Source organism: Lynx rufus, unplaced genomic scaffold (genome assembly GCF_022079265.1).
Source record: "Lynx rufus isolate CCGP_SWC_20201006 ecotype Redwood Valley unplaced genomic scaffold, mLynRuf1.p SCAF_1, whole genome shotgun sequence".
NCBI lineage: Eukaryota > Metazoa > Chordata > Mammalia > Carnivora > Felidae > Lynx > Lynx rufus.
Window position 1 is genome coordinate 174,316,761 of NW_025814823.1, and position 72,089 is coordinate 174,388,849.

At 42.0% G+C, this 72,089-nt stretch overlaps 1 protein-coding gene across 1 annotated transcript; it reads left to right on the plus strand.

The window, feature by feature from the left end:
• The first annotated feature begins 5,567 nt into the window (after positions 1 to 5,567).
• Positions 5,568 to 23,308, plus strand: THOC3 (THO complex subunit 3). The gene is made up of 6 exons (XM_047090924.1): positions 5,568 to 5,885; positions 6,651 to 6,807; positions 8,215 to 8,419; positions 15,496 to 15,657; positions 15,777 to 15,877; positions 22,707 to 23,308. The coding sequence occupies exons 1-6, from the start codon at positions 5,619 to 5,621 to the stop codon at positions 22,868 to 22,870; spliced, it is 1,056 nt and encodes a 351-aa protein (XP_046946880.1). The 5' UTR covers positions 5,568 to 5,618; the 3' UTR covers positions 22,871 to 23,308.
• Positions 23,309 to 72,089: the final 48,781 nt, after the last annotated feature.

Here is a 72,089-nt window from a genome sequence, read left to right on the forward strand (position 1 = left end):
AATTTTTTTAAAGTTCATTTATTTATAGGGGCGCCTGGGTGGCTCAGTCAGTTAAGCATCTGACTTCAGCTCAGGTCACGATCTCATAGTCTGTGAGTTCGAGCCCCACGTCGGGCTCTGTGCTGAGAGCTCAGAGCCTGGAGCCTGCTTCAGATTCTGTGTCTCCCTCTCTCTGTTCATGCTCTGTCTCTATCTCTGTCTCAAAAATAAATAAACATTAAAAAAAATAAAGTTCATTTACTTATTTTGAGAGAGAGAGAGAGCAAGTGAGGGAGGGACAGAGAGAGAGAGAGAATCCCAGGCAGGCACCTCACTGTCAATGCAAAGCCTGACGCAGGGCTTGAACTCACAAACCATGAGATGGTGACCTGAGCTGAAGTCAGATGCTTAACCAACTGAGCCACCCAGGTGCCCCTGTAAAGTAGTAATTCTTTTAAGTGCTTTAGTTTCTTAATTTATGTAGAAAACTAAATGTGGAGTTACAAAAAAAGGTTACAATAACACTAGTTTTTAGACTCATAATTAAAAAAATATATTAGTCTCTTAGATCATGTAGAAAATAAAACATGAAGTTACAAATCATTGTTACCAAAATACCGGCTTTTGTAATTGCCCATGTATTTACCTTTATTGAGATCTATATTTTTTCATATTGTTTTGAGTTTTATTTTCTGTTGTTTTTTTCTTTTCATCCTGTAGGTCTTTTGAGCATTTCTTATAGGAAAAATCTAGTGGTAACAAGCTCCCTTAGCTTTAGTGTATCTAGGAATGTCTTAATTTCTCTCTCACTTTTCAAGGACAGTTTTGGTGGATGTAGGATTCTTGGTTGACACTTTTTTTGTTGTTCTGGCACTTTGACCATATCAACTCACTGCCTTATGGCCTATGAAACTTGTGATGAAAATCTTCTCATGATCTTACTGAGGATCCCTTGTATGTGATGAGTTGTTTCTCTCTTGCTGCTTTCATGATTCTCTGTTTTTATACATTCTGGTTTTTGAAAATTTGCTTATAATCTGTCTTGGTGTGGGTCTTTTTGAGTCCATCTTACTTGGAATTTGTTGAGCTTCTTGGATGTTTATATTTGTCTTTTATCAAACTTGGGAAGTTTTTTTTTAAAGTTTATTTATTTATTTTGAGAGTGAGATATGTGTATGTGTGTGTGTGTGTGTGTGTGTGTGTGTGTGTGTGTACAGAGAGAGAGAGAGAGAGAGAGAGAGAGAGAGAGAGAGAGAATGAACCCCAGGCAGGCTCCACACTGTCAGTGCAGAGCCTGACATGGGGCTTGAACTCATGAACCATGAGATCATGACCTGAGAAACCAAAAGTTGGACACTTAACTGACTGAACCACCAGGTACCCCAAACTTGGGAAGTTTTAAGCCCTGATTTCTTCAAATACTTTCTTAGTACCCCTTTCTCTCTCTTGGGCCCCTATAATGTGTATATGTTGGTTTACTTGATAGTATCACACAGGTTCCTTACACTCTGTTCACTTTTCTTCAATCTTTTCCCTTTCCTGTTTCTCAGATTCAATAATGGCCATGATCTTATCTTCAAGTTCATTGATTTTTTTTCTTTGGCCTGTTCAAATCTGCCTTTGAATACCTGTAGGGAATTTTTCATTTTAGTTATTGTACTTTTCATTTCCAGAATATCTTCTTGGTTTCTTTTTAGGTTTTCTATTTCTTTATTTGTATTTCCATTTTGTTCACATTTTTTTTTTTTACTTTCTCCATATCTTCAATTCTTTAAAAATTTTTTAATGCTTATTTATTTTAGAGAGAGAGAGAGAGAGTATATGTGAGAGACAGAGCACAAGTGGGGTAGAGGAAGAGAGAGACAGATCACAGAATCTGAAGCAGTCTCCAGGCTCTGAGCTGTCAGCACACAGCCTGACATGGGGCTCGAACTCACGAGCTCCGAGATCATGACCTGAGCTGAAGTCGACTGCTTAACTGACTGAGCCACCCACATGCCCCTCTTCCTTTAATTCCTTGAGCATCTTTAAGACAGTTGTTTAAAGTGTTTGTGTAGAATATCTGCCATCATTTGCCTGAAGTGACAGACTCTTTCCTGTTTTCTTTTGTAACAACAGCTTCTCCAAAGCTCCCCACTATCAAAGGACTTAAACTTCAAGCTTCCTTCTTTCCTTGTCTACTCTTCCTTCACTGTAGGATGTCTCCCTCACCCCCTGAAAATCCCCTATACACATCCTGTCATCTCTGTTATTATTTATATCCTGTTATTATTTATATCTCTGTTATTATTTATATCCTGATTCTGCCCTGAGTGACCCTAAAAATCCAAAGACTCCCATATGTAAAAATATCCTTCAGAGTTGAGCAAAGATCAGCTCCTGAAAGAGAAATTTTGGTGACAAAGGGACTATTAAAATGGTCCATCAGACAAATTCTTTAAAAATATGAATATCAAAATGATTACAGAAATGCTGAGGGATTTTTATAGATTCAAGGAGACTAAGGAGATATGATAACTCAATAGAATATCAGATCCTAGACTAGATCGTGTACTGGAGAAATGCTCTAAAGGATATTACTGGCTAAACTGACATCACTGAAATACAGTAGATAAAATTCTATGTTATTGTTCAAATTAACAAAGTTTATAACTATCCTAGAGACAGGAAACAGAATATCCTTGCTCTTAGGAAATATTCACTGAAAAATTTAGGGGCAAAGTGTAATGATATATGCAACTTACTCCCAAACATTTAGGACAAGATATGTATATGGGTAGAGAGAGCAAAGGAAACAAAATGCTAAAACTAGGTGAACCCGGGCCATAGGATTAGCAGTGTTCTTGCAACTTTTCTGTAAATTTGATTATTTTTCTAAATACAAGTTTAAAAAAAAATGGCCAGTGCCTCTGTTTCCCTGAATTTTATCTCTCCTTTGAGATTCTCTGCCTTCAATCACATAGCCCCCACACGTATGCTGTTCCACCTTCAAAACAGTTGTACCATGCGCTGTCTCAGTGAAGACCAGCAGGATACACTTATCACAACTGAGGTCCTAAAGTTTCTGTTTACAGAATATAGAAAAAGAGCACAAGGGAAAATGAAATAAAACACACACATAATGTACAAAAATATAAAATTAATACAGAAATACGAAGAATTATGTTTATAACATGGAGGTTTCAGGAACTGAGAATCAGAGTGTAGGTTTTGGAATCAGTCACAGCTGAGTTCTAATCTTTGCTCTGTCCATTAACAACCATGTGATCTGGAGCAGAACATTTTGCCTTTTTCTTCTTTAGTTTCCTTATCTGGAACCCAGAGACAGAAATCCTCTGTGTTTGTAGGAAAAAAAAAAAAAAAAGCTAGCATACGAAGAAAATTCCTGAAAAGAAAAGTTTAAGGAAGGAAAGCTAGACACCACATGGTCTCCTACCGCAAGATTTTAGTGGACTTCATGGGTATTCTTTGGAGTCTAAAAAGCTTTGAAGTCTATAAGAATTTGTGGTTGCACTGGGGTAGAGAAGAATATAGAGGAAAGAGAAGGGCCTTATTTGCTAAGGCCTTCATCAGAGTATGTGCTTTACATGTGGATTCATTTAGTATTTAGGATCTTATGACACTTCCCTATGTTGCCGATGGAAATAGAGATTGTTAGAATGCTTTCATTTTGGCAATATCTATTCAAATAAAAAAGTGCATATGTGCACAATGAAACTTGCATAGGCAAGTTTATAAGCATATTTACTGCAGTATTGTTCTTTTTTAATATATATATTTTTATTTTTTAAGTTTGTTTGTTTATTTATAGCAGGAGCAGAGGAAGGGCAGAGAGAGGAGAGAGAGAGAGAATCCCAAACAGGCTCTGTGCTGGCAGCACGGATGTGGGGCTTGAACTCATGAACTGTGAGATCATGACCTGAGCCAACAGACAACCTGAGCTTAACAGACTGAGTCCCCCAGGGCGACCCTTCTGCAGTATTGTTCTAAAAGCAAATTCAAGGACACTATTGATTAAGGGGATCAGGTAAATAAACTATTATACATGCATGTCATTAAAGACTCATCCATGAAATAGAATGAGACATTAGCATATACTATAGATTATGTGTGTTTACCAAAGAAAACAATTTATGTAAGGAAGGCTGCTATTTTTGCTGGGCGGTGGTGGTGTGGGAAGGATATATACAGACCAATCTACCTTTCCAAAGGTGCTTTTTTACACTTAAACTATCTCTGGAAGACCACACAAAAATTTAATAATGTTTTTCAGAAGGGGAATTTGGAGACACAGGAGGTAAACTTACTCTTTTTACTCTATTCCCTTTTGTATTTTCTATATTTGTTACCAAGTGCTCATATCACTTTTTTTTTATATTATCCTTTTAAAAAAAGGTTTGTTTTTAAACAAATTTCCAGCCACCTGCTTACCTCCAAACCCCTCTCCCAGCCCACAGTCCTTCTCCAGGGCTTTGGTTGTCGTGGCAACTTACCACTGGTTTCTTCAGCAAGAAACTGCTGGACTTGTGGTTTAAGGTAGGCGTGGTAAGGATGGAAATATATAATCAAAGAGGGAGTGTGTGTCACAGGTAGGCATTTATTGTTTACTCTGTATCTTTTATGTTTTTGCATATGTAATCATGTGCATAATATATGGTGTTGCGGGATCATTGAACGCTGATCGTCAAGAAAGAATTCTTGAGATGTTTTACAGTGCAACTTAGTAAGTTTATTTAAAATGGCACCGGGACAGGACGTGGGCAGAAAGATCCACGCTTTTGCTATATGCAGCCAGTGGTTATATGCTTACTGTTAAAGGGGGCGGGGATGTGCAGGGAGTATTAGATCATAAATGTTTTCTTTGAATTTCTACTCGTAAAACTATTTTTGCAAGACTTCTCCGGTGCTTATCATTTAGCTGGATATTAACTAGTGGTGGGATATACAGGCAATCATGGGACCTTTTAAGAATGTAGCAACCAGTACGTATATGCTCCTTATCAGAACTATGCAGGCTGTATAGATCGGCCTTCTGCACTAAAGTGAACATATTTCTGCTTCTATCACTCACCAGTAGTACCTTTTAAAAGAGGAGAATTTGCCTATTTAAAGACTTCCCTGGACTCCTTCTCAGTCCCTCCCCTCCTGAACTGTGGACACCCACAAACCCCTAGTTCACCAGCCAGAGTGTGGAGAGTCTTCTGCTCCAAGGGAGGGGACTGAGGGTGGGGATCAACCCTAGAAAAAAATGTCTTTCACTGATGGGGAACTGAGGTTTAGGGGATCAACCCTAGAAAAAAATGTCTTTCACTGATGGGGAACTGAGGTTTAGAAGTATTGCATTGGTTTTCTTTTTCAATTAAATAGGGATACAAATATATCTACCTGGCAGTAGGTAAGGGGGAAATAGGCCCTAAAATCCTTAGAATCATTAACTGTGAAAGATACTTAAATCGTAATCGTATTTGAAAAGTAAGGAAGCTCGCGCGCTGCATGCCGGGATTTGTAGTCCCCTCCGGATGGCCCACAGTGCGGCTGTGCGGGGGAGAGCCGCTCTTCCGGGCGCAGGCGTGCGGCAGCGGCGGCAGGACTGACTGGGCCAAAGCGGCCGTGTCCTCGCGGGCCACCGGGAGCTTGTCATGGCGGTTCCTGCGGCGGCCATGGGGCCCTCGGCGCTGGGCCAGAGTGGTCCTGGCTCAATGGCTCCCTGGTGCTCAGTGACCAGCGGCCCAACACGCTACGTGCTGGGAATGCAGGAGCTGTTTCGCGGCCACAGCAAGACGCGCGAGTTCCCTGCGCATAGCGCCAAGGTGCACTCGGTGGCCTGGAGCTGCGACGGGCGTCGCCTTGCCTCGGGGTCCTTCGACAAGACGGCCAGCGTATTCCTGCTGGAGAAGGACCGGTTGGTGAGCTGTCAGGGACCGGCCCAGCAGGAGAGAGGGGCCGTGGTAAAGGGCGGTGTGGTGTTGAGGGAGAGAATGGGGGTGAAAAGGGGGGTGGAGGCAAGGGGTGTGGGGATGTTGGGAGTGTGCAGTGCACGAGAGAGGAGTGTGGGAGTGATGAGGCTGGTGGTTAGGGGTCAGGAGGGGGTGTGGTGGAGAGGTGGACGGCAGTGGTAAGAGGGAGGTGGGGGTGCGAGGGAGTGTAGTAGTGAGGAGGAGTTCAGATGAGGGGGCCGGGGGGGGGGAGATGAAGACGGGTGGTGAGGAGGGTGGATGGGACTGGGGTGAGATGGGGGTGTACGAGAGTGGTAGGAAGGTGTTGTGTAGTGTGAGGAGTGGCTAGGGTGCTGTGGTGCTGGTGAGGTCCCCATGGTGGTGAGGGGGGCCCTTTTGAAAATAATAGGGCTTTCTGTGGGGATGAGCAAGACTGGGAACCTGGGTGGTAGAGTAAGGATGGAAAACCAGAAAGAAGGAGGAAGGACAGGGAGGACAAAAGAGTAAGGCCATTGGTATGGAACCCAAACCTCAGAACAGTTTAGAGTGATTGGGGAGGAAGTGTGGGTGGGTATTGGGAGTAGTTTGGCAGAAAGGGCTTGGAAGGATTGGTGTCTTTTAAATTATCCAGATCTTTGTTGGTCACAAGGTACTTTAGTTTGAATAAGGTTAAAAAAATTACATGTGGAGGCAGGTACTTTTGTGTGTAGTGATGTTTGGATTCTCTTATTTCAGGTTAAAGAAAACAATTATCGGGGACATGGGGATAGTGTGGACCAGCTTTGTTGGCACCCAAGTAATCCTGACCTCTTTGTCACCGCGTCTGGAGACAAAACCATTCGCATCTGGGATGTGAGGACTACGAAATGCATTGCCACTGTGAACACTAAAGGTGACTCTTCAGAGAAAGGGCAATAGGAATGAGCTACTTCTAGTCATTCAACAGGCCTTTCCTGAATTATCTTCTCTATTCGTGGCCTTGTGTTAGGTATGAGACATCCTGGGCTGAATAAGACAATCTCCAGCTCCTAGGACCTGTACTGGGTTTAGTGCAGGGAGAGAGACGTACGTGTAAAAAAAACCCTACGTGATATGACATGGTTCGTCTTAACTGGAGAGGTCTAAAAGATGGACACTCAGAATGGAAATGCTTAAGTCTGCCTGTGGAGACAGGGAAGGTCTCACAGATTCGAGCAAACTCTTAGAATAGCTAATAGGGATTTAGTGGTCAGGGTACAGTGGGTTGGTGGGGGATAGGAGGCAGCTCTAGGAGGGAACTGCATGTACAGATGTGTGGAGAATTTATGAAACTGTTGATAGGGTAGAATGGCTGATCTTGGAGTGAATGGTCTTGGTGGTCTGGGACAAAATGAACTGGAAGTCGTGCAGTATGTTTGTAGAATCTGTTCTTCACCAGGTATTGTTCTGTAAACCTTGAGGCCATTTATTATATTGATTGATTACAAGATGCACCAATATTTTATGTGCTAGTAGGAAAGAAGATAAAGCTTCTACGTAACCATGATGCACCAAAAATTTTGAGATGCATCCTGTTGTATTTTAAGATACATTATAGATAATAAAGTGTGAAAAAAATATGCATCATAGAATTGGTAAAGTTGATGACATTTCTAATCAATGTGTTCACTGTGGGCCACTGGACTTTTTGACAAGACTGGTACCTGGACATGGAATGTTGTAGTGCTTTCTCCAAGTAGACGGCTGGTAATGCATGTGTGATTTAGGTGTAACATGGATGAACATTCAAAACTGGCAGTGTCTATATCTTAATACCTACCAGAAAAAAAGAACTAGCCTGTAGAATTCATTGCTAAATTGAAACTAAATTTATTTAAGAAATTTTTTGAGTCAATTTTAAGAAAAGTCTTGAGTAAGGAAATATAGCTGTTAACATAGGACAGAAATTGTGAAAGTGGCATTCGAAAGACTGGAGTTTGGGAAATGTTGGTGTAAGAATAAGAGGCTTTGGAGTTAAATCTGGCTTAGATTTTAGCTCTATTACGTTATAGCTTTGACATTTTGGCTCATCTCTCTTATCTTCCATTTCTTCATATGTAAATTAGGAATAATGAAGTGTCCATTAGAGAATTATTGTGAGGACCCAAAGGGGGGAAATTTGTAGATGAATGTGCTGGTCTCAAAATTGTTGAGTAAGTGGTCATGCCCTTCTATTGACTAGGACCTTAGTGAATAGCTCTGGTCTTTGTATGATAAAAAAAATAAACTTCTGGAGGATTATGGGCAAACAATATCTTGCTGATTATATCTGGGTTTCCAGGGGAGAACATTAATATCTGCTGGAGTCCCGATGGACAGACCATTGCTGTGGGCAACAAGGATGATGTGGTGACCTTTATTGATGCCAAGACACACCGTTCCAAAGCGGAGGAGCAGTTCAAGTTTGAAGTCAATGAAATCTCTTGGAATAATGACAATAACATGTTCTTCCTGACAAATGGCAATGGTTGTATCAACATCCTCAGGTGAGAGGGTTCTAGCTTAGGAACTGTCTGATCTTTGTGCTGGGTGCTGTGGTGGATACAGAGATGAATTAGATGTTGAGTCTGTCCTGAAGGAGGTCAAAGGACAAGTGGTAGTAAAGAATCCTAACCTCTGTTGAGCACCTTTGAGCCAGGCACCTTATATTTTACTTAAGTCATCACAGAAATTCTAGGGGGTTGATAGTATGCATCTTATTTGACAGATGAGGACCTGGGATTCACAGAGGTTAAATCACTATCAACTAGTGAGCACTAGAAGTAGATGCACCTTGAATTGTGGATAATTTGTACCCATAAAGTCTTAGCTTAAATATCATTTACCCTCCAGGGAAGCCATCTTCATCATCTTCCTACTTCCCCAGGTTAGAAGCTTATTTTTTTTATTAAAAAAACAAACATTTTTTTATGTTTATTTTTGAGAGAGAGAGAGAGAGACAGACAGAGCGTGAGCGGGGGAGGGGCAGAGAGACAGGGAGATACAGAATCTGAAGCAGGCTCCAGGCTCTGAGCTGTCAGCACAGAGCCTGACATGGGGCTCGAACTCGTGAACCGCGAGATCATGACCTGAGCTGAAGTCAGATGCTTAACCGACTGAGCCACCTAAGGGCCCCAGAAGCTTATTTTATGTACTTCCTGTTGGAAGCATTTCTCATTCTATGTTATAATTTCATGTTTATTTGTATCTTCCATTAGACTATAAATTCCATGAGGGTAAGGACCGTGTGTAACTTGTTTACTCTTAAATCCCTAGTGCCTAACTTAATACCTGCTACACAGAGTTAGGATCTCATTAAATATTTATTCTGTAAATGAATGAAATGGTGGAATTGAAATTCAGGCTTGTCGATTCTATTCTTTCTGTTATTCTGGGTGGGTAATGCAAGGCAGTATGAAATAGGTTATGTTAGAGAGTCTAGGAATTTGCTATGGAACCCCAAGGAAAGAAATTTATATGGACTGTGGGAGTTGGAGCTTGAAGGAGGCACCTTTTGAGCTTGATCTTGAAAGTTGAGGAGAATTTTAAGAATCAGCAAAAGGGAACCATACAGTGGACGAAACTGGTGTGAACAAGCATGGTCTATTTGGGGAATAGTTGGTAGGTCAGAGTTGCTGGGAGTGGTGGCAGATAAGGTGTCTGAAGAGAGGGCCTGAAAATGGGAAGATAAAGTTGAGATATAATCTGGGACCAGATTATAAAAGGCTGGAATTCTATGCTTAGCAGCTTGGATTTTATTCTGTAGTTAGTAAGGATTCTATATCTTTTTTCTTTTAAAGCCTTTTTATCAGAAAATAAAACACAGATACAGAAAATCACTTAAAACAATGTATAGCTTAATGAACCATTATATGCCCAACATCTTTGTAACCCCACCCAAGTCAAGAAATGTAACTTGTTGGCCATCCCAGAAGTCCAAACGTGTGCTTTTCCTGCTCATATCTCCCCCTCCTCAAAAGGAAACACTATCTTGATTTTTATAGTATTTCTTTATAGTTTTAGCGACCATGTATGCATTTCTAGATACTCTAGTTTTGTGTATTTAAAAAAATTAGATGTCTTTTAAGTATGTTACACTACCAAGTCACTTTGCATCCTTCTTTTACTTCTAATTTAGTCGTTGAAAACCTGCAGATATTCTCCTAGTCTGAATTTAGCTGATTTCACATGCTTATTTATTTGTTGGAATATAAGGTATTTCCTCTCATCTGCTATTTGGTTAATTATTACTATTATTTATTATTATTATTTTTAAAATTAATTTTATTTTTTTAATTTACATCCAAATTAGTTAGCATATAGTGCAACAATAATTTCAGGAGTAGATTTCCTTAATGCCCCTTACCCATTTAGCCTATCCCCCCTCCCACAACCCCTCCAGTAACCCTCTTTTGTTTTGTCCCCCTCCTGGTTTTTATATTATTTTTGCTTCCCTTCCCTTGTGTTCATCTGTTCTGTGTCTTAAAGTCCTCATATGAGTGAAGTCATATGATATTTGTCTTTCTCTGACTGACTAATTTTGCTTAGCATAATACCTTCTAGTTCCATCCACATAGTTGCAAATGGCAAGATTTTATTCTTTTTGAGGGGCAAGGAGGTTCATTCAACCATCCATTAAACATCTACCCTGTGGCAGACCTGGGCTGAGCGCCAAGAGTACAGATGTGAAGATCAGCTAGTTTCTGTGCCCAGGAACCCAGAGTCTGGTGTGGAGATGGTGACAATTCAGTGTGACAGTGGTTTTGTAGAAGAGTAACTCAGATTGCGTCTCACTCCTGCTGAAAACACTACAGAGGCTTCCCTTTGAATTGTCCCCAGATCCAATCTTTTCAGGCTGTGTTCCTTTCTGTGTTTAGGTCTTAAATTACCTCTTCCTTTTTTTTTTTTTCCCCAGCAATGGCTGTGTAAATTCTTTAATTTAATTTAGTTATTTTAATTTAATTTTTTAAATTTACAAACAAGTTAGTTAGCATATAGTGCAACAGTGATTTCAGGGGTAGATTCCTTAATGCCCCTTACCCATTTAGCCCATCCCCCCTCCCATAACCCCTCCAGTATCCCTCTGTTTGTTCTCCATATTTATGAGTCTCTTATGTTTTGTTCCCCTCCCTGTATTTATATTATTTTTGCTTCCCTTATGTTCATCTGTTCTGTGTCTTAAAGTCCTCATGAGTGAAGTCATAGGATATTTATCTTTCTCTAATTTCGCTTAGCATAATACCCTCTAGTTCCATCCATATAGTTGCAAATGGCAAGATTTCATTCTTTTGATTGCCGAGTAATACTCTGTTGTATATATATATACCACATCTTCTTTATCCATTCATCCATCGATGGACATTTGAGCTCTTTCCATACTTTGGCTATTGTTGATAGTGCTTCTATAAACATTGGGGTGCATGTGTCCCTTCAACACAGCATACTTGTATCCCTTGGATAAATACCTAGTAGTGCAATTGCTGGGTTGTAGGGTAGTTCTATTTTTAATGTTTTGAGGAACCTCCATATTGTTCTCCAGAGTGGCTGCACCAGCTTGCATTCCCACCAGCAGTGCCAAAGAGATCCTCTCTCCGCATCCTCGCCTACATCTGTTGTTGCCTGAGTTGTTAATGTTAGCCATTCTGACAGGTGTGAGGTGGTATCTCATGTGGATTTGATTTGTATTTCCCTGATGATGAGTGATGTTGAGCATCTTTTCATATGTTGGTTGGCTATCTGGATGTCTTCTTTAGAGAAGTGTCTATTCCTTTTTTTTTGCCCATTTCTTCACTGGATTGTTTTTTGGGTGTTGAGGTTGATAAGTTCTTTATAGATTTTGGATACTGGCACATAACTTCTCCCATTCTGTCGGTTGCCTTTTAGCTTTGCTGATTGTTTCCTTTGCTATGCAGAAGCTATTTTGATGAGGTCCCAATAGTTCATTTTTGCTTTTGTTTCCCTTGCCTCCGGAGATGTGTTGAGTAAGAAGTTGCTGTGGCCAAGATCAAAGAGGTTTTTACCTGCTTTCTCCTTGAGGATTTTGATGGCTTCCTGTCTTACATTTAGGTGTTTCATCCATTTTGAGTTTATGTTTGTGTATGGTGTAAGAAAGTGGTCCAGGTTCATTCTTCTGCATGTTGCTGTCCGGTTTTCCCAGCACCACTTGCTGAAGAGACTGTCCTTATTCCATTGGATATTCTTTCCTGCTTTGTCAAAGATTAGTTGGCCATACGTTTGTGGGTCCATTTCTGGGTTCTCTGTTCTGTTCCACTGATCTGAGTGTCTGTTCTTGTGCCAGTACCATACTGTCTTGATGATTACAGCTTTGTAGTATAGCTTGAAGTCTGGGATTGTGATGCCTCCTTCTTTGGTTTTCTTTTTCAAGAAGAAAAGCTTTGGTGATTTGGGGTCTTTACTGGTTCCATACAAATTTTAGGATTATTTGTTCTGGCTCTGTGAAGAATGCTGGTGTTATTTTGATAGGGATTGCATTGAATATGTAGATTGCTTTGGGTAGTATCAACATGTTAACAATATTTGTTCTTCCTATCCAGGAGCATAGAATCTTTTTCCTTTTTTGTGTGTCATCCTCCCATTTTTTTTCATAAGCTTTCTCTAGTTTTCAGTGTCTAGATTTTTCACCTCTTTGGTTAGATTTATTCCTAGGTATTTTATGGTTTTGGTGCACTTGTAAATGGGATCGATTCCTTGGTTTCTCTTTCTGCTGCTTCACTGTTGGTGTATAGGAATGCAACTGATTTCTGTGTGTCTATTTTATATCCTGCAACTTTGCTGAATTTATGAATCTGTTCTAGCAGTTTTTTGGTGGAATCTTTAGGGTTCTCCATATAGAGTATCATGTTAATCTGCGAAGAGTGAAAGTTTGACCTCCTCCTGGCTGACTTGGATGCCTTTTATTTCTTTGTGTTGTCTGATTGCAGAGGCTAAGACTTCCAATACTATGTTGAATAACAGTGGCGAGAGTGAACACCCCTGTCTTGTTCCTGACCTTAGGGCGAAAGCTCTCAGTTTTCCCCATTGAGGATGATATTAGTGCTGGGTCTTTCATATTTGGCTTTTATGATCTCGAGGTATGCTCCTTCTATCCCTACTTTCTTGAGTGTTTTTATCAAGAAAGGATGCTGTATTTTGTCAAATATTTTCTCTGCATCTATTGAGAGGATCATATGGTTCTTGTCCTTTCTTTTATTGATGTAATGAATCATGTTAATTGTTTTGCGGATATTGAACCAGCCCTGCATCCCAGGTATAAATCCCACTTGGTCATGGTGAATAATTTTTTTAATGTATTTTTGGATCCGGTTGGCTAATATCTTGTTGAGGATTTTTACATCCATGTTCATCAGGGAAATCAGTCTATAGTTCTCCTTTTTAGTGGGGTCTCTGTCTAGTTTTGGAATTTAATTTTTTTTTTTAATGTTTATTTATTTTTGAAAGAGAGAGTGCGAGTAGGGGAGGGGTAGAGGGAGAGGGAGACACAGAATCTAAAGCAGGCTCCAGGCTCCAAGCTGTCTGCACAGAGCCCCACTCAGGACTTGAACTCACAAAACGTGAAAACATGACTTGAGCCAAAGTTGGATGCTTAACTGACTGAGCCACCCAGGCGCCCCTACTATTTGGTTACTTAAGAATATTGTTTACTTTGGGGCACCTGGGTGGCTCAGTTGGTTAACTGTCCCACTCTTGGTTTGGGCTCAGGTCATGATCTCATGGTTGTGAGATGGAGCCCCACGTCAGGCTCTGTGCTGGGTGGGGAGCCTGCTTGGGATTCTGTCTCCCTCTCTCTTTGCCCCTCTTCCGCTTGTGCTTGCTTGTGCATGCACATTCTGTCTCTCTCTTTCAAAATAATAAATAAAAATAAACTTAAAAAAAAGAATATAGTTTACTTAGAAAAGACAGGATAAATGCTTCTTGTCATCAGATAATGAATTAGTTCTCTATCACTTACAAAGATAATCAGCTAGTTTTAAGACTCATTATATTATAAACTCATGTATTTAAGCATGGTAGATGTGTTTTAATCTATTGGAATAATTATCCTTATGGAAGCTCAAATTATCCCATCTTTAGCCAATGGGAGCCTCTTCAGGTTGATTCCTGAGTCATTTTTTTGACAGTGTTAGTAGTCTTCAGTTTCTTGCTCTCTGGTATGATGAGTATTCCAAGTTCATCTTGTATGCTTCCTGCCTCAGACCTTTAATCAGAAAATTCTCTAAGAATCAATCCCTGGATTCTTTTTCTGAGAAATAATATCGGAGCTACCGATGTCCATATTGATTCGTTATTATTTCTAGACCTTTCCAGTGGATAGAGCAAGGAAGCATATGTGTAGGTATGTATTTGTTTTTTTATTAAATTTTTTTAATGTTTATTTTTGAGAGAGAGAGAGAGAGACAAAGTGAGAGCTGGGGAGGGGCAGAGAGAGAGGAGACACAGAATCTGAAGCAGGCTCGAGGCTCCGGGCTGTCAGCATGGAGTCCCAACACGGGGCCCGAACTCACGAACTGTAAGATCATGACCTGAGCTGAAGTCAGAAGCCCCAGACTGAGCCACCCAGGTGCCTCTGTGTGTATTTTTAAAGATAAAATATCTTGTGAATTCATACTGATAAGTTCCAGTTAAAATTCAGGACTAGAGGAATTTTACTAAATATCTTCTATATTATAAGTAACTCTTTCCTTCAAACTGAGTATTCAGGTTCTCAAGGACACGGGATTACAGAATTAGAATATCCCACAGTTACTTATTACCTTTATCCATGTTATATGTGGAGATATCTCAGAATAACAGTATTACCACTACCACCACCAATACATACACAAGAGGCTATATATGTAATGCTCATTGACAGTCCTATGCTGATGAATCTCTAGTCATTTGATTGTTAAAGCTCATTCTTTAGCTTCCTCAGGAACAGGGTTCATGGGAACAGTTTTCCCTGAGTTCATACTTATTATAATTTATAGACTTAATAAAACTTACAACTACTTTATTATATTATGCTTAGTATTTGAGCTTTTTATAATTGATAGTCACTTTTGCTAGACATAAAAATCCTCGTGGCCTGGAGCCTGCTTCAGATTCTGTGTCTCCCTCTCTCTCTGCCCCTCTGCCACTCATGCTCTGTCTCTCTCTCTGTCAAAAATAAATAAACATTAAAAAAAAATTAAAAAATCCTTGGGGCACTTGGGTGGCTCAGTCAGTTAAGTGTCTGACTCTTCGTCTCAGCTCAGGTCTTGATCTCAGGGTCATAAGTTCAAGCTCCACATTGGGCCCCATGCTAGGCGTGAAGCCTACTAAAAAAAAATCCTTGATTCATATTTTCTTCCCTGTATAGCTTAAATACGTTAGTCCATTTTCTTTTGGCAGAAAGTCTTATTGTCAGAAAGGTCTGATGATAATCTAATTTTATTTTTTTAAAGTTTAGAAAAGTTTGTTTGAATTATAGTCTGATATTTGTTATGTTGTCTTACTTTGGTTTTCTTCTTCAGCGTCTCCTGTTGTTGTCTCAGTACCATAGTCCTCTTCCCATAGTTTGATTGCCATCTGTCTTGTTTCTCAGCTACCCAGAGCTGAAGCCTGTGCAGTCCATCAATGCCCATCCTTCCAACTGCATCTGCATCAAATTTGACCCCATGGGGAAGTACTTTGCCACAGGAAGTGCAGATGCTTTGGTCAGCCTTTGGGATGTGGATGAGTTAGTGTGTGTTCGGTGCTTTTCCAGGTAAGCAGCACTGCCAGTACTTTCCTTGCTGGATAAGTTAATTTTACTTCATTTTGGGTGAAATTGTGCCCTCCTCTTATTGGGTTATTCTAATGTCTCCTCTGTCTTCTCTGTTATAGGCTGGATTGGCCTGTGAGGACCCTCAGTTTTAGCCATGATGGAAAAATGCTGGCATCAGCTTCAGAAGATCATTTTATTGACATTGCTGAAGTAGAGACAGGTAACTGAAACCCTCACTACCATAATGATCTTCTCTGTCATCTGTGGCCATCAGGACTTCTGTCTTGTATTTTCATCTTCACATTACTACTTCACCAGTATTAGCATAAATGAATTTGTCTGCTTGAGACAGGTTTGTTTATTATGACTGCTATAGTTGGGTCATGAGGGAGCAGAGAGTTAAAAGAAAGGTCTGAAAGAAAGTGATTTAGGAAAATATTTTGCATTTTATTAACTATTAATTCTTCTATTATAATGAAAATTTTAAAATACAGAAAATAGGAGAAAGAAAAAAGTATGACCTGTGGTCCCACCATCTAAATACAATCTCTTTAAGTGTTGTGGTGTATGTTTTTTTCTATATTTTGCTTGTGTGTAACTTAAAAAATACATATTTTTTAATAATTTTAGGAATTATCAAATACATGTGATTTGCTTTAAAAACAACCAACAGAATTTGAAAATAGAAAAATGGGAGAAGAGTATCCATTTTACAGAAGAATTTCCTCAGATTTACTTATTTTTAATTGAAATTTTTTTCGTTATTGAGGGATAGTTGACATATAATGTTATATTAATTTCATATAAGACAGTGATTTGACAGTTATATGCATTATACTGCAGTATAATGTAGTAAATTGACTACAGTCATTGACTGCAGTAAATGTAGTCAACATACAACATTATTACAATGTTGACTGTGTTCCCCTTGCTGTACTTTACATCTTCATGACTTACTTTTTTGTTCCTGGAAGTTTGTGCCTCTTAATCACTTCACCTATTTCACCCATTACCCTAACCCATTCCCCTCTGGCAACCACCAGTTTATTTTCTGTATTTATGAGTCTGTTTTCTATTGTTTGTTTATTTACTTGTTTCTTTTTTTTTTTTTTTTTAGATTTCATGTATAAGTTAAATCATATGGTATTTGTCTGTCTCTGTCTGACTTATTTCACTTAGCTTAATACCCCATAGGTCCACCCATGTTCTTGCAAATGGCAAGATCTCATTTTTTTTTCATGACTGATTAATATTCCACTGTGTATATATACACCACGTCTTCTTCATCCATTCATCTATCCATGGACACTTGGGCTGTTTCCGTATCTTCACTGTTGTAAATAATGCTGTAATAAGTGTAGGAGTGCATGTATCCTTTCCAGTTGGTGTTTTTGTTTTCTTTGGGTAAATATCCAGTAGTGGAATTAGTGGATCATATGGTATTTCTGTTTTTAATTTCTTGAGGAACCTCCATACTGCAAAGTTTTTGCTGAAAGATCAGCTGATAAGACTTATGGGTTTTTCCTTGTATGTGACTGTTTGCTTTTCTTTTGCTGCTTTTAAGATTCTCCCTTTATCTTTAATTTTTGCCATTTTAATCATTATGTCTTGGTGTGAACCTTTTTGGGTTCATCTTGTTTGGAGCTCTCTTTGCTTCCTGGATTTGGATATCTGTTTCCATCCCCAGATTCAGGAAGTTTTCAGGTATTATTTTTCCCCCTTTCTTCTCTCTTCTCTTTCTGAAATCCTTATAATGGGAATGTTAATTATGCTGGATAATTTTGCAGAGGTCCCTTCACCTATTCTCACTTTTATTATTCTTTTGTCTTTTTGCTGTTAGTTTTGATTGTTTTCTGTTACCTTGTCTTTAAGATCTCTGGTCTGTTCTTCTGCATCCCCTAATCTGCTCTTGATTTTCTCTAGTGTATTTTTCATTTCAGTTACCATATTCTTCATCTCTGACTGGTTCTTTTTTACATTTTCTGTCTCTTTGTTGCAATTCTCACTGAGTTCATCCACTCTTTTCTCAAGTCCAGTTGAGTATCTTTATGACTATTACTCTGAACTCTTCATCACGCATATTGCTCATCTCTGTTTTGTTTAGTCCTTTCTCTGTGTTTTGTCTTATTTTTTCATTTGGGACATATCCCTTGTCTCCTCATTTTATCTAACTGTCCGTGTTTGTTTCTATGTGTTAGGTAGGTCAGCTACATCCCCTGACCTTGAAAGTAGTGGCTTTATGTAGAAGAGGTCCTGTGGTGCCCTGTAGTGCTATCCACCCTGGTCACTGGAACCAGGTGCACCAGGGGTGCCCCCGTATGGGCTGTGTGCACCCTCCTGTTGTGGCTGAGCTGTGATTGCTATGGGCATGCTGATGGGTGGGGTTGGCCTTCAGCCCAGCTGGCTGCAGTAACCCGCTTTGCCTGCTGCATGCGCACTGGGCAGGGTTTGCTGCCCATGCTGTTGAGAGGCCTGGCTGCAGCTGCCATGGGCTCAGTTGTGGGGGGCGTTGGCAGTCAGCCTAGCTGCCTGTAATTAGCCTCTGTGAACAGCTGCAGGTACATGGAAGGGCAGGGCTAATTCTTTGTGCAGCCAGCTAAGAGGCCTGGCTGTAGGAACTGTGGGCAAGCTGCTGTGTAGGGTATCTCCCCTGTCTTCTAGGGGAGGTGTCACTTTGGAGGCATCCCATCTGGGGCTGCTTGCTGGGTGTGGCAGGGCAGGAGCTGTTTTGGAGGGGTGCCTGCAGAGGCCAGTGGGTTGGGTAGGGTGGGTGGTAGGAGAATGCTGGGGCGGGGCATGTGTTGCTAGTGAGGAAGATGGAGAGAGTTAGAACTGGTTTCTGCAAGCGTCCAGCTAGAGCTAGGCTCAGGGAAGCCAAGAAAAATGGCACCTGCCAGCACTTTTTATTCCTGGAGAAATCTCCTGCAGATCTCTGCCCTTCTGGCACACATCCTAAAATTAGTCGATAAATATCCTTCATGTATACCCTAGGTGCTTTTCAAGTTGCTGCTTCTGTGCTGTCTCCGACTGAGAAACTTAGTGTGTTGACTCTTCTGCCCTCTAGTTCTCCTGTAGTTAAGCCCCGCTGATTTCTAAAGCTCCCAAAGTTAAGCCTTGCTGATCTTCAAAGCCAGACATTATGGGAACTAGTCTTCTCAGTGTAGGTCCTTAGGGCTTGGCTTGCCCTGTTTGGGATCTGATTCCCTCACTCCATGCTTGTGATGTCCCTCCCGTTTGTCGTTATTTGCACCAGGGGTTTGGTTCCTGACTCACGTCTCCACCTCTTCTACCCTTTCAGTGTGGCTTTCTCTCTATATTCAGCTGTGGAAGATCTCTTCTGCTGGTCTTCAGGTCATTTTCAGTTAGTTATGATAGACATACTTGTTGTCTCAGTGTGTCTCTGAGAGGAGGTGAGCTCAGGATCCTCCTACTCTGTCATCTTCTGTCATTACCCTCAGATTTATTTTGTAATGCAGCTCTATTGTTTTTGGAAATACATGATACTTTAGTAAAAGAATTGAAACTGTGTAGAAAACAGCAAACAATAAAATAAAAAAGTTGAGAGTCCACAATTTAACAATGCTTCTGTTGATGACACTGTGTTGAGTATTGTCCAGCCATTCGGACATGCAGCTCCTTTGTCACCCTTGTTAATGTGATGCATGGATACTCTCCTGCTCCAGGATGTGGCTGCCTCACTTGAGGATGTTATAGCTTCTTACATGGCCGTGGCTGTTGAGCTCTACTGCCACTTTTTTTTTTTAATGTTTATTTATTTTTGAGAGAGAGACAGAGTGTGAGTGGGGGAGGGACAGAGAAAGAGGGAGACACAGAATCCAAAGCAGGCTCCAGGCTCTGAGCTGTCAGTGCAGAGCCCCATGCGGGGCTCGAACTCACGAACTGCGAGATCATGACCTGAGCCGAAGTTCGATGCTTAACTGACTGAGCCACCCAGGTGCCCCTCTACTGCCACTTTTCATACAGTTTAGAATTCCATTGAATTATATCAGTATATACTTAAACTGCCAGTATATACATATATATGCCTGTAGATACTTTAGTTGCCCATCTATTTGGTGGTTTCTCATCTGCACCATTATAAATAATGCTGTGAGAAATATCCTTATGCACTTCATTTTACTAATGCGGTCATCCTTTTGGGTAAACTATTGAAGTGAATTTTTGACTGAGTCCAAAGTGCTCACATTTTGTAAAGGACTAAACCACTTACTGAAAGGTTATCGTAGTGTTTGCTCTTAACAGTGCAAGTGTGTGCTATTTTTCCCATGCCATCTTTGTGCAAGTTTAATTGTCTGCCTCACCTAATACATATAAAATGTGATTTAGTTCACATACAATCTTCAGAACTATATCAAATATGGCTGTATTAATTTTTGTAAACAGTTCAAATACTTTTAACAAGTTTTTTTTTAATTTTCTTTATAACTGAGGCTAAAAACTAAAAGTCAAATGATTATCAAAGGGAAGCACAATTATATTTACAGCATTGTTTTATGCACAAATGGGAAATAGTCCAAATTTTCATTATGATGAGCTAATTAAATAAATTGTGATGCATCCATATTACAGTGTGCCAAGAGAAAAAACATAGCTCTGTATGTGCCGAAATGGAAGATTGGCAAGGCATTTTACTGAATGAGCAAAACAAGTAGCCAATCAGTGCATGTGATGTGTTCCCATTTAGGTGAAGAAGCTAAAGCTAAGTTGGTAGAAAGACTTTTGAAAGAATTTATTTCAGGGACACCTGAATGGCTCAGTTGGTTAAGCGTCCGACTTCGGCTCAGGTCATGATCTCATGGTCCGTGAGTTTGAGCCCCGCATCGGACTCTTTGGCATCAGCTGACAGCTCAGAGCCTGGAGTGTGCTTTGGGTTCTGTGTCTCCCTCTTTCTCTGCCCCTCCCCTGCTCATGCTCTCTCTTTCTATCTCTCAAAACTGAATAAATGTTTAAAAAAATATATTAAAAAAGAAAGAAAGAATTTATTTCAGACTTAGAAGATTGGGAGAAAACTACAGTAGGGAAAAAGGATAAATTAAAAAAAATTTTTTTTATGTTTATTTATTTTTGAGAGAGAGGGAGAGACAGAGCGTGAGCAGGGGAGGGGCAGAGAGAGGGAGACACAGAATCCGAAGCAGGCTCCAGGCTCTGAGCTTTCAGCACCGAGCCCGATGTGGGGCTCGAACTCACAAACTGTGAGATCATTACCTGAACTGAAGTCAGACACTCAGCCAACTGAGCCACCCAGGTGCCCCCCAAAAAGATAAATTTTGATTTAAATTATAATGTAATTATTATTATGAAATCAGTTAAATAAAATGAGAAGTTCTGTTCTTCAGTCACCCTAGGCTCATTTTAAGGACTTTAGTAGCCACATGTAGCTAGTGGTTTCTATATGGATGGCACAGATGTAGAATGTCTCCACCATAGAAGTTTCTGTTGCCCAGTGCTGCTCTGTACCCTTGTACTGTTTGAATTTTATGCAGTAAGCATGTCTTTGTATATTAGTTTGTAAAATAAGAGTAATACATGTTCATTGTAGAATATTTAGAAAATGCTAACAAATATAAAGAAGAAACTAACAGTCACATATAGGCCTATAATTTGGAGATAGCTGTTCCTAACATATTGGTATATTTCCTTCCAATCTTTTTTTTCATATATAGATATCTATATCGCTATATAGATATTTTATATATAGACATCTATATGTGTGTGTGTGTGTGTGTGTGTGTATACACTATATTTGGAATCATGTTTAGTAAGATTTTATATCTTACATATTTTTATGTTTAAATGTAAAACAAAGTAAGAATTTTATTTCTGATAGCATACGTTTTAAAAGTCCACTTATTTTCAGCTTTTAGACACATCATACGTATTACACCAAGTCTTTTGGAACTTTGGTGGTCTGGAGTAGTAATGTCAGTCTCACCCAGATAGCACCTTCTTTATCATTCAGAGATTAAACTTTCCAGTAAAACTGTCAAGATGTTTATTTAGGAAACATTTTAGAAGTCCTCTTCATATCTACCCTGGTTTTCTTGAACTGCATAAATTTCTTTATCTTAACCAATCCCAAGTGAATTTGACAAATGACTTCGAGTTAAAGGCCTAAAGAGAAGTAAAAGGGGAGTAGCAGCCTCTGAAACTATTCTTGGTATTTGTATAATACAGAAATTTGCCCAGACGTATAGCTAGACTGCCAGATCCTAGCATCATGAAGAGTGGTTAATTGTCCCTGAAATAAGATTACTTAAAAAAAAGAATCTCTCCTACTCTCCCTATACACACATGTATTTGCGTATGTATATAAATATATATATATATATATATATTTAAAGAGCTTTATAGAAATATAATTTATCATATAGTTGACCAATTTCAGGTATATAATTTAATGCATTCTGCATCTTTAACACCACATCGCTAATGCTTTACTACATTAATCTTAACCCTAAGGTTGAAGAAAAGTAAAGCAGGACTAAAGGGATAATGGCTTTAGAAAAATCCTGTTTAATTTCAGTAAGTAGGAAGAATAACGTTTTTGGAAAAAGAAATCTATTTGCAAGGCATTGTGATTTAGCAGAAAGATCTGTAGCTTTGAAAACAGACTTCATGTGCTGACTGCTGCTTCCTTGAGGTATGACTTAACTGTTAAGTCACTTGTTCCTTTATAAAAGGGGGTTTAAAACGTTGCCTATCTTGCTGGGATGTCATTGTGCTTTATTAAAATAAAATAGAATTCATCTGATTCCTAAGGGGTGCTCTACAAATGGTAGCTGCTACTACTGTTTTCCTAGGGAGACAGAGTACGTTCAGAGCACAGCCCCTGCATTCAGATCTTGCTCTGCCACCTACTGACTTGTGCCCTCTTTGTGCCTCAGTGTTCTCTGTAAAATGGGGTGATGACTGTATCTATCCTATAGGGTTAATAAAGGGATTAAGTGAGTTAATGTAGGCAAGTACTTCATGAATGTGGTTTCTTATTATTAACATATTTATTGGTTTCTCTATATTGATTTTTATAGGAGACAAGCTATGGGAGGTGCAGTGTGAGTCCCCGACCTTCACCGTGGCTTGGCACCCCAAAAGGCCTCTGCTGGCATTTGCCTGTGATGACAAAGATGGCAAATATGACAGCAGTCGGGAAGCAGGAACTGTGAAGCTGTTTGGGCTTCCTAATGACTCCTGATAGGGGGACCTGATGTAGGGAGAGGAGGCACTGGCAGAGGCCTTCCTTTGTGTGTTAGTTTGGTCTGTTCTCTTGGAGTTGGTGGGCACCTCAAGTATTTGTAAATTGGTATAAATTATATACGTCTTTGTCAGTCTGCCTATTCCAGTTCCCTTCTTGTATTATGAGCTCTTCCCATTCTTCCCGCCCTGCAGGAGGGCTCTGCATGATAACACCAGCATATCTTGTCCTCTGGGGACCTCCTGTCTTCCCTGCTTTTAGATGTATGGTAGACTTTGTTGTGTTTGTTTCTGTGTGGACAATACCTACTTTGGGGGAGTGAGTGAGGGAGGGTGAGATGGGGATGGAGATTTTTTATAATAAAGAAATGTACATACTTTTGAGAATTGAGCATTTAATAAAACTGAATTTAATTATGGGACTTCTAAGACTTGAAAAGTTATGGTATTTTTGCTTTTTTTTTTTTATATTATTACAGGGAGATGTAGTTTTGCATTAAAAAAAAAAAAATCTCAGATTGAATTTACAGGTTGTATTTCTATCATTTTATGTCCTAACCAAGAACTCTGGAAATGCAGGGACCTAGCATGAAGTGTATGGCAATAGCAATCCTTAAAGTCTTCAGTTTATGTGTATGTATAACTGGTCTAAATGTACAAGGATTTGTAGGCAATAAATTTATGATAAACATTGAGAAAAGTAATAAAATATAAGTAAATCCCAAATCAGGATAAGACATATAGATTAGAATAGAATGTCAAGACTGGGGAAATTAAAATAGAAATATGCAAAGAATGAGGGCCTGAGGCTATGCCCCCTGGTGGCAAAGTGAAGAAGGGATAATCCAGTTAATTCTTAAAAAGCAAAGCACATGCCAGTTCCTCAAGGAAAACAGAACTTTTGTTAGCTCTTAACCTCCAAAAGAAATGGCTCATATAGGAGATTACCTGTGAGCAATATCTTGATCTTCATTGTGTTTTACTGTATTTTGGCATTAAAAAAATAGGAATATGCCTCAATAAATGATGTTTGTAGAAATTTTGGAAAAAGATAAGCAAAAAGAAGAAATCATATTTCTCCTCCCAAGAGATAATCACTAGTATCCCATGCTCATAGTTACAAATGGTAACATGTTTATACAAATCCTGCAGGGTAGACAAATCAAGTATGACTAGATAAAGCAAGAAAAGTGCTCAGCATCATGTTAGGTAGTATTAAAACAGTCTTAATAGAAATTTGTAGTTATTAGACACTCCTTATGTCTGGTACTGTAATGAGCACTTTACTTAAGTTTTGCAACAGCCTCTGAGGTTCGATGTTATTTTACTACAGGGAGTTTAACTCAGTGTTACTCATTAAGCGACGCTATTCAGATGTAGGTTTGCTTAAAGGTCCACATGCCTTCTATTGCAATGGCTATTCTATTTCCATTCCCATTCTACAGATAAGTAAACCTTGGCTCTGAGAAGTTGACTCTTGGCCCAAGTTAGTGAATGAGTGAGATCAGTTGAGTCCCATCTTCAGGCTCAGTAGTATTTCCTTCAGCCCCCAGAACAGCCTCTGCCTCCATCCTTCCCTGGGGATGGTTTTTTTAGTTGCAAACCAGCATGCCACCTCATTATGTCAGAAGTTGAGTGTTCATGTTACTGGGAGTAAACCGTGGCACATTGATTCTTGTTTTTACAGTGATCTGTCACTCCTGTGGTTACTGCTTTGTTTCTCTATATCTCCGCCTTAGCATTGGAACCAGACACCACGGTTCAGTCTAGATCTTCGTATTTGATCAATTGCCTCCTCTTTCATCCATGTGGATTTTTTCCCTCTGGGTTTGTGTAAAGTAGCAATCCACTCAACTTTTCATTTAAGAGGTCTGTTGCTTTCAACTAGTGGGATGCTTAGCAACAGGAAAGCACTTACCTGTGAGGAAAGAGCTCGTTTGTGGTAGCTTTTGCTGATTCTCAGGATCTTGCTGACAACATTTCTGTGCCTCGACTTTAGAGTCCTGACGAGGCTCAGAAATTGGGTCCCTCTTGGAGGAATGGCATAATTTGTCCCAGACCTGATACCCCTGTGGTTTGAGTGAGTTTTCTAATTCAGAGCAGGAAGGGAACCATTCAGAGTCACCTGGCAGTTGACATATTTGGTCAGTCCAGCTGTGTCATACAGTTACTGCTCCAAACACAGGTCAGAAGTGGGTGGTGACTTCTGCTTCGAGCTAGACTGTAGTTGGTAAAGAAAGTTGGGGATTTGCTATGCCAGTGACCCATTGCTGTGTAGACTTGAGTTACAAGTCAGGCTAAGAAACAGTATATTTTGTGCTAGGATCCTGATTTCTCTATGGCATGAGATAGAGGGGAGTGTGAAACCTGCCAGATGTTAAGCTTGTGTAAAGTGTATGTGTGTGCCTTGAGGATTATTCCCTCACCCTAACCTTTGTAGGGGTAGGGCATGGCTGGGGGGTGGTGTCCTGGCAGGGTGGATTGAGAGGCTAGTACAAGGAGTTTTGGCCAGAGGCAATTAGATCCAAAAAGGGGAATCAGGAAGCAGCCAATACTGTGAGGTCCAGAGTGTGTGTGTGTGTGTGTGTGTGTGTGTGTGTGTGTGTGTGTGAGATCTGGTTGGGTTGTGATGTGTCAGTGGTCTTTCAGTTTAGAATGACCAGGAATGGGGTAGATACACCTTTACTCCCTTTCCTGTTTCAAAGATGTATTCTACTCCCTAAGGATTTTAGTCACAAAAGGGACCGCCAAATGTCTACCTTCTTTGGAAGGGAAAAAGCCCATAAACAGAATTACAAGGTAAGTCCCATCTTTCAGAAGGAGAGTAGAGATCATACACCTAGAAGTGCCTTGCACACTCAGAAATACCTACATATAGGTAAGTATTGCCTTCTTTTCTCCCTGTGACACTGCAGGGCAGTGAAAAGAAGGCTGGCTTCCTAGGTGAGCAGAAGGGGATTTGAATCCTGGCTCCAGCAGTGATTGATGTGAACCCACTTTCCTCTTCTCCTTGGGTTGTTCGGAGAGTTAAAGGACATAACCTATTTGTAAAGCGTCTAGCATAGCAGCTGGCGCACGGGGGATTCTTAGCACATCCCTTCCCCTTGAGGAAGGGCAGCTTCTGATGAGAACACAGAGGCTGTCCACAGAGACATGTCAGCAGACTGTCCACTTTCTCGGCTCTGTCTCAGACTGTCCACAGTCAGAGCTGTGCAGACCATGTTTGTCATTCCAGAAGTAGGTGCTGTGAGGAGAGGAGACTTCTCTGTCACACCTGGGTGTGGCGGGAGGTTCAGAGGAGAAATAGTACATCTGCTTACGGTTGCAGTCTGTTTGGGTCTGTGATGGATATGTGTGCATGTGAACAGGTGGAGCATACGTCAGAAGTGTGCACACCAGTGGGGGAAGAAAGAGTAGCTGAGATGGCTTAGATGGAGAGGAGGTGGGCTTAGAGCAAGCGTTGATCACAGAGGGTGCGACTCTGGGGGTGAGGACATGTGAGAAGGGGTGCTGCAGCTTGGGGCAAATTGGAGGCAGTGGCAGTGTCTTGGGACATGGAGAAGATTGTCAGGTGGAATATGAGGTGGGGCTGGAGAGAAAAGAGAGAGAGAGGGTGTCGGGCTCTGGTGATGTCAGTTGGTACTGGTTAAGGGTGTGCCTTGGTTCAAATCCTTGTTCTGCCATCACTAACTGGGAGACTTAGGCCAAATCACTTCCATGAGCTGCAGTTTGTTTATAATGTCCGTAATAACAATACAGGTTATGAGGGTTAAATGACTTGCCACATGTCAAATGCCTGGCACATCATGGATGTTAAATCAATAGCTATTATGTTATGTAGGTGTTAACATCAAATCTGTGTGCAATATAAACCTTCTTACCTTATGAAACTTCGCTGTCTCCTAAGCTTATCACATCTTATGCATTAAAGGTAGGGAGTGGGATGGGGTGGGATTAAGAGAAGATGAATATTTAACAGTCATTTTTAAATACCCAATTATGGAACTAAGGCTCTGTGATATTTAAGGATATTAAGTTGAGAACTCTTCAGTGGCTCATATCTGTTAAATGTCCAACTCTTGATTTTGGTTGAGGGCATGATCTCATGGTTCATGAGATTGAGCCCCATGTTGTCTTGCTCTGCGCGGACAGCGCAGAGCCTGCTTATTATTTTCTCTCTTACTCTCTGCCCCTCCTCTGTGCTCTCTCTCTCTCTCTCAAAATAAATAAACCTTAAAAAAATTGAGAACTATTCAGCCAATAGTTGCAAATTTACTGGCAGTTGACATGTTTGAAATTGTTGCAACATGGAGCCATGACTGATGAACCTCAAGGCATCCAACATCTTAGTCTTTCACCCCTTTGGTAAAGCAGGCAGATTGTGAAGACATGCCTATCCAACCAGCAGCGTCATAGCAAACTGGGTATAACTTGCCCTGGCTGGAATGCCAGTGCAGACCACTGGGGCCATGATGAATTTGCCAAGAACAAGTTGTTAAAAATCACATTTCCTTTTATTTTCTTGGTAAGGCTGCTTCAATACAGGTCAGGCAATGGTGCAGGTGTGGCAAGGAATCTGTCAAAATATCTCAGGATGTCCTTGGGGACCAAAGGAGATCTGAGCTAGGCATAAGCCTATTTGTACCTGGTCATCAACTGTACCCAGGGTGGGATTAAAATTAATTTGGAGAAAAGTTTCTCTCCTGAAATGAGATAGCACCATGGAGATCAGGTTGAAGATCATCAGGTCTATGATTATTTATTGAACACTTATGATGGACTGCATCTCCATGATGGTAGCTGAGGTGCATCTTTAAAACATAGTAGAACTCCTGCCCTCTTATCCTCTTTGTAATAAGGAATTTTTTTTTTTAAGAGCACAAGCATGTGGGCATGCAAATGTGCAAGTGGGGGAGGGGCAGGAGGAGAGAGAGAGAGAGAGAGAAAATCTCAAGCAGGCTCCACCCCCAGCACAGAACCCAATGTGGGACTTGATTTTATGGCTGTGAGATCATGACCTGAGCTGAAATCAAGAACCAGAGGCTTAAATGACTGAGCCACCAGGCACCCCTTTTTTTCCTTTTCCTTTTTCTTTTTTTAAAATAGGCTTCATGCTCAATGTGGGGCTTGAACTCAACCCTGACATCAAGAGTAACATGCTTTACTAACTGAGTCAACCAGGTGCCTCTGTAGAAAGGAATCCTTGTTGGATTGACCAAACATCTGAGCTTCCTCTGAGTGCTGGGCATTATACAAGAGAGAGGGGGGGAAGTCAGACTACCATACCTTGGGCTCATTTTACAGATGAAAGCTGAGGTTCAGGGAGGTTGGGGAACTTGCCCAGGTCCATGTGGTCAGTACATTAGTTTGAAGCCCTGCACATGGGTCCCAAGTGTTTAGGTTCAGTCCAATCCAGATGTTGCTCACCAACCACATAGATATAAAGGCTTTGGAGTCTTAGATGATGTCAACCATTAACATTGGAATTAATCTGATTCTCTGTGGTAAAGCTGTCATGATACTGATGGACGGAAACGAGACCAAAGGCTTGGCTTGGTGAAGAAAAGGGAAATAACATGAGAGGCAAGGAGGTTCATTCAACCATCCATTAAACATCTACCCTGTGGCAGACCTGGGCTGAGCGCCAAGAGTACAGATGTGAAGATCAGCTAGTTTCTGTGCCCAGGAACCCACAGTCTGGTGTGGAAATGGTGACAATTCAGTGTGACAGTGGTTTTGTAGAAGAGTAACTCAGATTGCGTCTCACTCCTGCTGAAAACACTACAGAGGCTTCCCTTTGAATTGTCCCCAGATCCAATCTTTTCAGGCTGTGTTCCTTTCTGTGTCTAGGTCTTAAATTACCTCTTTTTTTTTTTTTTTTCCCCAGAAATGGCTGTGTAAATTCTTTAACTTAATTTAATTTAATTTAATTATTTTAATTTAATTTTTAAAAAATTTACAAACAAGTTAGTTAGCATATAGTGCAACAGTGATTTCAGGGGTAGATTCCTTAATGCCCCTTACCCATTTAGCCCATCTCCCCTCCCACAACCCCTCCAGTATCCCTTTGTTTGTTCTCCATACTTATGAGTCTCTTATGTTTTCTCCCTCTCCCTGTTTTTATATTATTTTTGCTTCCCTTCCCTTATATTCATCTGTTCTGGTCTTAAAGTCCTCATATGAGTGAAGTCATAGGATATTTGTCTTTCTCTGACTAATTTCGCTTAGCATAATGCCTTCTAGTTCCATCTACATAGTTGCAAATGGCAAGATTTCATTCTTTTAGATTGCTGAGTAATACTCCATTGTGTGTGTGTGTGTGTGTGTGTATACCACAGCTTCTTTATCCGTTCATCCATTGATGGACATTTGGGCTCTTTCCATACTTTGGCTATTGTTGATAGTGCTTCTATAAACATTGGGGTGCATGTGTCTCTTCAACACAGCATACCTGTATCCCTTGGATAAATACCTAGTAGTGCAATTGCTGAGTCATAGGGTAGTTCTATTTTTAGTTTTTTGAGGAACCTCTATACTGTTTTCCAGAGTGGCTGCACCAGCTTGCATTCCCACCAACAATGCAAAAGAGATCCTTTTTCTCCACATCCTAGCCAACATCTGTTGTTGCCTGAGTTCTTAATGGTAGCCATTCTGACAGGTGTGAGGTGGTATCTCATGTGGATTTGATTTGTATTTCCCTGATGATGAGTGATGTTGAGCATTTTTTCATGTGTCGCTTGGCCATCTGGATGTCTTCTTTGGAGAAGTGTCTATTCATATCTTTTGCCCATTTCTTCACTGGATTGTTTTTTGGGTGTTGAGGTTGATAAGTTCTTTATAGATTTTGGATACTGGCAAATAACTTCTCCCATTCTGTCGGTTGCCTTTTAGCTTTGCTGATTGTTTCCTTTGCTGTGTGGAAGCTATTTTGATGAGGTCCCAGTAGTTCGTTTTTGCTTTTGTGTCCCTTGCCTCCGGAGATGTGTTGAGTAAGAAGTTGCTGTGGCCAAGATCAAAGAAGTTTTTGCATGATTTCTCCTCGAGGATTTTGATGGCTTCCTGTCTTACATTTAGGTCTTTCATCCATTTTGAGTTCATATTTTTGTGTATGGTGTAAGAAAGTGGTCCAGGTTCATTCTGCATGTCACTGTCCGGTTTTCCTAGCACCACTTGCTGAAGAGACTGTCCTTATTCCATTGGATATTCTTTCCTGCTTTGTCAAAGATTCGTTGGCCATATGTTTGTGGGTCCATTTCTGGGTTCTCTGTTCTGTTCCACTGATCTGAGTGTCTGTTCTTGTGCCAGTACCATACTGTCTTGATGATTACAGCTTTGTAGTATAGCTTGAAGTCCGGGATTGTGATGCCTCCTTCTTTGGTTTTCTTTTTCAAGAAGAAAAGTTTTGGTGATTTGGGGTCTTTACTGGTTCCATACAAATTTTAGGATTATTTGTTCTGGCTCTGTGAAGAATGCTGGTGTTATTTTGATAGGGATTGCATTGAATATGTAGATTGCTTTGGGTAGTATCAACATGTTAACAATATTTGTTCTTCCTATCCAGGAGCATAGAATCTTTTTCCTTTTTTGTGTGTCATCCTCCCATTTTTTTTCATAAGCTTTCTCTAGTTTTCAGTGTCTAGATTTTTCACCTCTTTGGTTAGATTTATTCCTAGGTATTTTATGGTTTTGGTGCACTTGTAAATGGGATCGATTCCTTGGTTTCTCTTTCTGCTGCTTCACTGTTGGTGTATAGGAATGCAACTGATTTCTGTGTGTCTATTTTATATCCTGCAACTTTGCTGAATTTATGAATCTGTTCTAGCAGTTTTTTGGTGGAATCTTTAGGGTTCTCCATATAGAGTATCATGTTAATCTGCGAAGAGTGAAAGTTTGACCTCCTCCTGGCTGACTTGGATGCCTTTTATTTCTTTGTGTTGTCTGATTGCAGAGGCTAAGACTTCCAATACTATGTTGAATAACAGTGGCGAGAGTGAACACCCCTGTCTTGTTCCTGACCTTAGGGCGAAAGCTCTCAGTTTTCCCCATTGAGGATGATATTAGTGCTGGGTCTTTCATATTTGGCTTTTATGATCTCGAGGTATGCTCCTTCTATCCCTACTTTCTTGAGGGTTTTTATCAAGAAAGGATGCTGTATTTTGTCAAATGTTTTCTCTGCATCTATTGAGAGGATCATATGGTTCTTGTCCTTTCTTTTACTGATGTGATGAATCACATTACTTGTTTTGCGGATATTGAACCAGCCCTGCATCCCAGGTATAAATCCCACTTGGTCATGGTGAATAATTTTTTTAATGTATTCTTGGATCTGGTTGGCTAATATCTTGTTGAGGATTTTTGCATCTATGTTCATCAGGGATATTGGTCTATAGTTTTCCTATTTAGTGGGGTCACTGTCTGGTTTTGGAATCAAGGTAATGCTGACTTCATAGAAAGAATTAGGAAGTTTTTCGTCCATTTCTGTTTTTTGGAACAGCTTCAAGAGAATAGGTGTTAAGAGTTCCTTAAATGTTTGGTAGAATTCCCCTGGAAAGCCATCTGGCCCTGGATTCTTGTTTTTTGGGAGATTTTTGATGACTAATTCGATTTCCTTACTGGTTATGGGTCTGTTCCAATTTTCTATTTCTTCCTGTTTCAGTTTTGGTAGTGTATATGTTTCTAGGAATTTGTCCATTTCTTCCAGATTGTCCATTTTATTGGCATATAATTGCTCATAATATTCTTTTATTATTTTTATTTCTGATGTGTTGATTGTGATCTCTCCTCTTTCATTCTTGATTTTCTTTGTTTGGGTCCTTTCCTTTTTTTTTTTGATCAAACGGGCTAGTGGTTTATGAATTTTGTTAATTCTTTCAAAGAACTAGCTTCTGATTTCATTGATCTATTCTGCTGTTTTATTTTGGTTTTGATAGCATTAATTTCTGCTCTAATCTTTATTATTTCCTGTCTTCTGCTGGTTTTGGGTTTTATTTGCTGTTCTTTTTCCAGCTCTTTAAGGTGTAAGGTTAGGTTGTGTATCTGAGATCTTTCTTTCTCTTTTAGGAAAGCCTGGATTGCTATATACTTTCCTCTTATGACCGCCTTTGCTGCGTCCCAGAGGTTTTGGGTTGTGGTGTTATCATTTTCATTGGTTTCCATATACTTTTTAATGTTCTCTTTAACTTCTTGGTTAGCCCAATCATTCTTTAGTAGGATGTTTTTCAGTCTCCAAGTATTTGTTGCCTTTCCAAATTTTTTCTTGTGGTTGATTTTGAGTTTCATAGCATTGTGGTCTGAAAATATGCATGGTATGGTCTCGATCTTTTTGTACTTGCTGAGGACTGGCTTGTGTCCCAGTATGTGGTCTATTCTGGAGAATGTTCCATGTGCACTGGAGAAGAATGTATATTCCACTGCTTTAGGATGAAATGTTCTGAATATATCTGTTGAGTCCTTCTGGTTCGGGGTGTCATTCAAAGCCATCGTTTCCTCATTGATTTTTTGATTAGATGATCTGTCCATTCCTGTGAGTGGGCGGTTGAAGTCTCCTACTATTAGGGTATTATTATCAATGAGTTTCTTTATGTTTGTGAATAATTGGTTTATATATTTGCGAGCTATCACATTTGGAGCATAAATGTTTACAATTGTTAAGTCTTCTTTGTGGATAGACCCCTTAATTATGATATAATGCCCTTCTTCATCTCTTGATACAGTCTTTATTTTAAAGTCTAGATTGTTTGATATAAGTGTTGCTATTCAGGCTCTCTTTTATTGACCATTAGCATGATAGGTGATTCTCCATCCCCTTACTTTCAGTCTGAAGGTGCCTTTAGGTCTAAAGTGGGTCTCTTGTAAACAGCATATGGATGGGTCTTGTTTTCTTATCCATTCTGTTACCCTATGTCTTTTGAGTGAAGCATTTGTCCATTGACATTTAGACTGAGTACTGAAAGACAAGAATTTATTGCCAGTATGTTGCTTGTAGAGTTGGAGTTTCTGGTGGTGTTCTCTGTTCCTTTCCAGTCTTTGTTGCTTTTGGTATGTATGTATGTATGTATGTATGTATGTATGTATGTATGTATTTCATCTTTTCCCCCTCAGAGAGTCCCCCTTAAAATTTCTTGCAGAGCTGGTTTAGTGGTCACAAACTCCTTTAATTTTTGTTTGTTTGGGAAACTTTTAATCTCTCCTTCTATTTTGAAGGACAGCCTTGCTGGATAAAGAATTCTTGGCTGCATATTTTTCTGATTCAGCACATTGAATATATCCTGCCACTCCTTTCTGGCCTGCCATGTTTCTGTGGATAGGTCTGCTGCAAACCTAATCTGTCTTCCCTTGTAGGTTAAGGACTTTTTTTCCCTTGCTGCTTTCATGATTCTCTCCTTGCCTGAGTATTTTGTGAATTTGACTATGATATGCCTTGTAGATGGTCGGTTTTCGTTGAATCTAATGGGAGTCCTCTGTGCTTCCTGGATTTTGATGTCTGTGTCTTTCCCCAGGTTAGGAAAGTTTTCTGCTATGATTTGCTCACATAACCCTTCTTCCCCTATTTCTGTCTCTTCATCTTCTGGGATCCCTATGATTCTGATGTTGTTCGTTTTTTTTAAATTTTTTTTTTTTAAACGTTTATTTATTTTTGGGACAGAGAGAGACAGAGCATGAACGGGGGAGGGGCAGAGAGAGAGGGAGACACAGAATCGGAAACAGGCTCCAGGCTCCGAGCCATCAGCCCAGAGCCTGACGCGGGGCTCGAACTCACGGACCGCGAGATCGTGACCTGGCCGAAGTCGGACGCTTAACCGACTGCGCCACCCAGGCACCCCAGATGTTGTTCGTTTTTAATGAGTCACAGATTTCTCTAATTCTTAAATAGTGCTCTTTTGCCTTAGTCTCCATCTTTTTTTTCTGCTTCATTATTCTCCATAAATTTGTCCTCTATATCGCTGATTCTCTGCTCTGCCTCATCCATCCTTGCCACCGTGGCATCCATTCCAGATTGCAGCTCAGTTATAGCATTTTTTATTTCATTCTGACTAGCTTTTATTTCTTTTATCTCCGCAGAAAGGGATTCTAATCTATTTTTGACTCCAGCTAGTGTTCTTATTATGGTGATTCTAAATTCTGTTTCAGACATCTCGCTTGTATCTGTGTTGGTTAAGTCCCTGGCTGTCGTTTCTTCCTGCTCTTTCTTTTAGGGTGAATTCCTTCATTTCATCATTTTGAAGGGAGAAAAGGAGTCAATGAGGGAAAACATTTTTTTTAAATGAAATTAAAAAATGAAAAACAACAAACACATAAAAAAATCGAATAAATGATGGTAGATCCTAGATGTGTTTTGGTCTGGGTGTTGAAAGAGGCTTGATAGATTAGAGAAAAGAAGCGGAAAGGAAAAAAAAAAGCAATCGTTTGAAAATTTGAAAAAATGAATCCACTGAAATAGAATAAAGTGAAATGATGGAAGTAAAATCGAATTTGAAAAAATTTACACAAAGGTTAAAAATATAGTAGAAAAATTAAAGAAAAATATTTTTAATAAAAATTGAAAATAAAAATTTTTTTCACTGTATCAAGAAAAAGAAAAGAAATGAAAAAGAGGAAAAAAAGGAAATAAAAAGATAATTGAATGGATGGACCAGTGAACAGCCTGAGATATGATTGAATTTACTTCTATTTCACCTAGAAGTCAAACTTTGAAGCTCTTTATAGTCCGTAAACCAAGCAGGCAGAGACTTGTGTTGGAGTTAGGTTGGCCCAGTTGGGCTGGGCTTAGTGTAATGGCTCTGTTCTCCAGTAGATGGCGCTGTTTAGCTTACTGGGGTGGATTGTTGTGGTGCTTGTAGGTGTGTATGCGCATGTGTGGGAGCGGTGGAAATGGAGTCACCCAGCTACCCAGTCTCTGGTATTGGAACTCTGTTCTTCTCAATCAGCAATGGCGCATCCATCCTTTGTCTTCTGCTTCTGTCCACTCCCTGCTTTTATGCTGTCCGTGACAAAGCCCCAGGCAGTACCTCCCTCCTGAGTTTTATCTTAGATGTGGCTGTGTTTCCCAACACCTTACTTCTGAAGGACTGCAGCTTTGACCTGTTCTGCCCCTCTGCAGGAGGGTCTCACTGAGCAATGGCTGGGTGCTGGCTACACCCAGGAATGTTCGCAGGACTGTGCTGCTGCCAATGCCCAGAGACTGTGGCTGGCTGCCAGCCTGCCCCAGAACAAGTTCACGTGATTGTGTAAAAGCGTGTTTCAGCGATAATGGCAAATCACAACACACATCTGGCACCAGACTTCACCTCCAACAACCTTGTTCCAGCACCAGTGAATGTGGTTGTTCTCCTGGGTCCACTGGGTCCTTTGGGGGAGCCACACAGCCTCTACCACATGGCCTCCCAGCAGGGGAGCCACCTCTTCCTGTGTGGCCTGAAGATCCCTGGACCCCCCTCTGCTCCTGGGGATTCGCCCTTCCCACCAGGGCACCACCAGGTATTAAGCTGTTGAGATTCAGACTCTGAACTCCCCCTGTTTATAGCATCTTAATGGAATTTAAGCCCTCTCCTTTCTCCTTTCTCCCTTTTTAGGTCAGTCTCTGCAGCTGTTTCCACTTTTCCACTTTCTCTCCAGCTGCTTTTGGAGGGGGGTGCTTTTACCTTATTCTTCCCCCCATCTCCATCTGCAGTCTGCAAGCAAAAACAGCTCTCTGCTCTCCGTGGCACCTCTCTCCCCCAGTTCACCTCTCCGTGCCATGTACCTACTGAATTCTGTGGTTCACGTTGTGCAGATTGTTGTGTTAATCCTCAGATCAGTTTTCTAGGTGTGCAGGATGGTTTAGTGTTGATCTGGCTGTGTTTCATGGATGTGAGATGCAAAAAACCTTCCATGCTGTTCCACCATCTTGGCTGCTCCCTTACCTCTTCTTTAAGGAAGCCTCATTTTGTCCCATTGTTATACTGGGGATCTGACTTGTTACACATTCACTTCTTATCAGAAGTCCCTCATTTGTTTTCCTGTTTTGTGACTGTCTCCCCAACTTTTCTGACACATCCATTGCTATATCCCCAATCTCTAGCAGGTGCCCAATACTACCAATCAGATGCTCAGTAAAATTTTATTAAATAGATGGCTGATGGGAAAGTAGTGAACAGTTTGGGCAGAATTCCCACCAGGCTGTCAGTACTTGCTTTTGTGAAGGGTGGGTTTGTGGGTAGAGCAGAGGAGGGAAAGAAGTTGGTCATGGGGAGCTGAGAAAGTTAAGTCCTCATTTAGCACTCACAGTGACCCAGAGAGGTGGGCGGCATAGCCCCCAGTTCATACTATATGAAACAAGCTTGGAAGGATTGGTTTCCTTGCTCAAATGGTACAGCTCTCAGGTGGAGGAGCAGGATTAAAACCTCTGTGTGAGGCTCCAAAGCCCAGGTCCTTCCCAGTAGGTCGGTCACACCCTGGAACCACATGCCATTCAGGCCCTACCTGAACCAAACTCCCCGGGGGACTCTAACATCCTGCTAGGTTGGGAATCACTGCCCTAGTCCCTGCTGATTCTCCAGACTGTGGAAAGGTAGGTGGTGTCACAGGAATGGCACAGGAGTCCTTGGTGCATAGAGGAAGAAGGCTTCCTGAAAAAGGACTTGGCTTGGTCCTAGAAGAGTGGGTAGGAACAGGCAGGCAGCCCATGGAGGAGGTTTGAGGCCGCAGGCTAGTATAGGCAAAGGTGTGGAGACACGGACCATCCTGGCCAGGTGTGACTGACAAGGAGCTTGGGCAGCAGTGGGGGACTGTGGAGAGATGGGCTTTCCTTTAACAGTCCTTGTGCTGAGGAGAGAGGGTTCACCCAAGCTTTGGACTGTTGTGCTTTGTCATGACAACTCATCTCCTCTGGGTCTGGTTATGTAAGGGTCCTATTAGGGCTTTGGCCTCTCTAAGCTCCTGTCCCACTATTATTAGAGTCACAGAGAGGTAAAGACTGGGATTTTCCCATGAAGGAATTTTGGGTAGAATTAGGTGGACTTTGGCCTGGTGACTCCATTAAATAAAGACGAGACCTTGTATGGGAAGCCTATACTCATTCAGACTTCAGAGCCTGCAGCATGGGGCCTCAGCCCAGCTTCCTAACCAGTTTGGTCCCATCTGGGTGGGAAGTGCTGGGTCTGTGGTGTGAGATAGTGCCAGGCTCTTACTTGGGCCTTGCCACTTGCTGGCTGTGTGAACAAAGACATGTCTTGTCACCTCTCTGAGCTTCAGGTTCCCCCTTCTGGGAAGTGAAACTTTCTTACAGGCGAGGAATTAAGTGTCATCCTGTATGATCAGTACTAGGGGAGAGCTTGCACACAACACAGAAAGTGCTTGATCAGTGTTAGGCTCTTTCCTCTCATGTCCCCTCTCTGGATTTAAGGAAGGGGTGACAAGAATGGGGCTACAGAGGTAGATTGGGGCCAGCTGTGAAGGGACCTAACCACTAGCTCCTTAGAGTTAGACCTAAGGCCTGCCAGCGAGGTTTTAAGGGCTTCAAGCAGCTGGGAGTTGTGTTTTAGGAAGACCATTTGGGGTGGCATGGAGACTTGACAATTCAGGGAGCAGCATGTTTCTGGAAGCAGCATGGTGTAATGCAGAGGAGTCCTCTGGAGGGCTTGTTAAAGCAAATACTGCTAGGTCTTGCCCTCAGAGTTTTAGTTCCCTGCAGTGGGGTTGGGGGCCTGAGAACTTGAAGTTCTAACAGGTTCCTGGGGGCTTCTGCTGCTGCTGCTGCTGGTGAAGTGGATAGGTACCAGGGCCCAGCCCAGGGTGCTGCTGGGTATGAACTCCAGATCTTCCACTTTGTAGTTAGCCATGCGGCCTGGGCCAAGTCCCCAGACCCCTGTGAACCTGTGTGTGTTAACTCATCTGTAGGTGGGGGGTGGGGGGGGGATACTGCCCACTGCCAAAAGATGTTGTAAGAGTTCAATGAGATAATGTAGTGCTCAGCACAGTGCCTGAAGTTAGCATTCACTAGGCTGTTTATTATTTTTATTAAAACCAGTGAGAAGGCTGTTGCAGAAGTGCCAGGGAGAGGTGAAGGAGAGGCTGAACGAGGCCAGTGGCTGAGTGATGGAGAGGAGGGGATCTGGTTTCTCTGGGAAGCCCCAAGCCCTGTGATCCTCTCTCATCAGAGTCTGGTTTCACCTCCTTTCTTCACTGGAAACTTGCTTTAAATCCGCGGGCTGGTCCCTTTCTGGCCACTAGAGGGCAGTGGAGGCAAGGCCGCGCAGAGGGAGGTGGGCGTCCTGAAGATTGGTGCTGGTCTGTGCATTCAGCCTTTCTTCGTGCTCTGAAGCCTAATTATGTATTTGCATTGCGCTCTCCTCTCCCTCCTTGGCTGTGTTTGCTGACGTTTTTTGGAAAACACTTCTAATCGCAGGGCACCTCTGAGTTCCTGCTTGTCTTATGGCTGAGGATTAGCCATAACCGAAGCGTCCTGCTTTCTGGCAGCTGTGTTTATTTCTCAAGGGCACAAGCAGAGCAGAACATGGGGGCCTGGGCCCTGCAGCTCAGGAGAGCCTAGGATGAACCACAGTTGTCCTTCTGCCAGTTCAGAACTTGGCCTGTTCCATCTTGCATTCCTCCCCCGCTCCCCAGCCCTCGCCTGCACCCTTTGATCCTGTGGGTGGAGAAATAAAGGGAATTCCAAATCCTTAATCCATTTTGAAGGCTGGCTGGAAGCAGGGCTTTCTAGGGGCCTGGTAAAACAGCACCGGTGGAGTCATTTCAGAGAAGTGTGAGTGCTCTTTCAAGGTCATAGGGTGTGGTGACGGAAGGAAAAAGACGAGACGCACATTTATACTATTTGATGGTATACCTTGTGCCAAGCCCTGTACTTTGATGAGTTGCTTTATTCTACAAGAGTAATGAAAGTACCAGTGACAGCTACCTGCTCTTACTGATTGTGCTAAGTGATATTCCCGTATTTGCTCTCTTCACCCTCTTAACTGCCCATGACGCATTATTAATTAATCCTGAAGAAACGGACTTGGAGAGGTTACAGTGGGATGCATTGGGCCAAAGGATGGTGCTGCTGGAAATTCAGACCGATGCGTCTCACTCCAGAATCTAAGTCTTTCTGTCAGCAATATTGGGTGTGGGCAGTTCTATTTTAGCTCCTTCCAAAGTGGGGTATATAGACAATAGGAAGGAGAAGGCCAGCCTGATGACAGAACAGCCTACTAAGTACTCATGATCCCATATTATAGTAGACCAATTAAAAGTATGGATCTGGAGCCAGATTACCTGGGTTCAAATCCTGACTCTGTCACCTACTGTCTCTGTGACGTTGGGCAAATTCTTTGGCATCTGGGTCTCATTTTCCTCACTTGTAAAATGGGAGAAGATAATAGTAGCTACCTCACTAGTGTGCTCTGAGGGTTAAATGAGTTAATACATACAAAAGGCTTAGATCAGTGCCTGGTACAAATAACTCACTAGGGGCACCTGGGTGGCTCAGTCAGTTAAGCATCTGACTCTTGGTTTTCGCTCAGGTCATGATCTCACAGTTCGTCGGGCTCTGTGCTGACAGCCTGGAGCATGCTTGGGATTCTCTTTCCTTCTCTCTCTGCCCCTCCCCCCACTCAGACTCACTCTCCCTCTCTCTCTGTCTCTCTCTCTCTCTCAAAATAAGTAAACTTAAAAAATAAAAATAACTCTAAATGTTAGCTCTTATTATTGTCATTATTTTTAACCGTCATGCTATCTTCACCTCTGTTATCTTGGTGCCTGGCATATACCAGGGGTTGGCGTATGTTTATTGAATGAGATGAGCCCTTGGATTCAGGAAATATTTTCTGAGCGCTGGATGGTGCCAGGTGCTAGCTTGGTATATAAATGGTTCCATTTTAGGCTTCTCAGTCTGGTGGAGACGTCAGGCATGGGCGCTCATTACTGCACAAGGCAAAAACATTCCATGGAGGTCCTGATGTGAGTAAGAGAACTTTTGGAGTGGGGTAGGGGTGTGGGCCAGTTTAAGAGAAGACAGCCTTTGTATTAGACCTTTAAAGATGGGTGGAGGAGGAGGGAAGAGTGGGCCAGGCCAGAGAATTCAGTCTTCTTGGGCCCAGTATGCCTCCAGCTTCACAAAGGATCATCAAGGCAAGTTGGATTTTCATTCATTCAATAAATATTCATCAGGCATGCCTGGAGTCAAGTACTGAGACACAGTGGTGGCCTTGACCCAGTCCCTGCCCTCAAGTGACCTGGGTCTAACCAGTCAACACCCAAGGACACAGCTGATGATAGTTCAGTGTGATGAAGGGGCCATATTGACTCAGAGCCTGATAAGATACATGTGAGAGACAATTGATTCTGACTGGTTTAAGTAGAAAGGTGATTCAGTGGCTCAAGTACCTGGAATATATTCAGGTGTGACTGGATCCAGTCTCAGAAGAGGTCCTTAGGAAATTGTCTCTTCCCATCTCTTCTCCTTGCCTTTCTCTGTGTTGGCTTCATTCTGTGACAGTCTGTCCCTTTGCAATGCCTCAGGTGCCCCCCCAGGAGCTTCTGGCTTCCCTTTTACCAGCTCAGAAATCCCAGTAGAAAGAGGGTGCCTTGTTTTCAATGGTTTGCTCTAATGTCATGGGACTTAGTCTCACTGGACATCTTTGGTCACATGCATTCATTGGGGCCAAGGGGATCATCTACTCACCCTGCATGGAATTGGGAAAGTATAGGGCATATAGTTCTGACCAAATAACATGAATTGAGGTAGTAGATGGTGGGGTGTGAATGTGAATCCCCAAAGAAATTCAGATGCTGTTACCAGAGGTAGGTAGAATAGATGTTTAGGCAAAATCCATAGATGTCCACTACAGCTACTATGTGGGAAGAGAATAATCCACTGGCTAAGAGCCCTGGCCTGGGACTCCAGTTCCCTGTGAGAGAATCCCAGTTTCACCATTCACAAGTTGTGTGACCATGGCCGGCTCACTCACCTGTCAGTCTGACTGTCAGTGTCCCATCTACAAAGCGGGAGTGATGGATCAACATTGTAGGCCTGAATCAGTGGGAAAGCACATTGTAGAGGGATCAGGCAAGCTCCAGAGGGTGTCCCTGCAGTTTGGCGTGGCATGAAGTCTGAAGTCTCCGCATTGTTACCTGACCAGTTCCAGGGCAGCTGTCCAACAGACAGGCAGCCAAAGTCCTCTGGGTTCAAGTTCTCAATCTGCCACTTACTGGCTACGCGTTTTCCTCCTCCATGAGTGAGGATCATCGTTCCTGCCTCCCAGGGTCGTTGGGAGAAGTGATGAGGTGACATACAGACAGTGCCTGGCACGTAGCAGTCTGTAACTAACGATAGACGTGTTCTCAGCACAATTACTACTCCAGAGCATGTTAGGAGTCCAGGTGCGACTCTGGCAGGACAGGCCACGTGCTCTGTGAATGAACAACCATCCTTCTGGATAGAGTGCATTTGGCTATCAGCCGGGGCCTTGGGAGGCTTTGTGTAGCCTGGCCCTTCCCTCCTTCCTTTCAGCTTGAGGAGGGTACACCCTCACAGAGGTTCATGTTTCACTCTTAATTACCCCTTGGGCTCTACTATCAGCCTGTCTTTCATTTCCATAAAAAGGCTCTCAGCCAGACAGTTTGAACAGAATCTTATCTGGAGTGTGTTAACTTTTCTCTCCATCGTTGGCAGAGATCTGGAATCGGCTCTGCATTAGGACAAGCTGTAAATAAACACATATTTGCTTAAATGTGGCTCCTGCTCCTATCCCATAGCCTTATCTTAGATTTGGGCAGCTTTAAGTCATGGAACACAGAGTGTTTGGAAAAGACCTTAGAAATCATTGAATCCAGCCTACCCATTTTACAGAAGAGTAAATTGAAGGTGTTTTGTTAACTTGCTAACATTCATACACATCACTTAATATGGAAAGAGATGGAAATCAGGTCTTCTGACTCTTAGTCTGAAACTTTACCAGAATAACCTGGTGTTTCAACTTCATTCCTTCAGCAACATATGTTGAACATCTGGCCCTATTCTAGGTGCTGTGCAAATGAATAAGAAACAGTCTCTGCCCTTCAAGTGCTTATGATCTCTTCATCTATCCATCCAGCCAGCCATCCATTGTCTGTTCATCTTTCTATCAGTCTCCTTTTCTCTCTGCCCATTCCTGAATCATACATCTGCTTACCTCTTTATCCATTCATGCAGCCATCAATGTGTCTGTAAGGTCCCCAGTCCTGTGCTTGTGCAAGGGAACGAGATAAGTACAAATCAATCTTTGCTCTGTGGGCTTTCACATATTGTGGAGAAAGACACAGAAAGTAGCGTCTAAAGTATGTGTGATGGGCTCTGGCTGTACACAAAGGGGGACTTACAGTTCTTCCTATTATTTCTGAGAAGGCTCATTCTGAGGGTAAAAATAGAGCTGCACCTTGGGTAGGAGTTTCCTAGTGGGGAGGGTGGGGGAAAAAAAAAAACCTTCTAGGTGAGGGAACAACAGGGGAAAAGGCATGAGGATGCCTGGTGGGCTTGGGAGGGGGAGGAATTCCATTTCATTTGATGACTCCTCCAAGGAGTGAACTGGCTGGCTGATAGTCAAGACAGGATGTTGAAGGCTGTTTTTTTTATTTATTTATTTATTTATTTATTTATTTATTTATTCATTTATTTATATTTTTATTATTAAAAAAATTTTTTTTAATGTTTATTTTTGAAGGACAGAGAGTGAATGGGGGAGGGGCAGAGAGAGAGGGAAACACACAATCCAAAGCAGGCTCCAGGCTCTGAGCTGTCAGCACAGAGTCCGACGCGGGGCTCAAACTCACCAACCGAGAGATCATGACCTGAGATGAAGTCGGACGCTCAGCCGCCTGAGCCACCCAGGTGCCCTCGAAGGCTGTTTTAAAAGGAACTTGAATGTCATACCTGAAGCCAGAATGTCACTCTATGGGCATTTGGAAATCGCTGTGGTCTTTAGGAAGAAGGAAGTTAGGGCATTGGGCATTTTAGAAAGATCATCCTAAGCAGCAGAGTCAGGGGGAAAGGGTGGAAGTACGGGAGTGTTTTTAAGGCCTCTTCTGACAGCCCAAAGGGAGTTGACATCAGGGCCTGAATAAAGATGTGGACAGTGGAGATGGGGCCTAAGTGGTGGGGTCTGAGCGACACGTGGAGGAAGAGTTAGCAGAACTTGAATGGTGTCTTACTGTTTTGGGACCCTAAGAGAGAGAGGGACGAGTCGGAGAAGACTTTGAGAAGTCTAATGAGTGATAGGTGCCATTTGCTGAGTTCAAGACCAGAGAAGGAAAAGGATTTTGGGGGTGCAGGGACAATTATGCATTCAATTGTAGTCATCCTGCTTTTGAGGCATCTGTGAGACAGCTAGGGAGACATGTAGGATGCGGTTAGCTGTAGGATCTGGAGCTAACGAGCGATAGGGCTGGGGGTGGACATGGTGGGCTGTCCAGAGTGTGGAGTGTTGATTGCATACGGAGTGGCAGGCATAAAGCTGGAGCCGAGATTAGGACCTAGACCTTGTTACTGGAGAGGACTGGTCTGTTGGACCGCAGCAGGCTGCCCCGGAGAGGGAGAAGAGGGAGTGGTGGAATTGTGTGCCTTTGGATAACTGTGCCAGCTTATGTAAGTTGTTAACATCAGGGGAGCTGGGGGAAGGGTATTTGGAAACTATCTGTGCTGTCTTTGCAATTCTTCTGTAAGTGTAAAATTATTTAAAAATAAAAGTTAAAATAAAAACGATCTGAAGTGAATTGTACTGGTTATAGCAGTTATCCTTTATGAATGCATTATCTTTTTTCCTTTTTACAGCTTTTTTGATGTACATATTGCCATACAATAAGCTACATGTACTTAAAGTGTGTAGTTTGCTAAATTTTGGCATAGGCATTCTCTCATGAAACCCGTCACCAAATAAAAGTAGTGGACATACTTGTCACCCACAAACATTTCTTCATGTCTATCTCTATTTCCCACCTCCCCACCAAACAACCACTGATCACGTTTGTGGGATTATAGACTAGTTTGCATTTTCTAGAGTTCCATATAAATAGCATCATGTAGCATATACTCTTTTGTCTTGCCTCATTCAAAAAGCACAGTTATTTTGAGATTCAGCCATGGTGCTGTTTGTATACACAACATTCCTTTTTGCTGCTAACTCGCATTCCATCGGATAGATATGCCACACTTTGTTCATCCATTCACTTATTGATGGCCATTTGCTTTGTTTCCAGTTTGGGGCTATTATAAGCAAAGCTGCTGTGAACATTTATGTATAGTTCTTTCTATGGATATATATTTCCTTTTTTTCTTGGGTAAACACTTAGAGTGGAACGGCTGGATCGTATGGTAAGTATATGTTTGACTTCACCAACATGAGGTTCTAGTTCCTCCACATCTCCACCAACACTTACCATGGTCATTCTTTTTAATTGAAGCCATCTTACTGGGCGGGTAACAGTATCTCATTGTGCTTTCAATTAGCATTTCCCTAATGACTAATGATGTGGAGCATCTCTTCATGTGCTTATTTGCCATCTGTACATCTTCTTTAGTTAAGAGTCTGTTCAAATGTTTTGCTCATATTTTTAAAAATTGGGTTGTTTGTTTTCTTACTGTTGAGTTTTGAGAGTTCTTTATTTATTCTGGATATCAGACATATGCTTCACAAGTATTTTCTCCTGGTGTGTGGCTTGTTGTATTTTCTTAAAAGTATCGTTCAAAGAGGAGAAGTGTTTAATTTTGATGGAGCCCAATTTATCTATTTGATCTTTATGGGTTATCCTTTTGGTGTTTGAGCTAAGAAATCTTTGATGTGCTGTGTTACCCAGGGCCACAAAGATTTTTTCCTATGCTTTCTTCTAGATGCTGTGTAGTTTTAGGTTTACATTTAGATCTATGATCCCTTTTAAAAAAATTGAGATATAATTGACATACAGCATTATATTAGCTCCACATGTGCAACACAATGATTTGATATGTGTATATTTTGTGAAACATTCACCACAGTAAGTCTAGTTAGCATCCCTCATCAGACATAGTTACAAAATTTTTTTTCTTGTGATGAGAACTTTTAAGATTTACTCTCTTAGCAACTTTCAAATATGCAAGACAAAATTATTAACTATGGTCACCATACTGTACATTACATCTCCATGACTTATTTATCTTATAACTGGAAGTTTATATCTTTTGACTCCCTTTGCCCATTTTGCCCATCCTCTGCCTGTCTATGGAAACTACTGATTTGTTCTCTGTATCTCTGAGCTTCTGTGGGTGGTTTTTCTTAGATTCCACATACAAGTGAGATCATACGGTATTTGTTTTTCTCTGTGTGATCCATTTATGAGTTATTTTTATAGATGGTAACAAGTATGGATTGACAATTTTTTTTTTTTTTTTTGTATATGGATATCCAGTTGTTCCAGTATCATGTGTTGGGAAGGCTGTCTTGTCTTTACTGCATTCCCTTTGCACTATTGTCAAAAACTCATACATGGGTGGGTCTATCTTTTTTTTATACTTGTATTTGTATTTTAGTTAATTTTTTTATTTTTTAAAATTAATTAATTAATTCGTTTTTGAATTTAAACCCAAGTTAGCATATAGTGCAACAGTAATTTCAGGAGTAGATTCCTTCATGCCCCTTACCCATTTAACCCATCCCCCCTCCCACAACCCCTCCAGCAACCCTCTATTTGTTTCCTATATTTGTCTCTTTATTAAAAAAAACATTTTTTCATGTTTACTTTTGAAAGAGAGAGAGAGAGAGAGAGAGAGAGAGAGAGAGAGGCAGGCAGAGGTGAGGGAAGGAGGGGCAGAGAGAAAGGGAGACACAGAATCCAAAGTAGGCTCCAAGCTCTGACCTGTCAGCACAGAGCCCAATGCAGGGCTCAAACTCACAAACCACAAGATCAGACGCTAAACTGACTGAGCCACCGAGGTGCCCTTAAGAGTCTCTTATGTTTTTGTCCCCCTCCTGTTTTTATATTATTTTTGCTTCCCTTCCCTTATGTTCATCTGTTTTGTATCTTTTTTTTTTTTTTTTTTTTGGTTCTTGAATTTTAATCACATCTGTAAAGAGGATGTCCATAATATTTATGTAGAAACATATATCACTGGGAAGAAATATACCACAATGCCGTTTCACACTTGAAATATTTTGAATGATTTTTGGTATATTCTTTTTCTACGAACTGTGTATATATCATTTTTATGATTCTTTTTTAAAAATGTTTTTATTTTTTAAATTTACATCCAAATTAGTTAGCATATAGTGCAACAATGATTTCAGGAGTAGATTCCTTAATGCCCCTTACCCATTTAGCCCATCCCACCTCCCACACCTCCTCCAGTAACCCTCTGTTTGTTCTCCATATATATGAGTCTCTTCTGTTTTGTCCCCCTCCCTGTTTTTACATTATTTTTGTTTCTCTTCCCTTATGTTCATCTGTTCTGTGTCTTAAAGTCCTCATATGAGTGAAGTCATGAGATTTTTGTCTTTCTCTAACTGACTAATTTCACTTAGCATAATACCCTCCAGTTCCATCCACATAGTTGCAAATGGCAAGATTTCATTCTTTTTGATTGCCGAATAATACTCCGTTGTATATATATACCACATCTTCTTTATCCATTCATCCATTGATGGACATTGGGCACCTTCCATACTTTGGCTATTGTTGATAGTGCTTCTATAAACATTGGGGTGCATGTGTCCCTTCAAAACAATATACCTGTATCCCTTGGATAAATACCTAATAGTGCAATTGCTGGGTCATAGGGTAGTTCTATTTTTAGTGTTTTGAGGAACCTCCATACTGTTTTCCAGAGTGGCTGCACCAGCTTGCATTCCCACCAGCAGTGCCAAAGAGATCCTCTCTCTCCACATCCTCGCCTACATCTGTTGTTGCCTAAGTTGTTAATGTTAGCCATTCTGACAGGTGTGAGGTGGTATCTCATGGTGGGTGTGATTTGTATTTCCCTGATGATGAGTGGTGTTGAACATTTTTTCATGTGTTGCTTGGCCATCTGGATGTCTTCTTTGGAGAAGTGTCTATTCATGTCTTTTGTCCATTTCTTCACTGGATTATGGGTTTTGAGGTGTTGAGGGTTTTGAGGTTTTGAGGGTTTTTTGGGTGTTGAGTTTGAGAAGTTCTTTATAGATTTTTGGATACTGACCCTTTATCTGATATGTCGTTTGCAAATATCTTCTCCCATTCTGCTGGTTGCCTTTTAGTTTTGCTGATTGTTTCCTTCACTGTGCAGAAGCTTTTAATTTTGATGAGGTCCCAATAGTTCATTTTTGCTTTTGTTTCCCTTGCCCCTGGAGACGTGTTGAGTAAGAAGTTGCTGTGGCCAAGATCAAAGAGTTTTTGCCTGCTTTCTCCTCAAGGATTTTTGTGGCTTCCTGTCTTACATTTAGGTCCTTCATCCATTTTGAGCTTGTTTTCGTGTATGGTGTAAGAAAGTGGTCCAGGTTCATCTCTCTGTATGTCGCTGTCCAGTTTTCCCAGCACCATTTGCTGAAGAGACTGTCTTTATTCCATTGGATATTCTTTCCTGCTTTGTCAAAGGTTAGTTGGCCATATGTTTGTGGGTCCATTTCTGGGTTCTCTATTCTGTTCCATTGATCTGAGTGTCTGTTCTTGTGCCAGTACCATACTGTCTTGATGATTACAGCTTTGTAGTACAGCTTGAAGTCAGGAATTGTGATGCCTCCTGCTTCGGTTTTTTTTTTCAAGATTGTTTTTGCAATTCAGGGTCTTTTCTGGTTCCATACAAATTTTGGGATTATTTGTTCTAGTTCTGTGAAGAATGCTGCTGTTATTTTGATAGGGATTGCATTGAATATGTAGATTGCTTTGGGTAGTATCAACATGTTAACAATATTTGTTCTTCCTATCCAGGAGCATGGAAACTTTTTCCATTTTTGGTGTCTTCTTCAATTTGTTTCATAACCTTTCTATAGTTTTCAGTGTATAGATTTTTCACAGTGTATAGATCTTTGGCTAGATTTATTCCTAGGTATTTTATGGGGTTTTTTTTGTGCAACTGTAAATGGGATCGATTCCTTGGTTTCTCTTTCTGCTGCTTCATTGTTGGTGTATAGGAATGCAACTGTGTGTCGATTTTATATCCTGCAACTTTGCTGAATTCATCAATCCGTTCTAGCAGTTTTCTGGTGGAATCTTCAGGGTTCTCCATATAGAGTATCATGTCATCTGTGAAGAGTGAAAATTTGACCTCCTCCTGGCCGATTTGGATGCCTTTTATTGCTTTGTGTTGTCTGATTGCTGAGGCTAAGACTTCCAATACTATGTTGAGTAACAGTGGAGAGAGTGGACATCCCTGTCTTGTTCCTGACCTTAGGGGGAAAGCTGTCAGGTTTTCACCATTGAGGATGATATTAGCATTGGGTCATTCATATATGGCTTTTATGATCTCGAGGTATGCTCCTTCTATCCCTACTTTCTTGAGGGTTTTTATCAAGAAAGGATGCTGTATTTTGTCAAATGCTTTCTCTGCATCTATTGAGAGGATCATATGGTTCTTGTCCTTTCTTTTATTGATGTGATGAATCACATTAATTGTTTGTGGATGTTGAATCAGCCCTGCATCCCAGGTATAAATCCCACTTGGTCGTGGAATAATTTTTTTAGTGTATTGGTGGATCTGGTTGCTAATATCTTGTTGAGGACTTTTGCATCTATGTTCATCAGGGAAATAGGTCTTTAGTTCTCCTTTTTAGTGGGGTCTCTGGTTTTGGAATCAAGGTAATTCTGGCTTCATAGAATGAGTTTGGAAGTTTTCCTTCCATTTGTATTTTTGGGAATAGCTTCAAGAGAATAGGTGTTAACTCTTCCTTAAATATTTGGTAGAATTCCCCTGGAAGGCCATCTGACCCTGGATTCTTGTTTTTTGGGAGATTTTTGATTACTAATTCGATTTCCTTACTGGTTATGGGTCTGTTCCAATTTTCTATTTCTTTCTGTTTCAGTTTTGGTAGTGTATATGTTTCTGGGAATTTGTCCATTTCTTCCAGATTGCCCATTTTATTGGCATATAATTGCTCAGAACATTCTTTTATTATTGTTTTTATTTCTGATGTGTTGGTTGTGATCTCTCCTCTTTCATTCTTGATTTTCTTTGTTTGGGTCCTTTCCTTTTTTTTTGATCAAACTCACTAGTGGTTTATGAATTTTGTTAATTCTTTCAAAGAACTAGCTTCTGATTTCATTGATCTGTTCTACTGTTTTATTTTGGTTTTGATAGCATTAATTTCTGCTCTAATCTTTATTATTTCCTGTCTTCTGCTGGTTTTGGGTTTTATTTGCTGTTCTTTTTCCAGCTCTTTAAGGTGTAAGGTTAGGTTGTGTATCTGAGATCTTTCTTTCTCTTTTAGGAAAGCCTGGATTGCTATATACTTTCCTCTTATGACCGCCTTTGCTGCGTCCCAGAGGTTTTGGGTTGTGGTGTTATCATTTTCATTGGTTTCCATATACTTTTTAATTTTCTCTTTAACTTCTTGGTTAGCCCATTCATTCTTTTTTTTTTTTTTTAACGTTTATTTATTTTTGAGACAGAGAGAGACAGAGCATGAACGGGGGAGGGTCAGAGAGAGGGAGACACAGAATCTGAAACAGGCTCCAGGCTCTGAGCTGTCAGCACAGAGCCCGACGCAGGGCTCAAACTCACGGACCACGAGATCATGACCTGAGCCAAAGTCGGCCGCTTAACCAACTGAGCCACCCAGGCGCCCCTAGCCCATTCATTCTTTAGTAGGATGTTTTTCAGTCTCCAAGTATTTGTTACCTTTCCAAATTTTTTCTTGTGGTTGATTTTGAGTTTCATAGCATTGTAGTCTGAAAATATGCATGGTATGGTCTCGATCTTTTTGTACTTGCTGAGGACTGGCTTGTGTCCCAGTATGTGGTCTATTCTGGAGAATGTTCCATGTGCACTGGAGAAGAATGTATATTCCACTGCTTTAGGATGAAATGTTCTGAATATATCTGTTGAGTCCTTCTGGTTCGGTGTGTCATTCAAAGCCATCGTTTCCTCATTGATTTTTTGATTAGATGATCTGTCCATTCCTGTGAGTGGGCGGTTGAAGTCTCCTACTATTATGGCATTATTATCAATGAGTTTCTTTGTTTGTGAATAATTGGTTTATATATTTGCGAGCTATCACATTTGGAGCGTAAATGTTTACAATTGTTAGGTCTTCTTCGTGGATAGACCCCTTAATTATGATATAATGCCCTTCTTCATCTCTTGATACAGTCTTTATTTTAAAGTTAGATTGTCTGATATAAGTGTGGCTACTCTGGCTCTCTTTTATTGACCATTAGCACGATAGATGATTCTCCATCCCCTTACTTTCAGTCTGAAGGTGTCTTTAGGTCTAAAGTGGGTCTCTTGTAAACAGCATATGGATGCATCTTGTTTTCTTATCCATTCTGTTACCCTATGTCTTTTGATTGAAGCATTTAGTCCCTTGACATTTAGACTGAGTACTGAAAGATATGAATTTATTGCCATTATGTTGCTTGTAGAGTTGGAGTTTCTGGTGGTGTTCTCTGGTCCTTTCTAATCTTTGTTGCTTTTGGTATTCATTCATTCATTCATTCATTCATTTGTATTTTCATCTCTTCTCCCCTCAGAGAGTCCCCCTTAAAATTTCTTGCAGAGCTGGTTTAGTGGTCACAAACTCCTTTAATTTTTGTTTGTTTGGGAAACTTTTAATCTCTCCTATTTTGAATGACAGCCTTGCTGGATAAAGAATTCTTGGCTGCATATTTTTCTGATTCAGCGCATTGAATATATCCTGCCACTCCTTTCTGGCCTGCCATGTTTCTGTGGATAGGTCTGCTGCAAACCTAATCTGTCTTCCCTTGTAAGTTAAGGACTTTTTTTCCCTTGCTGCTTTCATGATTCTCTCCTTGCCTGAGTATTTTGTGAATTTGACTATGATATGCCTTGTTGATGGTTGGTTTTCATTGAATCTAATGGGAGTCCTCTGTGCTTCCTGGATTTTGATGTCTGTGTCTTTCCCCAGGTTAGGAATGTTTTCTGCTATGATTTGCTCACATAACCCTTCTCCCCCTATTTCTATCTCTTCATCTTCTGGGACCCCTATGATTCTGAGGTTGTTCCTTTTTAATGAGTGACTGATTTCTCTAATTCTTAAATAGTGCTCTTTTGCTTTAATCTCCCTCTTTTTTCCTGCTTTGTTATTCTCCATGAGTTTGTCCTCTATATTGCTGATTCTCTGTTCTGCCTCATCCATCCTTGCCGCCGCAGCATCCATTTGAGATTGCAGCTCAGTTATAGCATTTTTTATTTCATTCTGACTAGCTTTTACTTCTTTTATCTCCACAAAAAGGGATTCTAGTCTATTTTTGACTCCAGCTAGTATTCTTATTATGGTTATTCTAAATTATGGTTCAGACATCTTGCTTGTATCTGTGTTGGTTATGTCCCTGGCTGCGTTTCTTCCTGCTCTTTCTTTTGGGGTGAATTCCTTCATTTCATCATTTTGAAGGGAGAAAATGAATTCATGAGGTAGAAAAATTAAAATTAAAATTAAAATAAATTAAAATAAAAAGATTAAAATTAATAAATTAAACACACACACACAAAATCGAATAAATGATGCTAGATCCTAGGTGTGTTTTGGTTTGGGTGTTGAAAGAGGCTTGATAGATTAGAGAAAAAAGGGGAAGGAAGAAAAAAAAAGGAAATTGTTTGAAAATTTGAAAAAATGAGTATAGTGAAGTAGACTAAAATGAAATGATGGACGTAAACTAGAATTTTTAAAATTTACACAAAAGTAAAAAATATAGTAGAAAAATTAAAGAAAAATATTTTTAATACAAATTAAAAATAAAGATGATTGTTTTCTCTTTCTGTATTCAAGAAAAAGTAAAGAAACAAAAAAGAAAAAAAAAGGAAATCGTTTGAGAATTTGAAAAAATGAATACACTGAAGTAGACTAAAATAAAATGATGGAAGTAAAATAGAATTTGAAAAAATTTACACATAAGTAAAAATATAGTAAAAAATTTAAAGAAAAATATTTTTAATAAAAATTGAAAATAAAAGTGAATTTTTTCTGTTTCTTTATTCAAGAAAACAAAAAATGGAAAAGAAAAAAAGAAAAAAAAGAAAGAAAATTGAATAGATGGGCCTGCTAACAGACTGAAATACATCTGAAATTACTTTGTTTTCCCCTAGAAGTCAGACTGTGAAGTGCTTTATAGTCCATAAACTAAGCAGGTGGTGAGACTTCTTTTCTTGAAGAGTGAGGTTCGCCCAGTTGGGCAGGGCTTAGTGTAATGGCTCCGTTTTCCACTAGATGGCGCTGCTAGCCTACTGGGGTGGAGTATTGCGGCGCTAGTAGGTGCGTATACGCATGCGCGGGATCGGTGAAAATGGCGTCACCCAGCTACCCAGTCTCTAGTATCGGAACTCTGTTCTCCTGGATCAACAATTGCCCACCTGTCCTCTGTCTTCAGCTTTTGTCCACTCCCCTCTTTTACACTGTCTGTGACAAAGCCCCAGGTAGTAAGTACCTCTCTCCTGAGTTTTGTCTCAGATGTGGCTATTTTCCTCGGCCCCTCACTTCTGAGGGACTGTGGCTTTGACGTGTTCTCCCTTCTGTGGAGTGTCTCACTGAGCAATGCCGGGTGCCGGCTGCACCTTGGAAAGTTCGCGGGACGGTGCTGCTGCTGATGCCCAGAGACTGTGGCCAGGTGCCAGCCCGCCCCAGAAAAAGTTCGCGAGATAGTGTAGCAGCAGCGTTTCAGGGATTATGGAAAATCACAACACACATCTTGCACCAAGCTTCAGCCTTAAAGACCTTGTTCCAGCACCAGTGAATGTGGCCGTTCTCTGGGGTCTGCTGGGCCCAGGTGGCCTCACAGCCTCTACCAAATGTCCTTCCAGCAGTGGAACCGCTTCTCCCCTTGTGGCCTAAGGACTCCTGGACCCCACTCTGCTCTTGGGGATTCGCCCTTCCCACCAGAGCACCACCAGGTATCGAGCTGCGGAGTTTCAGACTCTGCGTTCCCCCTGTTTATAGTCTTAATGGAATTTAAACCCTCACCTTTCTCCTGTCTCCCTTTTTAGTTCAGTCCCTGTGGCTGTTTCCCATTTTCCACTTTCTCTCCAGCTGCTTTTGGGGAGGGGTGCTTTTCCTGTATTCTCCCCACCTTCTCTGTCCTCTCTCTGCACACAAAAATACCTCCCTGCCCTCCGTGCCTTCTCTCTCCCCCAGTTCACCTCTCTGCACCACATACCTGCTGAATTCTGTGGTTCAGTTTGTGCAGATTGTTGTGTTAATCCTCGGATCAGTTTTCTAGGTGTGCAGGATGGTTTAGTGTTGGCCTGGCTGTATTTCATGGATGTGAGACACACAAAAAACTTCTGTGCTGTTCCGCCATATTGGGTCCCCCCCCCCCGTTTTGTATCTTAAATTCCTCACATGAGTTAAATCATATGATATTTGCCTTTCTTTGAGTAATTTCACTTAGCATAATACCTTCTAGTTCCATCCACGTAGCTGCAAATGGCAAGATTTCATTCTTTTTGATTGCCAAGTAATACTCCATTGTATATATATACCACATCTTTTTTTTTTTTATAATTTTATTTTTTTTTTTATTTTTTTTTTCAACGTTTATTTATTTTTGGGACAGAGAGAGACAGAGCATGAACGGGGGAGGGGCAGAGAGAGAGGGAGACACAGAATCGGAAACAGGCTCCAGGCTCTGAGCCATCAGCCCAGAGCCTGACGCGGGGCTCGAACTCACGGACTGCGAGATCGTGGCCTGGCTGAAGTCGGACGCTTAACCGACTGCGCCACCCAGGCGCCCCTAATGTAATAATTCTTGAATTCAGATAGTCTTAGACCTTCAACTTTGTTCTTCTTTTTCACAGGTGTGTGTGTGGGGGGGGGTGGTGGTGAATTCTGGCTCCTTTGCATTTCCATATGAATTTTGGAATTAGCTTGTCAATTTGTACAAAAACTTGCTGATATTTTAATTTGGATTGTGTTGACTATATGCATCCATTTGGAGAGAATTGACATGTTAATAATATTGAGTATTCCAACTCAGTAACAAGGTGTATCCCTAGGTTTATGATTTTTCCTTTAGTATTTCAAATATGTTGTTCATTGTCTTCTTGGCTGAATTGTTTCTGATGAGAAGTCTGTGTTATTCTTATATTTGTTTTTCTATATGTGATGTGCTTTTTTTCTCTGTTTTCAAATTTTCTTTGTTTCTCATTAACTGGTTTTGAGCAATTTTATTATGATGTGTCCTGGTGTACTGTTCTTGATGTTTCTTGTACTTGGAATTTGTTGAGCTTCTTGAATTTGTGTGTTTTTATCAAATTTAAAATATTTTGGGTGTCATTTATTCAAATAGTTTTTCTCTCCATCCCTGTCTTCTTCAGGAATTCCAATTGACTATATACATATATATATGTATATATGTATATGTATATATGTATATGTATATATGTATATATATGTGTATATGTATATATATATGTATATATGTATATATATACATGTATATATGTATATATATACATATATATGTATATATACGTATATATGTATATATATGTATATATGTATATATATGTATGTATATATACATATATATGTATATATGTATATATGTATATATACATATATATGTATTTATGTATATATATACATATATATATGTATATATATACATGTATATATGTATATATATACATGTATATATGTATATATATACGTATATATGTATATATATACGTATATATGTATATATATACGTATATATGTATATATACGTATATATGTATATATATGTATATATGTATATATATGTATGTATATATACATATATATGTATATATGTATATATGTATATATGTATATATGTATATATATACATATATATGTATATATATACATATATATGTATATATGTATATATGTATGTATATGTATATATATTATAGTATATATAATATTTACATATATATAGTTGTTCCATAGTTTGCTGCCACTTCTCTTCATTAGTTAAAATTATCTTGGGGGGGCACCTGGCTGGTTGGTGGAGCATCAGGTCTTGATCTTGGGGTTGTGAATTTGAGATCCAAGTTGGGTATAGAGATTACTTTAAAACAAAATCTTTAAAAAAATTATTTTTTCTTTGTATGTTTTTTTTTGGATAGTTTCTATTGCTATGTCCATAAGTTCACTAATATTTGTTTCTGTAATGACTGATTTGCTAACAATCTCATTCAGTATATTTTTCCTTACATATTATAGTTTCCATTTTTAAAATTTAGGGTCTTTTAAAAAATATGTTTTCCCTGTTTCTAGTTAACTTTTTTTTTAATTTGTTTTTAATGTTTATTTATTTTTGAGAGAGACAGAGACAGAATGTGAGTGGGTTAGGGGCAGAGAGAGAGGGAGACACAGAAGCAGAAGCAGGCTCCAGGCTCTGAGCTGTCAGCACAGAGCCTGACGCGGGGCTCGAACTCACGAGCTGTGAGATCATGACCTGAACCAAAGTCGGACGCTCAACCGACTGAGCCACCCAGGTGCCCCTCTAGTTAACTTTTTGAAAGTACGGAATATTTAAAAAATAAATATATATTATATCAAGTACAATACATTGTAATATGTGAAATATAATATATTGAATATTATAAAGTATTAATACAATATATATAATGTTATAACATGTAAAATATAATAATTGTTTTAATGTCCTTTTTTGCTTATTCTAACATTTGTGTCAGTTCTAGATGGATTTTGACTGATTTTCTCCTCATTGTGGTTCATATTTTCCTGCTTCTTTCCATGCCTATAAATCTTTTATTGGATGCCAAACATTGTGAATTTTACCTTGTTGGTTGCTGGCTATTTTAATATTTCTACAAAGACTCTTGAGCTTTACTTTGGAAAGCACCTTAATTACTTGAAAACAGTTTATTTTCTGTATCTTGCTTTCAAGATTACTACATGGGACCAGACCATGTATTAGTGAAGGGCTAATCATTCCTCATTCCCAAGGCAGGACTGCGAGTGTTCTGCCTAAACCCTGTGAAGCTTGAGGCTTTACAGACTGGATGGTAGGGACAGGCAATGTTCCCGGCCTGTGCCAGGACCCAAGGCTGTCCCTCTAACGCTGTCGGAGGACGAATCTTTTCCGGCCTCGGGTAGTTTCCTCACACACCCACACGTACTGCTCAGTGCTCTGCTAAATGCTCCAGGGGCCTCTAGAGCTTTCCCCACGTGCTGGCTCCTCCCTGGAATTCTGTGCTGTGTGCTGTAGACACCCTCGTGTCTCCCAGCTCTCAGCTTTGTCTCTTCAACTCAAGTTGTCTGCCAGCCTCTCCTCCCTTCCTGCTCCCTAAAACACAGCCTGGACTTCCCCTCAGGCAGTGAGGTAGGGCAACTTCAGGGCTCACTTTGTTTGTTTTCTCTCTCACAGGGGTGTTTATCCTTTGTTGCTTTATGTCCACTGTCTTGAAAATGGTTGTTTCACATTTTTACTATGCTTTGTTGTTGTTGTTGTGTCAGATGGAAGGTTAAGTATGTTCCAACTTGCTGGAGCAGAAAAGTACCTTTTTATTCCATGATCTTGTTTTCAAAATCCACCTGAGAAGAAACCTCCCTTTGTGACAACCAACAGCTTGACAAAGTGTGTTCCCATCATCGTGTGATCGTTTTTCTCCTCAAAGCAAGCCTGTGAGGCGGGTGTCAGATCATTCCATTTTGTAGATGAGGGAACCTAGCTGCAGAGAGGCAAAGGGACCTGTCCAACATCACACAGTCTAGAAGGGATTAAGTCTGGTCCCCACTCACTGTGCTGCCCACGTAGTTCCCAGGAGAGGAAACGGAGTCACAGGAAGTAAGGGTTGGTATTATATTTTTAGAATTATTTATTGGGGGATGGGGGATAAATAGGTGGGCTCAGAGAATAATATTTCCAAAGTCACAGGGCTAATGAGCCTAGAGCTTGCAGAGGGCTGGGGGTCTCAGTGAGTGGTCTTCCTACTGCCTTCCTACCTCCCCTCCACCTACTACAGACAGGGAAGTGTGTTTTCTAGCTAATGCATCCTGCCAGAGAGGAGAATTAGGCTTTTTGCCAGAGCTGTGGTCCTGGGGGTCTGGAACTTGGCCTGGCTTTGTGAACAATCTTGGGATGAGGGGGAGGGGAAGTGGGTGGGGACTGGGAAGCACTGGTTGCTCACCTGGGAGTGATGGGGGTGGCGTGGGGAGGAAAAAGAAGGTGCCAGAAGGCCAGAGGTGGGCTTGTGGGAACTGAGGTTAGGGGCATGGTGGGGGCATGGCACCTGGCAGCAGGGGCTGTGTCCAGCTGGCTCCCAGGGCCTCCAGCCTTGTGTGATTATCCCTGCTCCCTCCTTTCACTGAATGGGAAAAGTAGGGAAATAAAATAATGAAGCAGGTGGGGTGTTAGAGAGACAGACAGCTTGCCGGGCTGGGCAACACTGACGACTGGAGGGTGGGGGGAGGGAGGTGCAGGGGGTGAATGTGCAGATCTGAACTCTCAGAAACCAGGGTGCAGGGGACTCAGCCTGGGTGTGCAGCGTCGCAGGTAGAGGTACTGGATGGTGACACCGAGGGACAGGACCTCCCTGGGAAGAAGGTGATATGGCCTTTTCTTAGCTGTGGGGGAGGCTTTGAAATGTTCTTGGACAATTATTTTTAGTGAGATTCCCTTTTGACTGGGCTTTTAAAAGTATAGAATGGAATGGAACATAATAGTTACCATTTACTCAGTGGCTACTGTATGCTCAGAACCCTTTTTACATGCGTCAATTCAGTTCGTATCACAATTACTTTCTGAGGTAGGGACTATCACTAACTCCATTTGACAGCTGAAGAATCTGAGTCTCAGGGACATGGTGGTTCACTCAAGCACTCTCTGCTTTGATTATTTTGTTTTATTTTTAAAAAATTTTAATGTTTATTTTTGAAAGAGAGAGAGAGAGGAAGAGGGAGAGAGAGAGAGAGAGCGTGAACAGGGGAGGGGCAGAGAGAGAGGGAGACACAGAATCCAAAACAGTCTCCAGGCTCTGAGTTGTCAGCACAGACCCCGACACGGGGGTTGAGCTCACAAACCATGAGATCGTGACCTGAGCCAAAGTCAGATGCTTAACCAACTAAGCCACCCAAGTGCACCTGAATAGTTTATTTTAAATGAGAGAGATGTGCATGGGGGAACCAGAGCCTGCTTGTAGACAGAACTCACCTGTGGGTTTTTTTGTTTTTGTTTTTGTTTTTTTTTCCCAGGACCTGCTCTTCAGCTTGGCACATTGGAGCTGGAGGGCAAGGTGAGGGTGGTGGGTTGGGAAAGGAAAAGGGAATTGAAGACACATTGGATGCCAAAGAAAAAAAGGAAACTTCAGGTATAGTCTTGCAACAACCCTGCCTTGTAGATATTGAGAGGACTCCTGTCATTTTGTCTACACAAGCAGGAGCTGCAAACCCAGCACTACCTCTCCAGGGGGAGTGTGTTTGGCCCCAGCTGTGCCAGGCAGGTATTCCGTCTCCCTGGCCACAGTGATTGGGCCATGCGTGAGCATGTGACCTAAACCAGGCCAATCACATCCTGTCTTAGGATTTTTTTTTTTTTTTTGAAATGGAGCTGACAACCCTGTTTATCCCCTTAGCAAAGCAAAGCATAGCTATCATTTGATAGACACATTCTTCACCCTGTGGAGACACTGACTTAAAAAAAAATGAAGCAGACATGCAGATAGAAGCAAAGGAAAATAGGAGGTTCTAATGACATCTCTCTCTCCCCCTCCCCCAAACTGGATTTCTGTTTAGAGGGCTCTGTGCCTCTGAGCACATTGACTCCACTCAGCCCTCTGATCCCAGAGGGACCACTTGGCCTGGGCAAGGTCATTTAGCACATTCCCCTCCCCCACTGCAGAAATTGCCAGAGATGGGCAGTCCCAACGCTGGTCCAGTCATTTTACCTGCCTTGTCTCTTTAAAGGCCCTGTCGCCAAATGCAGTCCCATTTCAAAGACCTGGGGATTAGGGCTTCAGCATATGAATTTTGGGAGACTGCAATTCAGCCTATCAACAACCCCCCCAGACTGAATTTGTGGATACTGTCTACAACACTTTATTATGGCTCATTTACTGTGTAGCTCTAAGAAAGGGGAGGCCTCAGATGCAAACACCAGCCTTCCAGTCAGTGTAAAGAGCTACCACTTTCCACCCGGGTTGGACAAAATATATTGACTTTGGGTTTTTGTCAGACTTCTGTATAAATGTGTGCCCACCAGGATTCACTTCCTCCACATTTCATTAACTTATGATTTACTAAGACCTAATTGCTAGACACAGTAGGACTGGGTGAGGGGTGAGTAGAAGATCCTGGGGAAGAGCACTGGCTGTGGAGTCAGGGAGATATGAGATCCAATTCTGACATCACCCATCTGCCCGCTATGTGACTTTGGACACATGAATTACCCTCTCTGGGCCTCAAATTCTTCATCTGCAAAGGGAAATGATAATTGTATTGGTCAGAACCCTAGTTACAAGTGACAAAATTGTAAACTAATGAGCTTGAGCAAAGATGAAGTTTTTTTTAGGCTCTTTAACAAAATGTTTATTTATTTATTTATTTTTTTAAATTTTTCAACGTTTATTTATTTTTGGGACAGAGAGAGACAGAGCATGAACAGGGGAGGGGCAGAGAGAGAGGGAGACACAGAATCGGAAACAGGCTCCAGGCTCCGAGCCATCAGCCCAGAGCCTGACGCGGGGCTCGAACTCACGGACCGCGAGATCGTGACCTGGCTGAAGTCGGACGCTTAACCGACTGCGCCACCCAGGCGCCCCTATTTATTTTTGAGATAGAGAGCTAATGCATGTGAGTGAGAGCACAAGTGGGGGAGGGGCGGAGAGAGAAGGGCAGAGGGTCGGAAGTGGGCTCTGTGCTGACAGCAGGGTGCTCAATATGGGGCTTGAACTGGCAAACCGTGAGATCATGACCTGAGCCGACGTCAGACCCTCAACCAACTGAACCACCCACGCGCCCCAAAGATGAACTTCTGATCTGATAGCTGTGTTGAGCAGGTGCATATTCCCCTGCTCCCTCCCCAAAGGCCCCTGTAGTGACAAAGGAGGCTTTAAAGGGTATTCGCTCACAATGACTAAGAGAATAAAGAGAGGATATAACAGCAACAAAAGAAACTGCTGGAAAGAAACTAGATGGATACTAACTATCTTAGCAGGTCAGAAGAAACAGAAACCTAGGCCATCCATGGGGGAAGGCCAGAAGTTGACCAGTTAGCACCCCACATCTCCAGAAAATCTCCAGGGATTAAAGGCACCAGGTATGTCTGTTCCCATCTTGTCTGTCAGCCCTGTGGCTAGCGGAGTATGGGCACCAACTCTTCTGCCCACACTCCGACTGGAGCTTCAGCTTCTAGTGGGGCGTCTGTGGCCAGCCAGACTGCCCACAGTAGAGGCCAGCTCACTGCAGCAGCCATGTGTTTCCCTTCTTTGCCCCGGTGTGGTCTGTGCACTTCTTCAAACAGAGCATTCCAGCAGCCGGTATTTTCAAAGCGTCCTGGTACTCATACGGCAGACTACAGGCATCTGACATATTGGCCACCCCTCCCCACATTGAGGCCAGTGACCAACTCAGGACTTCCCTCGTGGATGTCTCTTTCTCAAAGCCCATTTCTTGGGATCATGGATGCAAGTTTTTGCTAATGGAGTCCCTAAAGTGTGCCAGGCTTTGTGCTAGGCCAGTGGGAGGCAGAGGCAAGTTAGCCCAGCTATAATCCCATGGTGAGAGGAGCTTTCTACACAGGAAAGTGGCACTGTGATAGGATTTGGCATAATGGGATTTGGCCCAAATTATCCTTGAACTCCTTAGGCCTGGGTCTGCAGAATGCTTTTTGTAGCTGAAATTGAAACAGTAAAACAGTTTGTAGCTGAAATTGAAACAGTAAAACAGTAAAACACCAAGTGGGGATGTCTTGGGAAATGTTTCCAGGACTTCAGTGTTTCCTGAGGGCTTTCATTATTTCATTTGATCCCGTCTGTTAAATGAGCAATAATCTCATTTTCCTGGTGGGTGCAACCAAGGCTCATAAAAAGTAAGGATCTGAGAGTCACACAGACTGGGGCAAGGTCTCTTGAGTCCGTTTCCCCTGCCTTGCCACACAGTGGCTTGGGCAGGGAAGGGGCAGTGCAGACTGGCAGTACTTGAACACCAGATGTTCATACTGATGTCCTCAGATCCTCCATCAACCCCGTGAGGTCAGTCTCACTATCCCCTCCTTCGTGCAGTGACTGAGGCTCAGAAGGTTTAGGTGACTTGTCCAGAGACACAAGCCAGGAAGCTCAGAAAAGCTATCAAAGAGAATCCAAGAGCTCCTTGAGGTCATCTGCAAAATAGTTTACGTTTGCACCTCAGTCCCTTTTTTAGAGTGAAGGGTCTAAAACTTTCAACAGATTCTCAAGGTCAGTAATTCCACAATGGTAAGGAAGCACTGACTTAAGCCGAGGTCTTTCTGATCCCAAGGCCTGAGCTCCGAATCCCCCCTCCACTTGATCCTGGTTAAAAGAACACCCTTTAAAGTCAAACCTATGAGCTTTGGGACCACATCCTGGCTCTGCCACGTACTAGCTGTGAGGCTTCATTTCCTCATTTGTAAAATTGGATTCATTTATTCAACACATATTTTATCAAGCTCTTGCTCTGACTCAGATACTGTTGTAGGCACTCAAGTACATAATAGTGAACAAAACAATGTCCCTGCTGTCATTGATCTTCTGTTGTAGTGAACAAATAAATACTTGTGGGGAGGTGGTAAGTGCTGTGGAGCAAAATGAAGTGGGGTAAGGGGGACAGGTGTGCTGTGGGTAGGGGAGGGGGCTACTGTTTTATATATGGGGCTCAGGGAAGCTCCTCTGATGACCATTAAGCTAAGACCTGAATGGAGGAGAGCGTCACATGTCCATCAGGAGGGAGAGCCTTCTAAGAAAAGGAGGCGGTGGCGGGGGCGGGGGGGAACATATGCCATAAATTCACTCATACAATTCAGGGGGCACCTGGGTGGCTCAGTCATTCAAGTGTCTGATTTTGGCTCAGGTCGTGATCTCAGGGTTTGTGAGTTCAAGCCCCATGTTGGGTTCTGTGCTGACAGCTCAGAGCCTGGAGCCTGCTCCCGATTCTGTGTCTCCCTCTCTCTCTGCCCCTCCCCTACTCTCTCTCTCTCTCTGTCAAAAATAAACGCTAAAGTATGCAATTCAATGATTTTAACTACACTCAAGGGGTGCAACCATCACCACAGTCAACTTGAAAACATTTTCATCACCTCAAACCCCATACCTCTTAACTATCACCCCACAACTCCCCATAATCTCCCCTTCCCCCTGGCCTAGGCAACCACTGATGTACTTTCTATCTCTGTAGATTTGCCTATTCTGGACATTTCCTATAAATGGAGTCATGTAATATGTGGCCCTAGAGTCTTGAGGGTTCTTTGTATGGTCTGGATACAAATTTTTCTAAGTCAGGCACATGATTTGCAAACATATTGCAAGCATCTCAGGTATGTGGTCTTCATATTCTCTTAACAGTGTCTTTTGAAGAGTAGACATTCTTAATTTTCATGATGTCCAATTTACCAACTTTTTTTTGGTCATTCTTTTCGTGCTGTATCTAAGAAGTCTGCCTAGCCCGTGATCACAAAGATTTTTCTCTTATGTTTGCTCGTAGAGGTATTAATTTTTTCCCAAGAGAGACTAGAAATTGGTTTTTCATGTGAAAAATTTCAGTTTGTAAGTGTTTTTAAAATAAAACATGTCTATGGACTAGAAAAAGACCACAGGCTACCAGTTTTCATACATTAGTGTATATTATTTGCAAAATTGCTTATAATTGGCTGTTTTTGCTCTGTTCAAGCAGAAGTTTCATGTGTTTCAAAAGGATACTCCTTGCACATTGCTGAATTATAGGCAGCCAACTGAGTTACAGATGCCTGTGGGGTATACTGGCACACCTTGGTCTGTCCTTTGCTTTTTAAAATTTTTATTTCTCTGGTCAAGTCCCTTGAGTTTGCTAAGTCATCTCTATGACAGATGAAAAAACCAAGGCCTATGGAAGTAAAGCATCTTGCCCGACGATGCCCAGCGGGGCTCCACTCATTTGGACTGGCTGTAAAGCTCAGAGGTCACCTGGCACTGTGCTCTCCAAAGCAGAGGCCTCCACAAACACACTTGAACTTCACATTTTAAATATACTTAACTATTTAAACATTGTAATAAATGCAACAAGAACGTCAGATATGTTACATGCTAAATATTAGCATTTTGGAGATGGCCAGCATAGTTTCTTAAGCTGTTAAGTCAGATACGTGTAGGCTCAACCTTCAAGTTTCTTCTTTTTTCTCTGTTTGTATAATTGAAAAGAATACTGAAATTGCAAAGCAAACTTTGAAATACTGCTAGCATATCCAACTCCTATTTGTTGCAACTAGGGATTATCTTCATATTTACAATTTTAAAAAGAGTAAGGCTTTAAAAAGTCAGTGCTGGGGCGCCTGGGTGGCTCAGTCGGTTGGGCGTCCGACTTCGGCTCAGGTCATGATCTCGCGGTCCGTGAGTTCGAGCCCCGCGTCGGGCTCTGTGCTGACAGCTCAGAGCCTGGAGCCTGTTTCAGATTCTGTGTCTCCCTCTCTCTCTCTGACCTTCCCCCATTCATGCTCTGTCTCTGTCTGTCTCAAAGAATAAACGTTAAAAAAAATAAAAAAAAAAGTCAGTGCTGAGGTTGAAACATGACTGTGTCTGTCATCCATAATATCTAGTTTCCTATTCTTTTTTTTTTAAACTTCCTATTCTTTTTTTAAATTTATTTTAGAGAGAGAGTGTGTGTGTGAGCTGGGGAGAGGGGCAGAGGGAGAGAGAGACAATCCTAAGTAGGCTCGATGCTCAGCACGGAGCCCAATGTGGGCTAACCCACAGGTAGCAAGACCCTGGGATGATGATATGTACTGAAATCAAGAGTCAGACGCTCAACCGACCGAGCCACCCCTAAACTTCTTATTCCTTTTGACTCACTAAAACAATATTATTGATCTCAGGGATTGACCTTATAATAAGTAAATGTTATAGAGTTTGTGCAGAGGTACCAAAACTTGTCTTTTCCTGCAAGAGGAAGACTACACTTCCCAGAGTCCTTTGCATTTGAACAGAGGCACTGGGTGCTGAGGGCCACCAGGCTGTGGGCTGAAGTAGTGTATGCTCCCCTCCCCCCGCCCCCCTCCTTCTGCAGAGGTCGGGGCTTTATTTTTTAAATAGACAATCACAAGATAGTGAGATGATGGGTCACTGACTGCGGGAGCTGGAGATCTGCCATGAAATGCTCTCTGAACTACATTGAACTGTGACATGAGCAGCACACATGTGTGTTCAGCGACTGGGATGTTGGGTTCATTTGTTATTACAACAAATCCTGATCTACCCTAATACAGGATTAAACAAATAAAAGTTTCTAAGAAAACATAGCTCTTATCTCTTTTATATTTGGTTCCATGTATTATTAATTGAAAAGTAAAAATTTCTGCTACTATAAAATATCCAAAAATCAGTGGTGGAGTTTGATGTCTTACTCTCACAGGTCAGAGAGGAGCAGTGGATTGTCCAATGTCACACAGATGAGGTAGGGCTAGAATCCAGTTGAGGGACATCTGTAATCTTAGTCTGCCCTTTCTTTTAGCAATGGCAATTGAATTTTCGCATTTCATACTCAGGCCATCTGCTTCATGGAGGACTTATTCTCATCCCTCATCTCCAGGCCTGGCTAATCTATGTAATCTATCACTTAGGCCTCATTGATTAGCTTGATGATAGACATATGACCCAGGCTGGATAAATCAAAGCTAATCCCTGTATTTTTGCTGGAGATACTGAAAAATAGTCACTCTTCATAGGTTGTTGAACCAATAGGATATGTCTCTGGTTGCTGAGGGCTGTCTTAGCATATCTAGGTTGAGAATGAAGCTAACACAGGGGAAAGCAGAGTTGAAAGATGGAGAGAGACAGATTATGCTTGATGGTGGTGTTTGAGCACCTGGAACCAACCATGCCTGAAGTCTGAGTTTTAGTCACATGAGCCAATATATTTCCTTTTTTCTGTTTATGCCATTTTTGATTGATTTTCTGTCACTTGCATCTGAAATTATTCAGACTTCTACAAACTGTTTTGTGCTCTTTTCACTAACAGACAGGAATTACTATGTTTTTCTATTTTACTGGTAAGGAAGATTCAAGGCTTGGTGACTCTCTTTTGTCTTGGGAATGCCCCACATGGGAACTCTTCATTGCCTCCAGTTCCCACTTGAGTGTGGACATATTTTATCCTAAGTTTCACAAAGGGTTGTTGAACATAACATCCATCACAAAGTAGGTGCTCAAACATTGTTGAAGCAAAGAAAACATCCTCACAAAAAAGTGTACAAAGTGTATGAAGAGGCAGTTCACAGAAAAAGGAATACCAATGACAAGATCTCCAAGCTCACTAATAATGAAGACAGACAGATAAAGTGAGATCTGTTTTTCACCCATGAGTTTGTCAAAGAGCTGAATGTTGCCTAATGCCTGGGGATGGGGAAACAGATACTTTCATGAGCTGGCACATGCCTCTTTGGAGGGTAATTTGTCAATGTCTGTTGAATGTGAAAATACACCTGCTTCCTGCTTGAAATTTATCATACAGGTAAACACCAACAAATATGGAAAGATGCAAGTAAAAGACTGTTTAGTATAGTATTATTTGTAACAGCAAAAACCAGAAACAAATTCCCATTAAAAAGGGGACTGTCTAAATGAATCACAGTACATCTAAACTGTGGAATAAATTTCAGCTGCTAAGAGAAGAATGAGGTGGCCCTGGACGTGTGGGTGTGGAAAGGTATCCAGGGTATACCATGTTGGTAGGGGAGGACAGGATGTGTGGCACGATGGTGTTTGTGTTGAAACAAAAATGAAATCTTACCAAAGTTAAGATGAAGTTCAGTTGGAAAGTGGGAATAAAGGATCAGGAGACTTTTACCTTTAACTTATAAACTGTTCTTTACAGTTTGATTTTTCAAAATTATGAACATATATTACCTTACAATTTTGTTTACTTATTTGATTGCCTTTATTTTGACTATCATTTTTCAAAAAATGTTTATTTGTTTATTTTGAGAGAGAGAGAGTGTGTGTGTGTGTGAGAAGGGGAGGGGCAGGAAGAAAGAGAGAGAATCCTAAGCAGGCTCTGTGCTGTCATCTCAGAGCCAACATGGGGCTTGATCTCATGCACTATGAGATCATGACCTGAGCTGAAATCAAGAGTCAGACACTTAATCAGCTGAGCCACCCAGGCGTCCCTAATGTGACTACCATTAATAATAATGCACAAAATGAAAACATCCAAAAGACACAAAGGGAGTTGTACAATTTTCCAGTTACCCTCTCCAGCTCCCTGTTGGAGAAGAAATGTATTCCTAGCATGTATTTATTGTATTTGGCAGGAGGAGGGGGAAGAGAGTGAGTGGGAAGGGTGGAGGGCATTGGCTGCTACTCTGTGGTCTGGTATAGGGTTGCCCTTCTCAGGGTCACTCTCTTTCTTTGGCTTCCAGGCATCAGGCCCCCTGAAATCCCACTGACATGCTGGTGAAGACCTTCAGGGATGCCTTGGCCTTCCAGGTCTGGGTCCTGCACTGCTGGGCCCTAGGGAATGAGGTCCTGGGGCCCCCCAGGGCTGGCCCCCTTCCTGCCAGGTCCCCTTGGGCCAGGCCTGCCTAGCGGATGCCCAAACACTCATTAGGCAAGATGGGGCTGTAGGCAAATATTTATTCCTGTGCAGCTGCGGGCTGAGTGGAGACTGCAGGTGCGGGGCAGAGTCCTGTTTACCCAGCATTGAGCCGGGCAGGCGCTGCCTGTTTGCTAAGCTCTATTCCTGGCCTGGCTTAGGTGCCCAGGAGGAAGATGGGACAACAGAGGATGTGGCAGGTGGGGAGTTGGGAGTGCCTCCTTGGCAGCCAAACCCTGCACAGGCCTCAGTATAAAGGCCTGACTAGGCCCTGGGGTCATGTGAGACTGGCCTCTTCCTCTCTCCTCTTGCAGACTTCCCGTGTGCTGCTCACTGGGGGCTGGGCGAGGGGCAGGTCTTCCTTTAACCACCTCTGCCCTGGGCTGACTCCTGGTCATTCTTGGGTCTCCCTGACCACCTCCCACTCCAGAGTGGGTAGGTGCTCTGTTAGTGGTAGCCATGGCCCCACAGCTCATGGAAATCACCTATTCATTTCCTCACACTTTCCTGGTTAGTGTTTGTCTTCTCTGCATCTAACAGAAGAGCAGGGACAGAGACAGTTTTGTTCCCCACGGTTTTCCCATCTCCTCCATAGAGACTGGCACCTCATAGGTGCTCACCGAATATTTCAGTGTTGGCCTGAGTGAAGCCAGGCAGGGGGAACTGCATGGGCAAAAGCACAGAGGTGAGATGGAGGGTTGAGGGGGTTGGGGTGGGGGAGGAAGCAAAGAGACCAGAGGCTGGAAAGTTATGTCCAGGCTGGGACTCTGAAAGGCCTTGAATGCCATGCCAATGAGTTTGGTTTTATCTAGACAGATATGGGAAATTGTTGGAACATAAAGGAAATGCAACTAATACAGTGAGAAAATGATATACTAGATTCTTCAAGTTGAACAGTGTAAATTCTGAGGTTCATACAATGGCCTGCAAGGCCCTCATCATCTGCTGTCTCAACTGCATCCGCTTTCTGTCACCTTCCCCTTACTTACCTCAGCCCTGCTGGCCTTGCTGTTTCTTGAACACCAAAGGGACATGCCAGCTGCAGGGCCAATGCACTTGCTGTTCCTTTGTCTGGAAAGCTGTCTCCTTGGAATCATGATTTACCTCTTTACTTTGTTTAAATCTCAGCCTCCAATGCCACTTTACCAGAGAGACCTTCCATGATACTGTAGACAAAAGAGCCTCATTCCCCAGTGCTCTTATCCTGCTTTATTTTCTTTTGTAATACTTGTTTCTATTTGCTTACTGTCTGTTTCCTCCACAGGAATGTCAGCTACAAAAAGTCAAGGTATATCTCTTTTGTTTACTGCTGTGTCTTCTAAGCCTAGAACTTGTACCTTTAGGCTCTAGGAATGCCTGTCGAGTGAATGAATGAATGAATGAATGAGTGACTGTTTAACGTTAAGCCAAACCACCTGAGTCCTGTAATGCTCCCCTGGGCCAGTGCTTTCCTGTCTCCAAAGCCCTCACACAACCATTAGCTCCTTTGATCTGCACATCAGCCAGGTGGGGAACACAGGACAGGCATTAATATCTGCCTTAAAAAGTGATTATCCATGGCACAGAAACATCATGATCACATGGACAGAAACCAGAATGAAATGCCTGTAGGCTCAAGACTTTAGTAAATCAATTTTAAAAATTCGATGTGCAGGAATTGTAGCAAAGAGGAAAGAGTCTGCATTCTGAGCCAGGTCTTCCTTGCTTTCTTTCCTGGTCTGGCTGTTTGCTTACTCTGCGACCCAGGACAAATCTCAGCTACTTCTCTGAGGCTTGGCTATCCTTTCTGTAAAATGGAAATCAGATTCCCTCAAAGAGGTACAGTGCAGAGGCATTTCCTGGGCCATGCTCTCTTGTGTGCATCCTTTATGGAGACTGTGCGGTATTCCACAGGCTTAACCACTTGACTGTTGCCGCACATAGTGACAGTAGCTACCATTCATTGAGTGCTTGATCTTGCTGGATGCCAGGCCAAGCAGTGTATCTTCACTAGCTCATTCAATCCTTCCTGCTACTCTGGTAGGTGCTGTTAACCCCCCTGTTTTGCAGATGAGGTTAAGTGACTTGCCCAAAGCCACACAGCCTGTAAATGGAGGAGTCAGAATTGGAAGCCAAGTAATCAAACCTGAGAGCTTTATACTCTCTGCTCTGGTAGGAATTTTTGTCCCCATTTTATGGATGAGGAAAATGAGGCTCAGGAAGTCCATGACTTTACCTGGGCAGAACTGGGATGAGACAGAAACCAGATCTTCCAATTTTTGACCTGTGTCCTCCAGCCCACCCCTATGCACCCTGGGGCAGTGTCTATATGTCTCATTCTTCCTGAACTGGGGGAACAAGTGGCTGATAAAGGAGTAGCCTTCTAGCTTCTGCCCCATAACCAGCTAAAGACTTAAGGATGGGGTTGAGGGGATCACTGGTAAGCCGAGGAATCTTAGTTCTACTCTGGAAACCACTCTTCTCTCCCCCCACCTCCCGTCTCTTGCCTCCCTCCAAGAGCTCTGTACCAATTAATCAGCAGACATCCGAGGCTCCAGCTGGGACCAAGTGGGCTGGACTCATTAGTACAGAATGACATTAATATCCAAAAAATTTCGAGACAAATGCAATGATTCAGGGAAGGCGCCTGCATAGGGATGGCTCAGAAGTTGGTGTGGGCAAGGGAGCTGGGGTAAGAGGCAGAGAGGAAACAGTGCAGATGTGGTAGGAGGAGAACAAGACCAGGTCCCCAAGATGCCCGGTGGGAAGGGAAGAGACAGCAACTCTACCTTGGGCAGGGTCTATCCTCTTGTGCAGTCTAACCCCTTCCTCCCTGGACTGTCCAAAGAGGAATCCAGGGAATATAATGCCTCTTCCCCAGTGGGTCACTGTAACCTCGGGCCAGTTGGAGAGGTGGCACTATGTGGTGGCCAGATCCCAGCTGCATCTCCTTTCACCTCTCATGGTGGGGACTTCTGCAAGTCTCTCCATCTCTTTGGGCCCCAGTCTCCTCATCCGGACCAGGGGGTAGTAACAGCGGCCCCTCAGGGCTGGTGAGATGATGGCGGATGTGGACGTGCCTTGTGGAGTGGGAATCAGAGGGAAGGGATGGCATATTCCTCTTCTTCTGCTTCTCTTTCAAGGTATTCTTTAGTGGTGTTAACCAACAATACTCTGTGCCTTTGGGGACAATGGGAGTCAAACCAGCCTTTACAGAAAGTCTCAGAAATAGAATTCTGTTTCCTAAGCTATTAATTTCTTCACTCACTCAAATATTCACTCCATTCATTCACTCACTCACACATGTACTGATCACTTCCCATGTGCCACCATCGATCGACTAGGCACTGGGGATAATAAAAAGGTGGATGGGACACGATTCCCACCTCAGTGGGGCCCTCACTCGAGTGGGGATGCCAGTTAAGGGAGAGATCATTGCCATGATATTGGGTAGGGAGGGCTGTTGATTTCAGGAGCTCTGCAGCCTGGATTTTGTCCAGACATTCTGATTTCAAATCTATGGTCTCATGGTCCTCATTAACACATTGCTTATCTCCGTCACTATTTTTTTTTTATTAATTTTTTTTTTAATTATCTAGGAAACGTAGTTTCCTGCAGTTCCTGCAGTTTCCTGCAGTTCTTTGGTGCTGTGGGAGTGGAATTAGCCAGGACAGGCTAGGTTATGCTGTGACAATGGACAACCCAACCCCTGGGAGCTCAGAGGAGGGGTGACGTCCTCTGCCTGGAGCACACGTGTGTCATCAAGGAGAGCCTTTCAGAGGCGGGGACACAGAGCTGTCCCTGCAGTTGGAGAAGTTACCAGCTAGCCTGGGGGGTGGGACAGTGGGACATCATTAATTAAAAATATTTATTGACACCTCCTGTGTGGCAGGCAGTGTTCTAAGTGTGGGGATACAGTTGTGAACAAAACAGACAAATCTCTGCTTTCAAGGAGATGATTTTCTGGTGGGGGGCTAGAGAAAGGACAAGCAGAGCAGGGATGGTGCTTGCTGTTTTGTATCTGGTGCTCAGGACAGGGCTTGGTGACAGGTGCCACTTGAGCAGAGGCCTGGAGGAGGCAAGGGAGTGAGCCAGATGGGGATTTGGGGGAAAAGTGTAGGCAGAGGGAACACAGTGCACAGTCCCTGAGGTAGAACCTTGCTGGGCCCTGGGAGAAGCCAGGAGACTAGAGCTGCGGGGAGGGTGGTGGGCATGCAGGGATGTGGGGGGCGGAGCGGGGTGCAGGGGTGGGCCTGTGGGTTTGGCTGCTGGACAAGTACAGAACGCCCAGTTAAATTTGAATTTCATATAAACAACAAATAAATTTTTAGTATAATAAGTATGAACCATGCAAAACTGCCTTTCTCTGAAATTCAAATTTAACTGGGTGTCCTGTGTTTTCCTTTGCTAAATTTAGCTAGCCTAGTGTCAGGCCTCTGTAAGACTTTGGTTTGACTCTGAGATGGAAGCCACTGGAGGATTTGGAGCAGAGGAGGGGTAGGATGTGATCAGTTTTAAGGGGATCCTCTGGGTGCTATGTTGTGATCAGACTGCAGTAGGTAGGGGCAGAAGCTGCGGGCGGGGCATGGGAAGTGAGAGATGGGGGCTAGTATGGCAGTGGGAGTATGGAAACATGAGGGGAAGCCAGACATGTTTGGAAGATGGAAGTGACCCTGTTTGCTAACAGGTTGATCGTGAGGTGGCAGAGACAGAGAGGAGACAAAGAAGACTCAATGGCCTTTGGCCTGAGCAACTGGAAATACTGAGATGATGGCATGAGATGTGTGTGCATGTGTGCATGTGTGTGTGTGTGTGTGTGTGTGTGTGTGTGTGTTTAGACACATTGTTAAGATACCTACTCTGTAACCAGGAGGAGACATCCAGTACACGGTTGGACGCATGGGCCTGGGCTTCTGGAGAAGACCCTTGTTTGTCACTAGTACAGATGTCATTGAAAGCTGTGCCTGCTGAGAGTACCAGGATGCTGTGGAGATGGAAGGGGCCCTGATCCAGGCATCTGCAAAGGCCTGAGGCTTTGGGGTGCACTCAGGGTACAAAGAGGGGTTGAGTGCTGATGGCTAGGCCAAATTGGCGTGGAAAATGAGGTTGGCTCAGGTTTGAGGACCAGAAGCCATGGAGGGTACTAAGCAGGGGAGTGCTGTGCCAGATCTGTGTGTTAGATCTGAGGCAGGGCGAAGGGGAACCTGGGGTCCCCTGTGTGGGGCTGGGAGGGCAGTGAGGACACTGGGGTGCCAGTCTTGGCAAGATGGGGGGAGGCCTGACCAGGACAGCAGCAGGGGGTCAGAGCCAGGGCCACAGAAGAGAGGGTGGGTTTGTGTGGGACTGATGGGGCTAGGTGGCAGACTGGATGTGGGGAGTCGAAGATGCATGTCC

Bases quoted from the DNA above. Each gene is read 5' to 3' on its own strand.
- THOC3 (XM_047090924.1), top strand. From the start codon at position 5,619: ATGGCGGTTCCTGCGGCGGCCATGGGGCCCTCGGCGCTGGGCCAGAGT. The intron at 6,808-8,214 runs GTGACTCTTCAG...CTGGGTTTCCAG, and splicing joins TGCCACTGTGAACACTAAAG to GGGAGAACATTAATATCTGC. The intron at 15,878-22,706 runs GTAACTGAAACC...TGATTTTTATAG, and splicing joins CATTGCTGAAGTAGAGACAG to GAGACAAGCTATGGGAGGTG.